General features: G+C 38.6%; 3 protein-coding genes, 7 long non-coding RNA genes and 1 pseudogene across 11 annotated transcripts; 8 read left to right on the forward strand and 3 right to left on the reverse strand.

Annotated features, from left to right (window-relative positions):
- Window positions 1-763: 763 nt before the first annotated feature.
- Window positions 764-3,795, forward strand: LOC131006998 (uncharacterized). The gene is made up of 3 exons (XR_009095855.1): window positions 764-1,047; window positions 2,900-2,966; window positions 3,570-3,795. It is a non-coding gene; the product is annotated as an uncharacterized LOC131006998 (long non-coding RNA).
- Window positions 3,796-5,388: 1,593 nt separating this feature from the next.
- LOC131006999 (uncharacterized) lies at window positions 5,389-8,603 on the reverse strand. Its single transcript, XR_009095856.1, has 3 exons — window positions 8,373-8,603; window positions 6,235-6,299; window positions 5,389-5,648 (listed from the first exon to the last, which is right to left on the reverse strand). It is a non-coding gene; the product is annotated as an uncharacterized LOC131006999 (long non-coding RNA).
- Window positions 8,604-14,528: 5,925 nt separating this feature from the next.
- Window positions 14,529-17,750, reverse strand: LOC131007000 (uncharacterized). The gene is made up of 3 exons (XR_009095857.1): window positions 17,512-17,750; window positions 15,374-15,438; window positions 14,529-14,787 (listed from the first exon to the last, which is right to left on the reverse strand). It is a non-coding gene; the product is annotated as an uncharacterized LOC131007000 (long non-coding RNA).
- A 5,794-nt stretch (window positions 17,751-23,544) lies between these two features.
- LOC131007001 (uncharacterized) lies at window positions 23,545-26,551 on the forward strand. The gene is made up of 3 exons (XR_009095858.1): window positions 23,545-23,803; window positions 25,656-25,722; window positions 26,326-26,551. It is a non-coding gene; the product is annotated as an uncharacterized LOC131007001 (long non-coding RNA).
- A 2,064-nt stretch (window positions 26,552-28,615) lies between these two features.
- On the forward strand, window positions 28,616-31,518 carry LOC131007002 (uncharacterized). 2 transcript variants are annotated; one of them, XR_009095860.1, is made up of 4 exons: window positions 28,616-29,112; window positions 30,609-30,655; window positions 30,766-30,991; window positions 31,073-31,518. It is a non-coding gene; the product is annotated as an uncharacterized LOC131007002 (long non-coding RNA). The 2 variants fall into 2 exon arrangements; XR_009095859.1 differs by having other exon boundaries at window positions 28,631-29,112; window positions 30,766-31,518.
- A 729-nt stretch (window positions 31,519-32,247) lies between these two features.
- On the forward strand, window positions 32,248-33,681 carry LOC131007003 (endo-1,4-beta-xylanase 5-like). The gene is made up of 3 exons (XM_057934145.1): window positions 32,248-32,466; window positions 32,591-33,165; window positions 33,239-33,681. The coding sequence occupies exons 2-3, from the start codon at window positions 32,827-32,829 to the stop codon at window positions 33,593-33,595; spliced, it is 696 nt and encodes a 231-aa protein (XP_057790128.1). The 5' UTR covers window positions 32,248-32,466; window positions 32,591-32,826; the 3' UTR covers window positions 33,596-33,681.
- A 4,578-nt stretch (window positions 33,682-38,259) lies between these two features.
- Window positions 38,260-39,236, reverse strand: LOC131007004 (uncharacterized). Its single transcript, XR_009095861.1, has 2 exons — window positions 38,883-39,236; window positions 38,260-38,531 (listed from the first exon to the last, which is right to left on the reverse strand). It is a non-coding gene; the product is annotated as an uncharacterized LOC131007004 (long non-coding RNA).
- A 4,746-nt stretch (window positions 39,237-43,982) lies between these two features.
- On the forward strand, window positions 43,983-45,624 carry LOC131007005 (uncharacterized). Its single transcript, XR_009095862.1, has 2 exons — window positions 43,983-44,071; window positions 45,339-45,624. It is a non-coding gene; the product is annotated as an uncharacterized LOC131007005 (long non-coding RNA).
- Window positions 45,625-51,347: 5,723 nt separating this feature from the next.
- On the forward strand, window positions 51,348-52,813 carry LOC130998359 (uncharacterized). Its single transcript, XM_057923802.1, has 4 exons — window positions 51,348-52,078; window positions 52,189-52,264; window positions 52,379-52,704; window positions 52,750-52,813. The coding sequence occupies exons 1-4, from the start codon at window positions 51,348-51,350 to the stop codon at window positions 52,811-52,813; spliced, it is 1,197 nt and encodes a 398-aa protein (XP_057779785.1).
- Window positions 52,814-56,576: 3,763 nt separating this feature from the next.
- On the forward strand, window positions 56,577-58,046 carry LOC131007006 (noroxomaritidine synthase-like). Its single transcript, XM_057934146.1, has one exon. The coding sequence runs from the start codon at window positions 56,577-56,579 to the stop codon at window positions 58,044-58,046; it is 1,470 nt and encodes a 489-aa protein (XP_057790129.1).
- A 1,475-nt stretch (window positions 58,047-59,521) lies between these two features.
- Window positions 59,522-62,210, forward strand: LOC130998481 (alkane hydroxylase MAH1-like; annotated as a pseudogene).
- The last annotated feature ends 9,879 nt before the right edge of the window (window positions 62,211-72,089 follow it).

Below are 72,089 nucleotides of genomic sequence, written 5' to 3' on the forward strand. Positions count from 1 at the left end.
GTATTCTTCAAAAATAATCCCACACGATAGTTTAATTCTTTATATATAATGAAAAACACATCGGGATGGGTAGACTGAAATAGGAAAACATTTCACATGCTTGCATTGAAAATTGGAAGGCAACATAAATACAATACATGGTGTTTGACATCGAAAATTTCTATATTTAAGGTTTGGTGTAATACTCGGGCTTTTGATGACGTGTTTAATTGCTTAAGTTTGAGTAAGTAGGGTATAAGATCCCTTGTTTGATTACTTTGTATAGAGATGAGGAGTTATATGAAGTTTTGTTGTTATATTTTAAAGATGTTGAGATGTTCTTTTGATGATGTGAGGATGATGTGTGATTTTATATCCGTAATTGAGTTTGAGTATTTGAATAATTCGAGATAATTATTTGAATGAGAACGGTGAGCTCGGAAGTGAGATCTGAGTCCGTTAAGACGTTTTGAAATTTTTGACTTTTTGACGATGAATAGTAAAATACTGCTATTTCGTCTTTTTGTCGACTTTCAAAATCTTACGTGCATGTCGTCGAGAAATATTCTTAATTTTTCGATACGAGTCCAATAATGAAAGTTTTTATTTTTGGACGACGAGTGAATAGTAAATCGGGATTTCTCGATAAACGAACCGAGCTCGTTTATCAGAATTTCGAGAACGAGCTTGCGTTTTCTATATTTATATAGAATTACGAGTGTAATGAAAGTGAGTAGGAGTTAAGAGGGTGAGTAACGAAGAATGTGGGTAATTAGTCGTTAAAACGAGACGAAACGGGATATTTAACGACTAACGGGTTAATATCTTAAATATCTAAGGCTACCCCACCAAAACCACCCCCCAAACCACCCAACACCCCTTTATCTACCTCACTCACGGCTGAATTCAGCCAACACACTCCAATCATCTTTGCTCTCTCACACACACAACACCCAAAACACCTACTTATCACGCCAAACACCATTTTTAGCTTGGACGGAGGTTTCAAGCTCCGATTTGAGCACCGAGACGAGCACCGATCATCTTTTCGATCACGTATCTAAGTAGGTAAGATCTCTACCTACGTTTTGATGGTTTTCTTTTCGATTTTCGTCGACGTCGAAAAACGTCGATTCTCGACTTTATTTTGAAACGACGTCGGATCGTCGTGAAATTTTAGTATGTTGTTCTTGGGTAGATGTTGAGCATGTTTAATGAAGGGAGTAAGAACGGAACGAACCGTAGCTATGAAACCCATGAGGGCAGCCCCGTTTTTCACATATTAGCTTGTCTTTCGATTTTGTTTGATCGTTTTGACTTGATATTTGTGCTTAGGGGTATGCTAGAATCGATATATATTAAATTCGTATTTTTCCAAGCACGAAAATTGTATAAATTTTTAGAGTATGATTATTTAAATTCGTGAAGTTTGAGACGTTGCATAATGAATATTATTGCGTATATGTGTTCTACGATATCACATGAGCATGCTAATTGATTTACAATTTATGGATGATAATTGTTGAACGAAATTAAAACTGGAATTCTGTCAAAATTTTACAGCAGTTTCAAGCTTATGTTTCGATGAGTTTTCATTGCTTGATGGCTCTGAAATTTTAGTATGTTTATCTATGATATGTGTATTTCGTCGCTGCAAAATTTCATGTCTTTTGGATGATGTTTGCTATTTTAAAGATATTTTGAAAAACCCTTGACAGAATCTGTCAACTGTTGGTAGACTTCACAAAAACGTTTATATCTATTAATCCATGAAGGATTTTGCATCACCGTTTTTTTTAAACGAAACTAGACTTCAATACTTTTCTGAAAACATAAGATTTCGATTTTTATGACCTCTGAAATAGAGCAGTTTATTATTTCAAAAATGCCCTGTTCTGCTGTCATATTTTTCCAACAGTAAAAGTGTATGAGTTTCATTGTTTATTTGGCAGATCATATGAACGTTTTCTCTTGTGAAATTTTAACCAAATCTTCAAGGATACCTTTAGTTTTGGCTGATTAAATTTGATGGAATTTTATTAAGGTTTGCCTTGGTTTCTAATGGCCTAAACAAAATTTGCAGAAACTGTCAATCTTTGACAGCCTGCACTAAAAGAGCAATATCTCCAAAAACCTTTAACCTTTTTGGTTAACTACCATTTTTAGAGTGAACTACACTTCATGAAGTTTTTGAGATCAATTGGTATGAGAGTTTATGATGATTGAGTTGGTTGTTATGAATTTTTAAAGATGACACAAAAACAGCAAAACTTTCTAGAAAACAACTTGATTATATTTGTTTTGATGGATGATACGATATGACTAAATGGTGTGAGTTGTGAGAGTTATGATTAACGCACATAAATGTTGGTATCTGACACTCGAACAATTGGTGTCGAGTATAAATGATAGTTTACTGATAAAGAGTTTTGATGATTTTGAATTGTTTGGTTTGCGTTGAAAAGATGTCAAGATGTTAAGTTTTGAGTCGAGAGACGAGTTCACGTAGTGAGATTCACGCGTTGAAATCTCGTGGCTGACATTATATATGAATAGGTCATGTCGAAATTTTTAGTGAAATTAGAATTTGAGCATAGTCGATTCTTGTTGACCCGTGACTCAAATACATGCCTAATGGAAAGTTTAACTTTCTAATTGGTTAATTAGACGAGATGAGAGCGAATAGATCTGCTAAGAAAGTGGACTTTTCGATGTGTTAAATATTTCTTTTAATTGAAGCGCTGCTAATTATAACATAAGGATGTTATAATTAATGAGTAATGACGAGAGATAATAATTGTTATATTGATTAACAATCAAGAGAGATGAACATTAGAGATACTAATGTTTCATAAAAGAAATTAGATTATTAATCGAGGTTTCTTTTATAACTTCTCACCAATTCTTCATAACGATGAAGGTCCTTTTGGGAAGTAACGACTTGAGGGAGAGAGTGACGTTACTCATTGATACAGAGACACAACGAGGTGGGCATTACTTTTACTATACGTATATAGAGATCCCCTGCGTGTCGTAGGCCTCTTATACGAATGAATGCATGAGATGATCTAACTGTTAATTTCAGTTTCATATATATCAAATGAGTTTAAATGTTACGTTCAAGCAAGTTATTTCATGACAAAATCTTTGAGTTAAAGTTATTTCAACTATTGTCTTGCCATAAAATGTTTCAATTTTAGTATGATATCTATCTGCTTTGGCTTTGCCAATGATGCAATCGAATTCGGGTCCTGAGCAGTTGATAGCTATCCTGCCAGGGCTAGTGTACACCAGTGACCGTGAGTCATCTAGCGGGTTGGCCGGTCAAGTGACCGTGAGAGGTGGCCACCTCTCCGGCACACAGTTTCAGATATGATAGATTACAAAAGAACTTAGTCTGATCAGACGAACTTTAAGAATCACAAATGAACTTAGTAAGCTTGGGCATTTTTAGCGAAAAAACTCCCTTGCTGTACTGATTATGATGGCATGACAATTTACAGTTTTGAAGCATGTATTTTTATACCTAGCCATACGTGCCCACTGAGTGCTTATGTACTCAGCCCTGCATATGTTTTCTAAATGTGCAGGTTGAGCTGATGTGATGATGGTGCTGCAATGAGCGGAGTCTCCAGGGTTGTTAATAAATAGTTAACCTGTCTAGAATATGTCTTCATACATATGTCTAGCTACTTTCCGCTGCAAGATGTTGTTGATGTTATAGTATGTTATGTCATACTTTGAGTCTTAAGAGAATGGTTTCATATGATGTATAACTTGATTAATGATATTAATTAAGTTTTATGTTGTCTTTCATAGACTGTTCAAAAGAGTATTAATGAGTAAATACGATGATTTTTCTTAAGTTAAGTAAGATTTACGGTTTCAAATGATGCCCCTTTCTTTCCCTTATTCTTTAACCCCATCCCTAGTCGTAGATCACTCGGCTTAACTATCCTTAGTTAAGGCGGGCTGTGACAGAGTGGTATCAGAGCGAAGGTTAAGCTCTGAATTAGAAGTCTTGAGTTTAGTCTAGAATGAGTCACTAGACTAATAGTTATTAACAACCGTGAGCTCAGCGCACCATCACACCAGGCTCAACGAGGTATGTAAAATTTCAAAGTTTATTTGACGTTAAATTTTGAAGAGCACGATGTTGAGGTTATATGATGAGTTATGATGTTATGCTTTGAAGATGCATAGTTTGAGTTTGAGGATGACAACATGATTAATAATGAGTTATTATGTTGTAAGAGCATATGTTGATGTTACATGATGAATCATGAGAGCGTTTGTATCGTATGATGTTATATGATTGAGGATGCATAATTATGAGTTATGATGTGATGTATTTGAGATGTTTTGTGATGAGAATTGTTTGAGCAGTTGTGATAAGTCACGATGATTTAGATGAAGGAATCTAATGTCATTGTTAAGAGAGATTTTTTTACTAAGTAGAAGGATGAAATGAGAACTTAGAGCTAAAGCTTGAGAGAATTAGCAATTGCTTTAAGTACTTGTTGGTTTGAGTTATGAGTTTGAGTTATGAGCTTGAGTATAATAGCATGATTAATGATGAGTTATTAGCATGCTGCAATGAGATATTGTACGATATGTTGAGTTGTTTGGTGACGCGAGTTTTGCTCACGCAACCTTAATGGTACTTGAGGAGGTATCATGAGCCATAGTCTTTGGAGATGGCTTTGAGAGAGAATTGTTTGAGTTGTCTTACTGAGTCGCGATGATTTAGATTAAGGGATCTAATATCATTGTTTAGAGAGGTTACCTACTATGTAAAGATGGGACGAGATGAGAATTTAGATGTTTTGAGCTTAAGTTTTAAGAAAACAGTACTACTTAGTAGGAGTTTTGCTAAGTTATGTTTTGTTTATTTCTGTTGCTGGAGCTAAGTAGAGTTAGTTCCTAGAGTCACCTTTAAGTTCTCCTTATAGGTTGGCCAGGACTGTTGGCATTGCACGAAAGTGGACTGCTGTGAGATCGAACTTAGGGAAGATCGGATACGAGGACGAGGCATACAGTATGTGGTACAGAGATACCCTAGCAGATTTTCAAACACATGTTCATAGACTATGAAAGGATGAAAGCCTTATGGTTGTTACTAGACTGGATGGCATCGTGCACCTAGTCCCCGTGCTACCAATCGAGTGGTAGGATTGAGCAAGGAAGAAAGCCACTCAATATGATGGGACATGTTGTCTTGAGCATTGGACCCACAGGAGATGAGATTTGTTACAGATACCCAGATTTTCTATGCGGATCTACTGACCGGATGCTTGTTTTCTACCAGGGTGTCACAGCCCACTATCCCAATGACGGGTTAACCGGGGTTATGACTTGGGGTGAACAATAAGAAACGGAAATTAAAGGGGATTTACTAAGTAACCAACATTAATAACAAACTAGTGGTATATATATATATAACCACTTGGGTAATTCACAAATGAGTCTGCCATAACGATTAGACCCCAACTGAAAGTTAATTAAAATGAAGTAGTAATAAGTTCAAGTAGAAATGATAAATAAGTCAGAGTGTTTGCAGCGAAAAAACGTGTGAGTTATGCATATGGAGATGCATACTCAAGGTTTCATTACATAAACATCAAAAGGGAAATCCGCTCAACACCGATCCATTCCATCGCCTGCTCAACCTGCACATTTAGAAATACATGCAGGGCTGAGTATAAAAATACTCAGTGACATAAGCCGAAAATACAACATGCATACATATATAAATTGAACTGCCAACAGTAACACACAGGGGTTTTCTTGAATGACCTGCGCTTACTAAAACATTTCATTCATTTTCATAAAGGTGGATGCGCATCCCATTTTCAGTCTATATGATCCATATCTGTCCTTTCTGTCACGCGCCGGGAAGGAGGCCTCCTTACCACGGACGCCAAGACCGGTCGCAAGCGACTCGCGATCTCCATGAGTGTACACGTTAACCCTAGCTAGCGACCTTTGTCTAGCATAGGATCCCAATTGGATTTTCTTTAAAGTTGGCGAACCAACACAGATAGGATACATATAAAAACATAAACATTTTGGCAGTCAATCATTTCATAAATATTTCATTTTCATAACATTTTCATTTTCATAAAGGGCATTAAACATATAAGCATTTCATAAGAACTGAATAAATAGTCAAAACATATCATGCATATATATTCGCATATGAGGCCTACGTCACGCAGGGGATCTCTATATACGTAATAATAAAATAATGCCCACCTCAATTGTTCTTAAAGCTGGCGTGGAGTCGTTTCTTCTTCGGCTTCACTTTCTGTCGCCCGGACCTTCATTGATGAAGAGTCGATAAGTTCGTGAAGAAATTGTCATAAGACAAAGTCTAATTCTACGTGCCTAGGGTATCTTTTAATGTTTTAGGGTTCTAGCATCCATAATTCGTTACATTAAAGACAGTCAAAAATCAATCATACCTCGTCTAATCTCATTCAAACACATAGGCAACACAAACACATAAGGCACATAAGAATCACAATCAAACATCATCAAAACATGCTCTGTTTTTACACTGACTCAACTTCAAAATTTAATCTGTTTTGACTCCGACATCTCCTGGACTCGAGACTCATACCGAAAGAAAGATCTTCGAGTCTAGTTTCATATAAAAAAAAGTAGAGTCGAAAACTCCAAGTGGTTTGAGAGATATGACGTTTTTACCACGATCTACCATGTTCGGCAGTTTTGAACAATCGAAAACTTGGATTTTTGAAAAATAGTAAACGTTGTCAAACGGGGCTCAACTTTGGTGGATATCTAGCTAACACAATAAGGTTAATACCATAAAAATTTGGAAATCTAGATCACACAGGAAGCTACTGAAATGAATGACTCTTTCCTCTGTTCTCTGAAATTCTCGGTAGTAATGTGCAGTTTAGGTTTTGCATTTTAAAGAAGTATCAAACGAAGTTGGAATGGCTTAAAATTTTACCAGGGTACTCAAGACTCATGTAGGGACTTGCTATAAAATTTTCAAAGCTATTAGACATCGAAAAACCGTCGATCACAGTAGGTCAGTAGGCCTACGAAATTCATATTTATAAGTCCTTAAAAAAATAATTTATATAAATCAAGAAATAAGAGTTTAATCCCAAAAATATTCATTAAAAGTCCATCATAATTTAAATAAAAGAACGGACCTCATTTAAAATAAATAGTCCCAAACTCGTTACGCACATATACTAAATCTTTCATGAAACATCCTTTAAAATAAACTTTGATACATAGAAAATAATTCAACAACTTGAGCTCTTAAGAGGTTGTTTTGCAACAGACATCAAATCTGCCTCGGATCTCCAAATGAGGCTCCAAAAGACATTCTGGAAACTAGACATTTCAAGGATCATTCTCCAATTTGAATCGAATGAAAAAAAATTCAAACGAGCAAGATATGCCCTCTCAAAGATGGGTATTTAACAAGCAAAAATCTGAAAATTTCAGATTTCCAGATTACAACCAAGTCAGTGGGCTTTCTTTAAAAATTCATATCTCCCTTTACAAAACTCCACTGGGAACCCCAAGGGTCAATCTGGAAACTAGGGAGAGATCATAACACTCTAAAGTTGGATTTACTCCAAGAACATTCATGGTTTAGCAGATATGACTGTCTAAAGTTCAGTGCACAAAAAGAGTTCAAGTTTGGCAGATTTAGAACATAAATCGGAAACATCACTTTAGGCTTCACCAAAAATTCTAAAACTGAACAAGTAAGTTCCCAACATGTCAGTGAATATTCAGTAGAAAGATAGGCTTGAGAATCAAAGATTTAAGTCGGCCTTTGCCACCTCAAAGTCGTAGGTTTGTAAAATCTACTGGATGGTACAAGGAATAAGAACTAGATTTCAAGAATTTATACCGGTTGTTTCCCTTACTCAAAAATGGTGAGACCAATGTCAAAAGAAATATACGGGAGTCTAGAGTGACATATTCAAGTTTCAAAGGTGTTCACCGATTGAAACTTTACTTATGGCCTCCCAAAGATTGTTTACCAAAAATGTATTCCAGATGGGCAGTGATGTTTACAAATTCATAAATAAATCATAAGAGCTCCAAACCTTCTGAAATTTTACCAAAGTATAGAAAGCATATGAAAGATGATACACAATTAATTTGGGAAGTTTTGGGAACCGTTTGGATGGTTGGAATCGCCTTGCAAAACACTGCCGAGCAGTGTGCTTATGGCAGATTCGCTGCCTTACCTCATGCACGGTTTTTCACCCAATAAACTCTACCAAAATAATCATCCAAAATCATAAAACATATCCTCACATAATATAGCACACAAATGTGTAAAAATCCATGGCCATAAAGCATTTTCAGTTGAGAAAAAGCAAAGAAAAACTCACCCTCGAAGCACAACCTTCACTCTATAGTTTTCCCACACTCTCCCTTGCTTTGCTACTTCTCTTGGGGCTTCAAAGGCTTCTATGGAGTGTGATAATGGTGGGAGAAAAGTTGTGAGAGTGGGAGAAAGAATGTAGTGGTGGGGGAAAAGGAGTAGTGTGGTGGAGAGGTAGGAGTAGTGGTAGGGAAAAAGATTAGTGGTAGGGAAAAGAAAATATTAGTGATGGTAGGGAAAAAGATTAGTGGTAGGGAAAAGAAAATACTAGTGGAGGATAATGGGGTGTTACATTAAGTAAATATAAAAATGTGGTGTAGTAATAACCCATGTGTAAGAAAAAAAATATATGTAAGACTAATCATCAATTAATAAAATGCTAGAGCATAAAACTCTTGTGATCAAAATTAGAATAAATAGCACTAACATTAGTGCACTCTCTCAATTTATAAATACATCATAGGAAAATAATTTGAGAAAAATATTGATGGAAAATTTTTATAACTCATCATTCCTAAATTTCTCGGTAAAAATAAATAAATACATATTTTTTTTTTTTCGATTTGAAAACTCAAAATAAATCTTTGAGCTCCATCATTCTCTTAATGGACTCAAAATATATTTTGAGTGCATCATCCGTTGAAATAAAAATAAAAATAAATTATCACGTATGTAATCATCAAATTCACATAAGTCCGTATTTTATTAATGGATGTTGAACCCTAATTACCATAAGACGGGGTTTAGGTTTACCCTTTACACCGAATCTAACGATTCCTCTTGATGGAGAAACCTTCAGAAAAAATTTTCTTTACATCCTCAAACTATAGGTCCTTTCGGCGCTTGTCAGCATATGACTTCTGTCTATCCTGGGCCTCCTTGATTCCTTTTTCTGATTTGACGGACGATCTCAATCATCTCGCCATTTCATCCCAACAAAGTGGTGATCTATATTTCCTCAGGTATAACGCCTCATTTGCCAATCTATCGATAGTCGATTGATAACTGGTATTATATGTCTCACAATGAGTGGCAAAAACATGTTCTCAGCTTTCACCCCGGTTTAGCTCGGTCGTCCTCAACATACCTTATTAATAATTTCTATGTCGTTTAAGCGGAACTATAATGACTAATATCTCTAGAGCATTCTTAAGGCAACTTAAACAGTTTGTAAGGAGACCAACCATTTCGAGCATGTAGGCAGTCATCCTAAAACGCCGTTATAAACTTTTATTCATTCATCGAAGGAATCTCGAGTCATGTGGGCATTGACTGCCCCCTTTCGTGACAACCTTTGCTTAAGTATGATGGATTCGAAAAAAATCCATCTCGACAACGAAATTCATTGGTTCGTTAAGGGCTCAGTTTGTCCCAAACACGACATTAAGCTTGACTTTATGAGCTCGAAGACTCAAAGTAACAATGTGATATGTTGTAAAACCTTCACTTGCTAGCACGCAAGACATATTTCAACAAATGAGGTTACATCTCGTTTCATTCCTCCTAACTAGAATTTTTCTAGATCTTAATACATCTTAGTACTTCCTGGTGACAGTATATGGGTGCCATGGCTTTATCTTATTCTTAAGTTCATTGTCATGGACATGCATATCTTCCCTTCAAAGAAGATAGTATTATCTGATTCGTCGTTGTAATTCTTGAAACTTCTTATCCTTATTATTCCTCGTAGCTTCTCCATCTTTTCGTCCTTCCTTTTTGCTTCTACCACCATTTTTCTCAAACTGGGTATTGTCGCAATAACACTCGCTATTGTATTAGGTGGTTTAATCACTTCTATCCTCATCTTGTCAAAGTTTTTAATGAGTTCATCTTCCCTCGTGAGAAAGTATCCTAACTTAGACGAGACTTTAGGACTCAATGCATCGGCTACTACATTGGCCTTGCCTGGGTGGTAGTTAATACCACAATCATAATCCTTTACTAGTTCGAGCCATATTCTTTGTCTCATGTTCAGATCCCTTTGCTTGAAGAAAATATTTCAAGCTTTTATGATCGGTGAATATCTCACACCTAACTCCGTATATGTGATGTCTCCATATTTTCAGTGCATGCACCACTGCAGCTAATTCTAAATCATGGGTTGGATAATTCAGTTCATGTGGTCTAAGTTGTCGCGATGCATATGCTATCACCTTTCCCTCTTGCATTAACACACAACCTAGTCCATTTTTCGACGCATCCGTGTAGATCACATATTCCCTGTCTGGTTCTGGAACTGCTAGCACTGGTGCAGTAGTTAACATGTCCTTGAGCTGCTGAAAACTTCTCTCGCACTCATCAGTCCAAGTATACTTGATTCCTTTCCCAAGTAACTGCGTCATTGGTCTTGCTATTTTTGAAAATCCTTCAATGAATCTTCGATAATAGCCAGCTAATCCCAAGAAACTTCTTATCTCATTTGGAGTTGTTGGTGACCTCCATCCTTGTACTGCTTCAACCTTGATACCTTCTGACCTTAAGCCAAATCTCACATTTAGTGAATTTGATATAAAGACATTCACCCCTTAGTGTTTGCAACGCGATTCTCAATGTTTCTTATATTCTTCTTAATCTTGGAGTAGATAAGGATATCGTCTTTGAATACCAAGATGGACTTATCCAAGTAAGGATAGAATGCTTTGTTCATGAGGTCCATGAACACCACTGGCGCGTTTATTAATCCGAACGGCACAACTACGAATTCGTAGTGATCATATCTTATTCGGAAAGCCGTTTTGGGTATATCTTCATGTCTAACTTTTAACTGATGATACCCAAACTTCAAATCGATCTTAAAGATTACACTCACGCCTTTGAGTTGGTCGAATAAATAATCCTCAAGGTGCCTTCCTTCTTCTTGACAAATAACACAGGCGCTTTCCATGGGATACACTAGGTTTGATAAAACCTAGGTCCAATAATTCCTGTAATTGGATCTTTAGCTCCTCCAATTCCCTTGGAGCCATCCTATAAGGTGCCTTGGATACCGGTGCTGATCCTGGTTCAAAATCGATGGTAAATTCTACTTGTCTATCGAGTGGCAGCCCTGGTAAATTTTCTGAAAAATATCTCAGAATTCCCGTACAATCTCTACGTCTTCAATTATCCCTTTGGTCTCAACTCCTCCGATCAGGTATACCAGGAAAGCTTGGCAGTCTATCTTGTTCATCATCTTCCTCGCTTGTAAGGCTGAAATAATTGGTATCCTGTTCCCCAGGTTTATCTCAAAGCATCCATCCCCGAAAAGTTAAAAGCAATCTTCCGCTCCTTTCATAAAACTGTGGCGTAGTTCTTAGCTAACCAGTCAATCCCTAGGATTACATCAATGTCCTATATTGTATAAACTGCAAGTTGTTTACTATGACCTTAAATGATCCTATGTTTACCTCTTGGTTTGAGTAAGCATGTGTTTCTATCGTCGCCCCTCCTATGGGTAAAGAATTTCTCATGTCCAGATTAGCCCTTTTCAGGTATGAGTTTTAGGGTATTTGCACATGCACTTGTAGAGAAAGAATGCGAGGCACCCGTATCGAACAGAAGTATAACAGGTTTGTTGAGTAGCGTGCCCATACTTATTAGGTTTCCTTGTTTGCTTCCTTATTTATTCTTGTGCGGGGCATAGGTTCTAACTTAAGGGGGTTGTGGTGGATAGAGTAGTTGTTGGCCTAGAATGACCCTAAATGGTTGTGCTTGACCCGGTTGATTCGATCTTCACATCCCTCCTTGTGGCCTCGCTTGGAAATCTTTAGCAAAATGGCCCTTCTGACCATATTTAAAACATGTATTACTATCATCCAAACATATATCATAATATGACTTGGAAAACTTCGGCCATGGAGGTACCCCAGGCTGGCCCTACTTATCCTTAGCAGGTCCTATGTTTGTTTGATGTCCTTGTCCTTGCCTTTGGGCACTATGTTTCCTACCAAGGCCTCTTGCCATTTCGACTATCATAGTAGTATTGCCTTCGTCCTTGATCATTTGCTTCCTGAGTTGAGTTTGGGTCGAGCAAATCTCGGGCCTACTACCTCGGCGTCCAGAGCTTGGCTGAACAATTCAGAGTTCATAAACTCAGTATAATTGTCGAGTACCTTAGGCCGGAGTGAAACTTGTCTATCATCTTTTCTTCTATGTCCACCTACTGTGGGGCCTAACGGACATGCTGCAGAAAATATGGTCATACTTGGTCATATCCCATCTTGTTTTGCTTTGGATTAAACACTTCTTTTCCTTTCCTCTTATAACGGCTATTAGAAATATAATTGTCATATACCCCCGTCTGAAAATCTTCTAAGACAAGTCTGACAGCTCTTCTTGAGTCATCGCTTTTCTTTTGGCCTTCAACCAAAATCTGCAAATTCAGTCAATTGGAATGCAACACAGAAAGTCGTTCATGTACGCAAACTCTATATTACGGTCTCAATTTGGATTCTGAATTTCTATCATAATGAGTGGTCGATAATATTCATAGGACAAAGACTAATCTCAACTAATTTAAACACAATGAGAGACAACTATACAAAGCTATAGTTTGGGTGGTATACTAGGTCAGTAGACTAATACTTCTTAGTCTTATCGATAAAGGGAATCTACTATGACAACTCACGAGTTGCAAGGCTCAAAATCAACACAACATCAAAGCAAGGTGTTGTAGAAATTGTTCAAGAGATTCAAAAGAATGACCAGAGGGTATGAAATGATTAACTACAAGGTCGAACAAAATGACCTCGAGTAAGAACCCGTCTGGCTTTTCAACCGAAAGTTGAAACATATAGGTTTTCAACCCAAAAGACGTCTACTGAGATTTGGATCATGTGGACTGGCCAGGTCCAACATCATCACTTCCCAGTCACACGGGAAACATTGTCCCGAACTTGAGAAGTCGTGGACATACTATACATAACGAAACTTGAGTTCGTAGTGGCAGCTTAAAGCTCAAACTTAAGGTTCTAGTCCTATTGAACTAGACTCTTATTCCCCAAGGTCTACATACAGACAGTCGAACCATATTTTCTTATATAACTTGTAGTCCCAAAGACATGGGCAACAGTCTAAAGGCGTGTATACTGAGCTATAACAATTCTTATGTCGTCGTCAAAAGCTATACTAAAATCCCGATATGCCCGGGTAGTCTCTGCTGGGTCAAACGCGGAGCTTTCCTAACTATCGGAATATGCCTGGACGTAACCCTCTTTAATAGATAAGGGAAAGTGTGAGTCTTCTTATACGTAAGTAGACGTAAAACTCTTAAATGTACAAGGTTATGAACATACTATGCATAACAAAACATAAGTTTCATTAAGACAACTAAACTTATTTTAAGGTCTTCTATTCTAGTGGACTCGGATCCCATTTCCCATGTATGTCACAAATATATATATAACCCGCAGACAATCAAATCACGCCCTTTTTATAATCTATCGTGTAACATAAGTCGATTCGATGTTCCATCGTGTGTAAACATTCAAACGTAGAGACTTATGCTTAAACCCTTGATGCAATGTTTGCCTTGAATTCATCTTGTATCATCATTCCGTGCTTTTCCTTCAACGCGTACATGTCTTTTCATTCCTCTTTGTAATTCAAAAGAACCATTGTTTTCTTGTGGAAGCTGAAATGCTCTAAGTTCTCTATCATTCTTCTAAATCATCACTTCAAGAATCTAGATTGTAGAGATATCCTACTAATCCAGCAGTCTATGTTCTTTTAGAATCGTGATCATGCAACTTATAGCAATCTATGTTTTCTGGGGAAAGCATGTGTCAATTCTCTATCATTCTTCTTATTATATCATCATAACTGCAATGATATGCCATGTAAGGCAAAACATTCAACATTTCATCATAGCATGCTCTTTACATAAACATCTTCATGAAACAGTTTAGAACAATAACATCTTTAAAACGTTGTAACTGCAGTTACCTTTTTCCTTGATTGAGCACGATGCAATGGAGTGTTGAGCGGTGTCGTATTAACCCACGTATGTCTAGTGAATCAAACTAGACTTGGCTTTTTAGAATAAGGTTTCTAGTGCCAGAGCAAACGAACTGCTCTGATACCACTCTGTCACAGCCCACTATCCCAATGACGGGTTAACCGGGGTTATGACTTGGGGTGAACAATAAGAAACGGAAATTAAAGGGGATTTACTAAGTAACCAACATTAATAACAAACTAGTGGTATATATATATAACCACTTGGGTAATTCACAAATGAGTCTGCCATAACGACTAGACCCCAACTGAAAGTTAATTAAAATGAAGTAGTAATAAGTTCAAGTAGAAATGATAAATAAGTCAGAGTGTTTGCAGCGAAAAAAACGTGTGAGTTATGCATATGGAGATGCATACTCAAGGTTTCATTACATAAACATCAAAAGGGAAATCCGCTCAACACCGATCCATTCCATCGCCTGCTCAACCTGCACATTTAGAAATACATGCAGGGCTGAGTATAAAAATACTCAGTGACATAAGCCGAAAATACAACATGCATACATATATAAATTGAACTGCCAACAGTAACACACAGGGGTTTTCTTGAATGACCTGCGCTTACTAAAACATTTCATTCATTTTCATAAAGGTGGATGCGCATCCCATTTTCAGTCTATATGATCCATATCTGTCCTTTCTGTCACGCGCCGGGAAGGAGGCCTCCTTACCACGGACGCCAAGACCGGTCGCAAGCGACTCGCGATCTCCATGAGTGTACACGTTAACCCTAGCTAGCGACCTTTGTCTAGCATAGGATCCCAATTGGATTTCCTTTAAAGTTGGCGAACCAACACAGATAGGATACATATAAAAACATAAACATTTTGGCAGTCAATCATTTCATAAATATTTCATTTTCATAACATTTTCATTTTCATAAAGGGCATTAAACATATAAGCATTTCATAAGAACTGAATAAATAGTCAAAACATATCATGCATATATATTCGCATATGAGGCCTACGTCACGCAGGGGATCTCTATATACGTAATAATAAAATAATGCCCACCTCAATTGTTCTTAAAGCTGGCGTGGAGTCGTTTCTTCTTCGGCTTCACTTTCTGTCGCCCGGACCTTCATTGATGAAGAGTCGATAAGTTCGTGAAGAAATTGTCATAAGACAAAGTCTAATTCTACGTGCCTAGGGTATCTTTTAATGTTTTAGGGTTCTAGCATCCATAATTCGTTACATTAAAGACAGTCAAAAATCAATCATACCTCGTCTAATCTCATTCAAACACATAGGCAACACAAACACATAAGGCACATAAGAATCACAATCAAACATCATCAAAACATGCTCTGTTTTTACACTGACTCAACTTCAAAATTTAATCTGTTCTGACTCCGACATCTCCTGGACTCGAGACTCATACCGAAAGAAAGATCTTCGAGTCTAGTTTCATATAAAAAAAAGTAGAGTCGAAAACTCCAAGTGGTTTGAGAGATATGACGTTTTTACCACGATCTACCATGTTCGGCAGTTTTGAACAATCGAAAACTTGGATTTTTGAAAAATAGTAAACGTTGTCAAACGGGGCTCAACTTTGGTGGATATCTAGCTAACACAATAAGGTTAATACCATAAAAATTTGGAAATCTAGATCACACAGGAAGCTACTGAAATGAATGACTCTTTCCTCTGTTCTCTGAAATTCTCGGTAGTAATGTGCAGTTTAGGTTTTGCATTTTAAAGAAGTATCAAACGAAGTTGGAATGGCTTAAAATTTTACCAGGGTACTCAAGACTCATGTAGGGACTTGCTATAAAATTTTCAAAGCTATTAGACATCGAAAAACCGTCGATCACAGTAGGTCAGTAGGCCTACGAAATTCATATTTATAAGTCCTTAAAAAAATAATTTATATAAATCAAGAAATAAGAGTTTAATCCCAAAAATATTCATTAAAAGTCCATCATAATTTAAATAAAAGAACGGACCTCATTTAAAATAAATAGTCCCAAACTCGTTACGCACATATACTAAATCTTTCATGAAACATCCTTTAAAATAAACTTTGATACATAGAAAATAATTCAACAACTTGAGCTCTTAAGAGGTTGTTTTGCAACAGACATCAAATCTGCCTCGGATCTCCAAATGAGGCTCCAAAAGACATTCTGGAAACTAGACATTTCAAGGATCATTCTCCAATTTGAATCGAATGAAAAAAAATTCAAACGAGCAAGATATGCCCTCTCAAAGATGGGTATTTAACAAGCAAAAATCTGAAAATTTCAGATTTCCAGATTACAACCAAGTCAGTGGGCTTTCTTTAAAAATTCATATCTCCCTTTACAAAACTCCACTGGGAACCCCAAGGGTCAATCTGGAAACTAGGGAGAGATCATAACACTCTAAAGTTGGATTTACTCCAAGAACATTCATGGTTTAGAAGATATGACTGTCTAAAGTTCAGTGCACAAAAAGAGTTCAAGTTTGGCAGATTTAGAACATAAATCGGAAAAATCACTTTAGGCTTCACCAAAAATTCTAAAACTGAACAAGTAAGTTCCCAACATGTCAGTGAATATTCAGTAGAAAGATAGGCTTGAGAATCAAAGATTTAAGTCGGCCTTTGCCACCTCAAAGTCGTAGGTTTGTAAAATCTACTGGATGGTACAAGGAATAAGAACTAGATTTCAAGAATTTATACCGGTTGTTTCCCTTACTCAAAAATGGTGAGACCAATGTCAAAAGAAAGATACGGGAGTCTAGAGTGACATATTCAAGTTTCAAAGGTTTTCACCGATTGAAACTTTACTTATGGCCTCCCAAAGATTGTTTACCAAAAATGTATTCCAGATGGGCAGTGATGTTTACAAATTCATAAATAAATCATAAGAGCTCCAAACCTTCTGAAATTTTACCAAAGTATAGAAAGCATATGAAATATGATACACAATTAATTTGGGAAGTTTTGGGAACCGTTTGGATGGTTGGAATCGCCTTGCAAAACACTGCTGAGCAGTGTGCTTATGGCAGATTCGCTGCCTTACCTCATGCACGGTTTTTCACCCAATAAACTCTACCAAAATAATCATCCAAAATCATAAAACATATCCTCACATAATATAGCACACAAATGTGTAAAAATCCATGGCCATAAAGCATTTTCAGTTGAGAAAAAGCAAAGAAAAACTCACCCTCGAAGCACAACCTTCACTCTATAGTTTTCCCACACTCTCCCTTGCTTTGCTACTTCTCTTGGGGCTTCAAAGGCTTCTATGGAGTGTGATAATGGTGGGAGAAAAGTTGTGAGAGTGGGAGAAAGAATGTAGTGGTGGGGGAAAAGGAGTAGTGTGGTGGAGAGGTAGGAGTAGTGGTAGGGAAAAAGATTAGTGGTAGGGAAAAGAAAATATTAGTGATGGTAGGGAAAAAGATTAGTGGTAGGGAAAAGAAAATACTAGTGGAGGATAATGGGGTGTTACATTAAGTAAATATAAAAATGTGGTGTAGTAATAACCCATGTGTAAGAAAAAAAATATATGTAAGACTAATCATCAATTAATAAAATGCTAGAGCATAAAACTCTTGTGATCAAAATTAGAATAAATAGCACTAACATTAGTGCACTCTCTCAATTTATAAATACATCATAGGAAAATAATTTGAGAAAAATATTGATGGAAAATTTTTATAACTCATCATTCCTAAATTTCTCGGTAAAAATAAATAAATACATATTTTTTTTTTTCGATTTGAAAACTCAAAATAAATCTTTGAGCTCCATCATTCTCTTAATGGACTCAAAATATATTTTGAGTGCATCATCCGTTGAAATAAAAATAAAAATAAATTATCACGTATGTAATCATCAAATTCACATAAGTCCGTATTTTATTAATGGATGTTGAACCCTAATTACCATAAGAAATCCTTAAATCAATAATTAAAAGTCTATAATCCTTAATAAAAAGTCGGGGCATTACACAGGGACTCTAGAAGAGTGTAGTAGATATCGAGTCGATCATTGAGTATCAGTTACCAAAGATGATAAAATGATAAACGATAATGAGGATGAGAAGTAGCCGAGGAGGGCTAGAGTTGATGAGGATGAGAAGAGAAGTCGATGTAGGCTAGAGCTAAGGATGATCTTGAGAGTATGCGCGGTACACCCTCGTTTTTGATTAGTTGCAATTACATTGCGATGTATATAACTTACTTAGGAGATACTGGTACTTGAGATTTTGACATGATGATAGATAAGCATGCGAATTTAGTACCCTACTGATGTTAAATAGATGGATGTTCCTAGTGTGCTAAAGTAGCAACTAGATGAGTTAACTGGTAGCAATTACCGTAGGAGGTCCAGACCGAGACATAGTACTATTAATGGTGTCGATTTAGAAGGGACATTACGATAGATACTATGGTTTTTGTAGGGTTTAAATAACCCCTTTATGTAAGCCCTCTAAAAAGAGGCATTCTACTGATGGATATATTTTGTGGACTCGAGTGGTCTTTTTGTTAGCATTTCGTGAGTGCTTATTGCCTTACAGATGAATGTTAAGGTGACCGTGAGGGTTTCCTTAAAGTTGAGTTAGTAAATTGAACTTGAGTTTTGAGGATGCTTAGAGCGTTGGTCGAGTTGAGTTTTCCTTTTGTGATTTCAAAAATGCCTCAAAGATGTCATCAAGAGTGTGATGTGAAGGATAGGCGGGATAATACTCCGCCACCACCACCGCAACATGAGAGGAGAGTAAAAAAAATATTGAACTTTCGAAACAAGAGTCTAGAACATAGGACCCTGAGTTTAAGCTTTTAGCTTGCTGGTGTGAACTTAAGTTTTGTTATGTATAGTATGTTGAGGGTTTAGAAGACACAGAATTTCCAAGTTCGGGATAGTATATCCCGTGTGACTGGGGAGTGATTATGTTGGACCTGGCCAGTCCGCATGATCCAAATCTCAGTAGACGTGTTTTGGGTTTATAAACCCACGTGTTTCAACTTTCTGTTGAAAAGCCAGATGGGTTCTTACTCTAGGTCATTTTTGTTCGACCTGGTAGTTACTTCATTCCACCCTCTGGTCATTCATTTGAGTCTCTTGAATAATTTGTTTTGATGTCATTCTAGGGTTGAACCCTTACAACTTTTGAGTTATCCTAGTAGATTCTTTTGATGTATAAGACCAGTGAGAGGCACGTCAGAGGACTTTAACACCCGAGCAACTGGTAAACTACACCTGAGAACAATTGAAGACTACTCTTGAGAAGTATGTACCGAGGAGTACAGTAAGCAGCGAGAGGCTGATTATCGAAGTTTGATGCAAGGAAAGAAATCGGTTGTAGAGTATAATCGAGAATTCTGTGAGCTAACACGTTCGCTCATCAGAAGATGGATAATGATGAAGAGATGTCTGAGTTTTAAGTGCTGGTTTAAGGCAGGACTTTAAGGTAGTATGGGCAAGTTATTGGATGCACCAGTTAGAATCCTGTTTAATACAGGAGCTTCGCATTCTTTAATTGGTTGAAGCATGTTACCTTCAAACTCGAACCAAAACAAGCTAGTCCCGAGTTGAGAGTAATCACTCCTGTAGGAAGAGCTACTATAGTTTCTCACATGATTTCTAACTTAGAGCTGGAGTTAGGATCACTAAAGATGAAAGCAAGAACCTTGCACTTAATGCATATGTGGAACGTAGACATTATTCTAAGGATGGAATGGTTAGCAGAGAACTTTGGCCCGATTGATTGTAAGAAGAGACAGATAGCTTTCCAACCACCTGGGAAGGAACAGACATGTTTTCACGGCATTGATAGAAAGAAGAGAGTTCCAATCATTTCGGCACTTCAGGCGTCGAAATTGGTAAAGAAGAAAGGAGCACAAGCTTACCTAGTTTACTTGAATGATGAAGGAGAATCAAGTAAAAACTTTGAGGATGTAGTAGTGGTAAGGGAATATAGAGATGTATTTCCCGAGGTCTTACCAGGATTGCCACCAACAAGATAGTTGGAGTTCACTATCGACCTAGAACCTGGATCAGCACTAGTGTCGAAGGCACCCTATAGAATGACGCCTAAGGAGCTACGAGAGCTGAAGATTCAGCTACAAGAATTGCTCGAGTTAGGTTTTATTAGACCTAGTGTATCTCCGTGGGGAGCACCAGTCCTTTTTGTCAAAAAGAAGGATGACACGTTGAGAAGGTACAAAGATTATCGAGAGCTGAATAAATTGACACTCAAGAACAAATATCCTTTGCCGAGGATAGATGACTTGTTTGATCAATTACGAGGAGCGAGTTTTTCTTGAAAGTTGACTTGAGATCATAATACCACTAGTTCAAATTTTGACAGGAGGATACACCTAAGACAGCTTTTCAAATGAGGTATGAGCACTATGAGTTCATAGTTATGCCATTCGGTTTGACGAAGGCACCAGTAGTTTTCATGGATCACATGAATCGAGTGTTCCATCAATAACTGGATAAATTTATCCTAGTTTTCATAGATGATATTCTCATCTATTCGAAGAATGAGCAGGAGCGCCAAAACATTTGAGAACGATGTTGGAAACGCTAAGAGTTGAGAAGCTTTTTGCCAAATTCACCAAGTGCGAGTTTTGGTTGAACGAAGTAACTTTTCTAGGACATATTGTATCATCCGAAAGAATTAAAGTTGACCCCGTCAAGGTACAAGTTGTACATGAGTGGAGATCACCAACTACGCCTAACAAGATTCTCAACTTTTTAGGCTTAGCAGGATACTATCAGAGGTTTATTGAAGGATTTTCCACGATAGCAAAACCGATGACACAATTACTTAGAAAATAAGCTAAATACAATTGGAAAGAGGAGTGTGAAAAGAGTTTTTAAGAGCTTAAAGGAAATTGACTACAGCACCAGTGCTGATAGTCCTAGAAATGGATAAAGAGTATACCATCTACGCAGATGCGTTAGAGAGTGGGCTAGGATGTGTTTTGATGCAAGAAGAAAGAGTTATAGTCTATGCATCACGACAACTTAGACCCCACGAGATAAATTATCCAACGCATGATTTAGAGCTTGCAGCCGTTGTGCATGCCCTGAAAATTTGGAGACATCATCTCTACGGAGTTAGATGTGAGATTTTCACGAACCACAAAACTTTGAAATACTTTTTCGAGCATAAGGATATTAACACGAGGCAAAGGTGATGGCTCGAATTAGTAAAGGATGTTAACTGCGACATTAATTATCACCCTGGCAAGGCCAATGTAGTAGCCGATGCATTGAGCCGAAAGGTCTCGTCAAAGTTAGGATGTCTTCTCACGAGAGAAGATGAGCTTATAAAGGACTTTGACAAGATAAAGATAGAGATGATAAAACCACCAGGGACGATAGCGAGTATTGTTGCGACGATGCCTAGTTTGAGGAAAATGGTGATTGAAGCACAATGAAAGATGAGACAATGAACAAGTTACGAGAAAGGATAAGAGCAGGAGATCTCAAGAGTTACCAAAAAAGCATCATACAATGCTATCTTATTTGAGGGGAGAATATGCATTCCCCGCGATGATGAACTTAAGAATACGATCATGAGTGAGACTCATGACACGCCTTACACCGCCCACCCAGGAGGCACAAAGATGTATCAGGTTGTAAAAAAAATAGATTTTTGTGGGACGGAATGAAATGAGGCATAGCTTCGTTTGTAGAGCGATGCTTAGCTTGTCAGCAAGTGAAAGCATTACACCAACGACCATATGGGAAGTTAAAACCGTTGGAGATTCCCGAGTGGAAATGGGATCACATAGCGATGGATTTTGTGACAGCTTTACCGAAAAGTCAAAGAGGAAATACAACAATTTGGGTGATTGTAGATCGACTAACAAAATCTGCACATTTCATACTGATCCTAATCGCGTATGGACCAGATAAGTTAGCACAATTGTATGTTCGTGACATTATAAGATTGCATTGAGTACCAGTGTAGATTACCTAAAAAAAAAAATTTACATCACGTATTTGGATGAGTTACAGAAAGAGTTGGGTACAAGGATGAATTTTAGCATAGCAGACGATAGAAGATATGATAAGAACTACTATCCTTGATAGAGGAGTAAATCGGGAGAATGTGTTGCCACTAATTGAGTTTGCATATAAGACGTGAGATAAAGTTTCGAGATAGGAGACAAAGTTTTCTTGAAGGTTTCACCCTCAAAGGGGATGAATAGATTTGGAGTTAAAGGACAGCTTAGACCCAGAGTTATAAGTCCTTACGAGATATTGCAAAAGATAGGTCCAATAGCGTATAGGTTGGCTTTGTCACCTAACTTTGGAAATGTGCATAACGTGTTTCACGTGTCACAATTGAGAGGATATATATTTTCGACCCAAACCATGTGGTTTACTAAGAAGAAATGATCTTAGAACCAGACTTGAGTTATGAAGAGAGACCTCAGATGATGTTAGATCATAAAATTCGGCAATTGAGTAATAAGTCGATTGCATTGGATAAGGTCCAATGGAGATATGATAGTTAAGAAAGAAGTGGAAAGAGAGCTTGAGGATAAGATGTGAGAAAAGTACCCGAAACATTTACAAGAGGTACAAATTTCGGGACGAAATTTATTTTAAGGGGGAGGGTATGTAATACCCGGGCTTTTGATGACGTGTTTAATTGCTTAAGTTTGAGTAAGTAGGGTATAAGATCCCTTGTTTGATTACTTTGTATAGAGATGAGGAGTTATATGAAGTTTTGTTGTTATATTTTAAAGATGTTGAGATGTTCTTTTGATGATGTGAGGATGATGTGTGATTTTATATCCGTAATTGAGTTTGAGTATTTGAATAATTCGAGATAATTATTTGAATGAGAACGGTGAGCTCGGAAGTGAGATCTGAGTCCGTTAAGACGTTTTGAAATTTTTGACTTTTTGACGATGAATAGTAAAATACTGCTATTTCGTCTTTTTGTCGACTTTCAAAATCTTACGTGCACGTCGTCGAGAAATATTCTTAATTTTTCGATACGAGTCCAATAATGAAAGTTTTTATTTTTGGACGACAAGTGAATAGTAAATCGGGATTTCTCGATAAACGAACCAAGCTCGTTTATCAGAATTTCGAGAACGAGCTTGCGTTTTCTATATTTATATAGAATTACGAGTGTAATGAAAGTGAGTAGGAGTTAAGAGGGTGAGTAACGAAGAATGTGGGTAATTAGTCGTTAAAACGAGACGAAACGGGATATTTAACGACTAACGGGTTAATATCTTAAATATCTAAGGCTACCCCACCAAAACCACCCCCCAAACCACCCAACACCCCTTTATCTACCTCACTCACGGCTGAATTCAGCCAACACACTCCAATCATCTTTGCTCTCTCACACACACAACACCCAAAACACCTACTTATCACGCCAAACACCATTTTTAGCTTGGACGGAGGTTTCAAGCTCCGATTTGAGCACCGAGACGAGCACCGATCATCTTTTCGATCACGTATCTAAGTAGGTAAGATCTCTACCTACGTTTTGATGGTTTTCTTTTCGATTTTCGTCGACGTCGAAAAACGTCGATTCTCGACTTTATTTTGAAACGACGTCGGATCGTCGTGAAATTTTAGTATGTTGTTCTTGGGTAGATGTTGAGCATGTTTAATGAAGGGAGTAAGAACGGAACGAACCGTAGCTATGAAACCCATGAGGGCAGCCCCGTTTTTCACATATTAGATTGTCTTTCGATTTTGTTTGATCGTTTTGACTTGATATTTGTGCTTAGGGGTATGCTAGAATCGATATATATTAAATTCGTATTTTTCCAAGCACGAAAATTGTATAAATTTTTAGAGTATGATTATTTAAATTCGTGAAGTTTGAGACGTTGCATAATGAATATTATTGCGTATATGTGTTCTACGATATCACATGAGCATGCTAATTGATTTACAATTTATGGATGATAATTGTTGAACGAAATTAAAACTGGAATTCTGTCAAAATTTTACAGCAGTTTCAAGCTTATGTTTCGATGAGTTTTCATTGCTTGATGGCTCTGAAATTTTAGTATGTTTATCTATGATATGTGTATTTCGTCGCTGCAAAATTTCATGTCTTTTGGATGATGTTTGCTATTTTAAAGATATTTTGAAAAACCCTTGACAGAATCTGTCAACTGTTGGTAGACTTCACAAAAACGTTTATATCTATTAATCCATGAAGGATTTTGCATCACCGTTTTTTTTAAACGAAACTAGACTTCAATACTTTTCTGAAAACATAAGATTTCGATTTTTATGACCTCTGAAATAGAGCAGTTTATTATTTCAAAAATGCCCTGTTCTGCTGTCATATTTTTCCAACAGTAAAAGTGTATGAGTTTCATTGTTTATTTGGCAGATCATATGAATGTTTTCTCTTGTGAAATTTTAACCAAATCTTCAAGGATACCTTTAGTTTTGGCTGATTAAATTTGATGGAATTTTATTAAGGTTTGCCTTGGTTTCTAATGGCCTAAACAAAATTTGCAGAAACTGTCAATCTTTGACAGCCTGCACTAAAAGAGCAATATCTCCAAAAACCTTTAACCTTTTTGGTTAACTACCATTTTTAGAGTGAACTACACTTCATGAAGTTTTTGAGATCAATTGGTATGAGAGTTTATGATGATTGAGTTGGTTGTTATGAATTTTTAAAGATGACACAAAAACAGCAAAACTTTCTAGAAAACAACTTGATTATATTTGTTTTGATGGATGATACGATATGACTAAATGGTGTGAGTTGTGAGAGTTATGATTAACGCACATAAATGTTGGTATCTGACACTCGAACAATTGGTGTCGAGTATAAATGATAGTTTACTGATAAAGAGTTTTGATGATTTTGAATTGTTTGGTTTGCGTTGAAAAGATGTCAAGATGTTAAGTTTTGAGTCGAGAGACGAGTTCACGTAGTGAGATTCACGCGTTGAAATCTCGTGGCTGACATTATATATGAATAGGTCATGTCGAAATTTTTAGTGAAATTAGAATTTGAGCATAGTCGATTCTTGTTGACCCGTGACTCAAATACATGCCTAATGGAAAGTTTAACTTTCTAATTGGTTAATTAGACGAGATGAGAGCGAATAGATCTGCTAAGAAAGTGGACTTTTCGATGTGTTAAATATTTCTTTTAATTGAAGCGCTGCTAATTATAACATAAGGATGTTATAATTAATGAGTAATGACGAGAGATAATAATTGTTATATTGATTAACAATCAAGAGAGATGAACATTAGAGATACTAATGTTTCATAAAAGAAATTAGATTATTAATCGAGGTTTCTTTTATAACTTCTCACCAATTCTTCATAACGATGAAGGTCCTTTTGGGAAGTAACGACTTGAGGGAGAGAGTGACGTTACTCATTGATACAGAGACACAACGAGGTGGGCATTACTTTTACTATACGTATATAGAGATCCCCTGCGTGTCGTAGGCCTCTTATACGAATGAATGCATGAGATGATCTAACTGTTAATTTCAGTTTCATATATATCAAATGAGTTTAAATGTTACGTTCAAGCAAGTTATTTCATGACAAAATCTTTGAGTTAAAGTTATTTCAACTATTGTCTTGCCATAAAATGTTTCAATTTTAGTATGATATCTATCTGCTTTGGCTTTGCCAATGATGCAATCGAATTCGGGTCCTGAGCAGTTGATAGCTATCCTGCCAGGGCTAGTGTACACCAGTGACCGTGAGTCATCTAGCGGGTTGGCCGGTCAAGTGACCGTGAGAGGTGGCCACCTCTCCGGCACACAGTTTCAGATATGATAGATTACAAAAGAACTTAGTCTGATCAGACGAACTTTAAGAATCACAAATGAACTTAGTAAGCTTGGGCATTTTTAGCGAAAAAACTCCCTTGCTGTACTGATTATGATGGCATGACAATTTACAGTTTTGAAGCATGTATTTTTATACCTAGCCATACGTGCCCACTGAGTGCTTATGTACTCAGCCCTGCATATGTTTTCTAAATGTGCAGGTTGAGCTGATGTGATGATGGTGCTGCAATGAGCGGAGTCTCCAGGGTTGTTAATAAATAGTTAACCTGTCTAGAATATGTCTTCATACATATGTCTAGCTACTTTCCGCTGCAAGATGTTGTTGATGTTATAGTATGTTATGTCATACTTTGAGTCTTAAGAGAATGGTTTCATATGATGTATAACTTGATTAATGATATTAATTAAGTTTTATGTTGTCTTTCATAGACTGTTCAAAAGAGTATTAATGAGTAAATACGATGATTTTTCTTAAGTTAAGTAAGATTTACGGTTTCAAATGATGCCCCTTTCTTTCCCTTATTCTTTAACCCCATCCCTAGTCGTAGATCACTCGGCTTAACTAGGGGTGTCGATCGGTTCGGGTTCGGTTACCCGTACCCGAATTTTCGGTTACCCGAACCCGAAATTGCCAAATTTCAATAACCGTTCCCGAACCGTTTTAGGTGTTCGGTTACCCAATAACCGTTTCGGTTAACCGATTGGGTTATTTGGGTATCCGAAATACCCATTTAAAAAATAAAATTCAAATAATTTGCTAGTTAGAGGATTTGAACTCTGGTCTCCAAAAAACACACAGAGCAACTTATCCACTAAATTAAAGCTCATTCTTGTACTTTGAATATATCATAATTTTATTTTAGCTAAGAATCGATTTAAAAAAAATAAAAATAAAAAAATAACGACAACAATGCATAATAACTCATAATGACTGAGATTGGGGTTCTTCTTCTTGTCCATTTGGATTTGCATTTGAAGGGACATTTGAAACTTGTTGAGTATGAGCTTGTGAAGCTTCCATTTGATCTACAAAAGTTAAGATACAATTCCAGCTCATAACAAATCCAAAGCAATTCCAAGCAGTTAAGTGATTGGTATAAACTGGTGCAACATAATGCAATTATTTGATGTTCAAAATTTCAGATAATTAAAGGTTGCAAGAAAGTTGAAGTATGATAACTAAAAGAGCTACATCTACAATTCTACATTAATTCTGGGAAGACTAATTAACTATTTTAATATGCCGCAAGTATTACATATATGAAGTGAATTTTGGGTGGATCTTGTAGAACCCAGCAAAGTAATCTAGTAGGATCGAAAGAGCTTTGCTCAAGTGAAAGAATATATCTCAGCAGATTTGCACCAGAAAAAGTAAAATCCGACTGAAACTAGATATCAAACAAGTGGAAGATACTTGACATCACCTTACATTTGAAAATGCTTACTCCTAGCAATTCAAAGCAAAGCTATATATCAGCACACAACACACAATGCATACGAAAGCTACAAATTGGTGCAACATAACTACATTCTTTGATGTATTCAGATAATTATGAAGCAGCATTCGACCACAATTCATAGTTCACAACATAACTACATATCTACATACAAAGGGAAGCATTAAACTGGGCGTTAATTGAGCGTTAATTAGCTGATACAGGAAGAGGACTTACCAGGCGACGAACGGACATCGAAGTGGCGCGGCGGCGTGGCGGAGCTGCGTCGCGGAGCGGCGTGGATTGATTTAGAATTCGAAGAGCAGGGCGGCTCAGAATTCGAAGGGCGGAGCGGCATGGACTGATTCGGACGGAGGGTGGCTCACAGAGGCGACGGACGGCGTTGGACGGTCGGAGAGGGGAGGGAGACGGGATTGGGGAAGAGGAAGAGGGATCTGTGAACTGACGGGAGTTGGACTTGAGGACTAGGGTTCCTCCAAATTTTTTAATTTCTAATTTTCTACCAATTAATAATTAAAATATATACTATATATATATATATATATATATATATATTAAATAATTAATTAAAAAAAATTCGGTTATTCGGTTAACCCGAATCGGTTATCGGGTTAACCGATAACCGAAAATTTTGTAAAATCAATAACCGAAACCGATCCATTACCCGAAAATTTCGGTTATTGGATACCCGAACCCGTGAATTTCGGTTCGGTTAATTGGATACCCAAAACCCGATAACCATTTAGACAGCCCTAGGCTTAACTATCCTTAGTTAAGGCGGGCTGTGACATTTGGAGACTGAGTTTTTTTTTAATTAAATGCTAAAGTTGTATCTATTCTTAGCATTTTTCTATTTTTGGAAAGCTATAATGTAAATGTAAACAAACACAGACTTCACACCTGTAGAGGCCAGCACAGCAATGAGAGCTCACAGCAAAATTAAATTGGGAAGGGGAAGGACGAGTGTAATACCCGTTTCCTCGACCTAAGTTTAGAATAATTTTGAACTTAGATTTAAGATGATTCATGCCGGATAAAGAAAATGAATTTATTTTAATTGCAACAAAAATGATTTACAAAAGCTTTTGTAAATTTAGTTATTAAATTTATATGCATTTCATATTTATTTAATTTAACATTCAAGCATTTTCACGAGCTTTTAATTAGCCAACCCTGAAGAATTTCTACAGTTTCGATAATTTTATCCTGAGAGATTTTATATGTCAAATCCTCACTCAACTCACTTACACTCATCTCTCCCATCAGCCATGCTTTAAGCCATGCTTTATCTGCCAACTTTAAGCCATGCTATTAGCTCCAACTTTAAGCCATGCTTTATCTGCCAACTCAAGACTATAGTGCAGCCCAATTTTCATGCTTCCACCTTCACACAAATACTTCTCAATTCACGAAGTTCTCTCTTCCAAAAGAAAGGGGAACGAACTAAAGTTACAGAGCCTTAACAGCTGCACATATCCAGACCACACACCCCAAATTCAGTGAGCTCCTCCTCAACACAATCAGCACAAGGTTTCATTTTCTTCCAACTATAATACTTTGCTTTTACAGTATTGAATGAGGCACCTCCATTTACTTTCACAAACACACAAACCTCAGCTGCCCAACCAAGATTCACGAGCATATATACATTCACAAACAAGCTTTTAATACGAATGTAGAGATGTATAAATGATCTGTATATATATATATGTACATACATCAGAGCATGATTTATAAAAGAAGAAAAATGGAGTCTTGAACTTTGTCGTGCTTGTTGAGTCGGGTCGCTGCCCCTGTCTGGGTACAAGGGTCGAGACCTTTGCAGTTTTGTGTTTCTGCCGGGTTGAGTCAGTGGAGGGAAGGAGAGAGTCGACGGCGGCAGCCATGGCTGCTGTCACCGGAAGTTTCAGAGAGGGAGTGGAGGCTGACTGAGGAGGATGAGGGAGAATCGAGGGAGGCGGCGGTGGCTCATCGCTGCTGTCCGTCCGTCCGTCCGGTGGTGGTGGTGGTGGTTCGCCACTGTCACAGAGAGAGAGAGAGAGAGATGGGTTGGGGCAGTGGTTGAGTTTTCACGGAGGGAGGCCAGGGCGCGGCGGCCCTGCCGCTGTCGTCCAGCCACGGACGGAGGGTGAGCAGAGTAGAGAGGGAGGGAGCGGCGATCTCGCCGTTTCCAAGGGGGAAGACGACTCGGAAGGAGTGAGGTGTGGGTTTCGATTTTGAGAGAGAGAGCCGAGGGAGAATCGGCGGCAGCCTATCTGCTGCTGTCGGCCGGAGATCTGAGGGAGAGACGGCGATGGCTGTCGTTGCAGTCGCCGAAAAAGGGAGAAGGGAGAGGGGAGCTGGAACCTGTCGCCGCTTGCTCCGGCGAGCTCCGGCGGCGGTGAAATTTCGAGAGGAGGGAGAGAGAGGATCAGTCGAGGATTGAGAGAGAGGGCCGAGCAGTCGAGTGTGTGTGTGAGTCGTGACTGATGTGTGTGCGTGAGTCGTGACTGATGAGGGAAGGGGGGAAGAAGGGTTTGGGTGTTGGGCTTGGGTGTAGGGCTTGAGGGTTGGGCTGTTGGGCTTTTGTGCTGGGCCGAGTTTTGTTTGTGTTTCAGTTGGGCCAATGTTATTATTTAATTCCTTGGGCCCTTAATTTATTCATTTGGGCTGTGCAGCTTCTTCTTCTAAATGGACTGCACTATTTTAATTAATTAGACTTATTAAGTTTGATTAATTATTTTAATTTGTATAATAATATTAAATTATTATTATGTGCATATTTTAAGTAATTACTTATTATATGCTAAGCATGACATGAAATTGCATTACATTTTTGCAATAAAAGTATTTATGATTTAATTCGTTTTAATTATAATTCCAATTATTAAAGAAAGACGAGTAAGAATATTGTTGGTGTTCTTAACTCAAGAGAATTGTTTTCAATTATTTATTCTTTTCTTTGGTACATATTATTCTCTCTCTCTCTTTGTGTTTTTCATGATCATATATATAAACTGACATCTATTTTAATTTTTGTTGGTCAGTTTTTGAAGTTTATGCGGTGCCCTATGATTACTCATACACACTTGGGGTAATTAGCTAACTTGATGCATTTTGTTACTACCAATCTGTTCCTTTACATGCATGATCTTCTTCCATTACTCGCAATCGCAATTAAAATAATGAATGAAATATTGTCAGTGTGTGGTGAAGCCCAAGCCGCCGCAATACTATGGAGGAATCGCCGTGAATTCGGAATTCAACGACGAACTGACAGGATGGGCGGCAGTTGGAAATGCTACAATAGCTACTGCCAAGTCGGCGTGCGGCAATAGCTACGCCGTCGTTTCCAACATTCACACGCCACGCTCCGACGGCCTTTCTCAGGCTTTCAACGTTGACAGAGACATACTGTACACCGTTTCAGGTAGTTCATTAATTAATTACTTTTTGTTGCTACCACTAAGTTATTAATTGAAAAAGAATACTAATTAACATTAATTTGCAGCATGGTTCCAAGTTAGCGTGGGAGAAGTTGCGGTGCAAGTTAAGATAGTAACGAGCACCGGCAACCAAACCGCTAACTGGATTGTGGTAAAAGCCGGTTGCTGGACCATGCTGAAAGGTGGCTTCCATGTCAACGTTACTGAAGCAGCCGAGCTCCATTTTGAGGTCTCTCTCTCTCAATCTCTCTCTATATATATATCTCTCTCTCTCTTTCAATTATCTCTAATTAACATTAATTTATTTTGGTTGTGTGTCAAGACCAACTCCAGAGGATCTGATATGTGGGTTGGTAGCGTCTCGGTGCAGCCGTTCACTCAAGAAGAGTGAACTTGCCACCAGGCTCAAAGCCTTGAAAATGTACAATTCATAATTAATTAATGTGGAATCTGTGTTTAATTATATGTGAGATGATATGGTATATATGATGATATGCAGGTGCGCAAGGGGAAAGTGAGATTTGAAATTGTTGATCCATTGGAAAATCCAGTGGCTGACGCGGCTGTGCTGATCAAACAACACGAGCCGCATTGGATCAAACACAGCCGTGTTTGATCAAAGGGGAAATGCGGCTCGTGTTGTTTGATCAGCACAGCCGCGTCAGCCACTGGATTTTCCAATGGATCAACAATTTCAAATCTCACTTTCCCCTTGCGCACCTGCATATCATCATATATACCATATCATCTCACATATAATTAAACACAGATTCCACATTAATTAATTATGAATTGTACATTTTCAAGGCTTTGAGCCTGGTGGCAAGTTCACTCTTCTTGAGTGAACGGCTGCACCGAGACGCTACCAACCCACATATCAGATCCTCTGGAGTTGGTCTTGACACACAACCAAAATAAATTAATGTTAATTAGAGATAATTGAAAGAGAGAGAGAGATATATATATAGAGAGAGATTGAGAGAGAGAGACCTCAAAATGGAGCTCGGCTGCTTCAGTAACGTTGACATGGAAGCCACCTTTCAGCATGGTCCAGCAACCGGCTTTTACCACAATCCAGTTAGCGGTTTGGTTGCCGGTGCTCGTTACTATCTTAACTTGCACCAGAACTTCTCCCACGCTAACTTGGAACCATGCTGCAAAGTAATGTTAATCAATATTCTTTTTCAATTAATAACTTAGTGGTAGCAACAAAAAGTAATTAATTAATGAACTATCTGAAACGGTGTACAGTATGTCTCTGTCAACGTTGAAAGCCTGAGAAAGGCCGTCGGAGCGTGGCGTGTGAATGTTGGAAACGACGGCGTAGCTATTGCCGCACGCTGACTTGGCAGTAGCTATTGTAGCATTTCCAACTGCCGATCCTGGACAACCAAGAATACCAGAGATGGTTCTTGGAGAAAGGGTTCAAATATTCCGCTTTTGAAAACGAGCTCAAATGGTAATTTGTTACTCACTGTTGTTTTCTTATTAGTTCCATCTCACACTAACACATTGATTTAATTTACTCTCATTTTAAGTGATCAACACAATGTTGTTTTCTTTTTGTTACCTCAAACTTTCAGGCAGTTCACCGAAATCACCCCGGGGGTGGTGAACTACACGGTCCCGGATGCGATGCTGAAGTTTGCGAAAAAGCACCATATCACGCTCCGGGGCCACAACATCCTATGGGAAGACTCCAAGTACCAGGCACAGTGGCAGAAAATGCTGTCTGCGCGAGGTAGCCCTCAAGCGAGTCAAGTCGGTAGTGACTAAGTACAAGGGGCAGTTCATCCACTGGGATGTTATCAACGAGAACATGCACTACTCCTTGTACAGCAATGTCACCAACAACGGCACCGACGTCTTCAGACTCCTCCGGCAGCTGGACCCTCATCCCATCCCCTTCCTCAATGAATTCAATGTCATTGAGGATTGCAGCATCCAGTCCAAAGCCAACCCGTGGCAATATCTGCAGAAGATCGACCAGCTCAAAGAAGGAGGCTACGGCGGTCCTCTAGGGATTGGCCTCCAAAGCCATTTCATACTTGAGCCAAACTACCCCTTCATCAGGGCGTCGATTGATATGCTTCATGCCACCGGATTGCGCATCTGGATCACGGAGTTTGATGTCAACACTCAGAAAAATGCGTGGATGGTAACTGTTTTTCTCAACTTATGAATCAAACTATTATAATTATAAACACTAAATCGTGTATTACTTTGGGCAGGTTAAATATGTGGAGCCGATGCTGCGCGAGCTTCACTCGCATCCATATGTGAAGGGCATTATAATGTGGGCGGCAGTGTGGCCCAATATCTCATGCTTCAGGATGTGCTTGACCGACAACGACTACAACAACTTGCCGGCCGGCGATGCCGTCGACAAGTTCATGAGCGAGTTCATCACGGTGCCGGATGCTAACGGGAAAACCGACCGCAGTGGCGCCTTTGAAGCTTCGCTCTTCCACGGCGAATATGAGGCCAGCATCACTCTCCCCGACGGCTCTCAACCTCCCGCTCCACAGACGTTTAATCTTAAGCCTCGCAGAGACGTGTCCGTTGTTAGGTTCAAGACTCCTTCATGAGAATCTATGTTACTTTGTTGTAAATGGACGCTGTAGCATCTTAATCAAATTCCACTATCTTAATTTCATGGCCTTATTTACATATATATGTGCGATTAAATCAATCTTTTCCATAGTACCACAAATAATTAAGTTATGAGGCATTGAAGGCGATATTGATGCAATGCAATTAATTAATACCTACCACCATTAATTTGTTATCATGTGGGTAAAGATATCTTAATTAGAGATTTTCATATCAAAGAAAGAAAAGTTCAAAGTTGCATGACAGCACCCCCAAAGAATCAAACAAGTGTATATATGCCTTACACTAAAGTACCTACAAAAAAGCAAATAGTAAAAGTTTAAATTGTAACATAAACAATACACCTACAAAAATTGGCAACGATACATTAAAGTTTCTTACATTGAATAAGTCATGGCAAAAGAGGGTAAAAGAAAATGATTAGGCAAAAAAAAAAATCTCTCCAATAGAAAGAAAAAGAATCGTGCGCGCAGTCATATGATGGAATGATGGCCAAAGTCTAAGAACAAAATTTGCAGTTGAATAGAACCTAGCTAGAACATCATGGATACTACTCATGAGTAAATGAGAAGAGCATAAAAATCTGAATATATCAATTAATCTTGCTTAAGAAGTTGCTTTACACAGTAAATTATTTAAATTACCTACAGAGCTACGTAGGCTGAAATGAAACAAAGAAATTTACTGAAATAAATAATAACCCAAAAATAAACCTACTATATATGGGTAATCGACTTCTAACCTCTATCAAGAAGAAAATTGTTACACAAAAAATAAAAAAAAATAAAGGAATGATTAATCGACTCTAATCACTCAAACGGGTTTCACCCGTCAACACGTAGCTATCTTTTTGGCATTTCCTCGCACTAGCAATCGTGCGCTCTCTGAATAATCACTTAGGAGGTGATTGGTATGATGAAATGGAATGGGGGTGGAATGGAATGAAGGTAGGAATGGAATGAAGGGAGAAAAGGAATGACAAACCTTGGTGATTCCTTTGCTTGGTATGCATAAGGAATACAAAAGGAATGGAATTGTAATTCCTTGTTTGATTCCATTCCTATGATTGGTATCTAAAAATAAATTCTAGGAATGGAATGAAATTATTTTATTTTACTAAATTAACATTTACATCATAACTAGCATTTGCACTCGTGCAACGCACGAAAAATATTTTTATATTTTATTATATATAAAATTTATATTAATTTGAATTTTATATAAAAAATTCTAAATATAATAAAAAATACTGTAATTTAAGATAAATATTTTAGTTTAATATAAAAAAATAAAAAATAATTCACATTAATAATTTTATTATAATCACAAATTTGCCACTCAATTTTGAAATTGATTTGAAATCAATTTGAAATTGAGAACTCTCTTTTTAATATAGTACAGATTTATCAAATTGGCATTATTTTGCATCTCTCATCTCTATTTTGTGTTATATTTGTAGGGACAAACCAAAATTTGCACTGGGGTAAAATCGAAAAGAAAAAAAAATTGAATATTAATCAAATTATATATTTTTTTAAAAAAAACTGACTTATTTTCCATGCTTATTACTACACAAGCTCAAATTGAAATGGAAAATTAGGATTAATTAGACTCAATAATGATAAATTTACAGAACTGCATATGTACTGCTCCAATATTAATGCATGATGTGTCAGATTTCGGTATCGCCTAATAGATTTCTTCTACACCTTTGTAATAATATCATGTCTTAATAGGGAAATAATCTATCCCTTCTATCAACGAATAGTCTCCCCTAACGAGGAATTTTTAATTCAAATTACCAGGCACAAATTATGAATCAACATTAAACCTAAAACAACTTATGAGTATCCTCTTCATTGTGAGATAATTTCGTCTTTGTGATGTGTCTTTTAACCGTAGCATTTAATTAAAAAAAATCACAACATAAATTTTTTGAGTTACAATCCACTCGCACCATATGTAGCACACTTAGATCATTTAAGATTCAGTCCTCATCGTCATCCTTTCTCTCAATAAAAAAAAACCCCACAACATTTTTACAACCACAAGAAATTAGTTATTCATTTGTTATTTTTCTTTTTTCTTTTCTTTTTTTAGTAAAGGGGCCGATCATTAATTCATTTTATTGTTCATTTTCTTTTGGCAGTCACATCACATTACATGCATTAATAATTGTCAATCGACTAATTTTGGCAAATTCATTTTGACAAGGCAAACTAAACCACCCTACCCATTCTTTATTGTCTCCAAACACTATTGGATATTGATTCTGACGCCCATCACAATTAATTTTATTTGCTTATTTGATCGTTATTATTTTTTTGTCATGTTGATTCCCCATTTGATCTCGTGTGGTGCTTGAACCCCGATTTAATAATCAAATTAAAGGGAAAACATATTATTAATTGAGTAATATTTCGTTGTCTTGCCACAAAACTTCAAAAACTGCATTTGACATCCTACTTTTATAGCATTTGTGTATAAAGTAGAACATCTTTGTTTTTTGTCCGAGATTGATAATTATTCCGAAAACAAGCTCAAATTGAAATGGAAAATTAGGATTAATTAGACTCAATAATGATAAATTTACAGAACTGCATATGTACTGCTCCAATATTAATGCATGATGTGTCAGATTTCGGTATCGCCTAATAGATTTCTTCTACACCTTTGTAATAATATCATGTCTTAATAGAGAAATAATCTATCCCTTTGTAATGCATGATTTGACATATATAAATACTCCAAATATCAATTTCCTTTGAAAAATTAACTTTATGATATATTTTATTTGTTTTAATTAATCAATCTCCACCTATCCATTAATTTTATGCTAAGCAAATTGGGCCGTTATTTTTATTATTTATTTTTCTATAGATTATAATTTTATTGAAGTTGATTCATATGTATATTGATTAATTTATGTAACATGGTATTTCTTGGAGAACCTGACAATGAATTATGCCTTCAAGAAATCCTATAAAGTGGTGCCCATACCTTCCTTTCTTCCTTTTTTGTGATGACACATCTGTCCAATGTGAAGTAGTGTATATGTTTTATTGGTGAAAATTTCTTTAACTTCAAAGATTAATTTCATTAAATTATTACTTTAATTTGTCATTTTAGTGTTGATGTACGCAAACTTCAATATCTATAATTTATTCCAGCGTATGTAAAATAAGAACATAATAAAATTTTATAATTATGGATATTGGCATGTAAATACTCGAATTTTTCCCATTTTTTGGTTTTGCACTCCAACTTTAAAATCTGCCGATAAATACTTGAACTGTGTATTCTTTTTCTATTTTTGCACCCAACGAACTTTTGCCCCCAAATCGTTAATAACATGACAACTGAATTGAGAGAGAAGTTTGAAATGCATAATGAAGTAGATTAGTTTGTTGTTAATTTGGGATCTAGAACATGTAATTGCAAGATTTGGAATATCATTTCGGCTGCCATGTCATCAACGATTTGGGGATAAAAATTCGTCGGGTGCAAAATTATAAAAAATACAAAATTTAAGTATTTATAGGCAGATTTTAAAATTGAGATGCAAAACCAGAAAATGAGAAAAGTATTTACAGGCTAATACGCCTTATAATTACGCCTTATAATTACAATTTAGCTAGGAGTATTATTTAATACTATGTGGCCATATTCTTTTCTATCTAAGGAAATCTTGAAACCCTAAGCAAAAAGTAGGTTAATGTAAACTAAAGTCTATTGACGACGACGAGACAATAATAATAATAATAATAATAATAATAATAATAATAATAATAATAATAATAATAATAATAATAATAATAAAATTATTTTCTAATTAATTACTTTTATCAATGATAAAGATGTAACTCCGTGAATTCATGTTGTTTTCTAGGACATTTGTAATAGCCTCACCCTAATCATGTCATTATCTATTAGTATATAGCTAATTAGTTGAGACATTAGATTTTAATATACTAATTGAGTTGAGTTATATTGAGACTTATAATTATAGACTCCATTATTTTAGACCAAAATTTTATTTCAAAAGCCCAAATTAAATTGTCTCAAGTTTTTATTCACAGCCGAGTAGTTATTTATTTGGGCCAAGGCTGTTAAGAAAATAGTGAGGAAGCCCAATAAGTATTTATTTGGGCCAGGAGTATTGTCATATAAAAAGGGCCCAAGCCCAATTTTATTAGTAAATCAATTACTCCCTCCGTCCACGAAATGAGTACTCATTTGTGGACGGCACGGGTTTTAAGAAATGTATGGAGTGTAGTGTGAATAGTTTAAGGGTCCCACTTTTTGAGTGTATTAATTAAAGAGATATGTGGGGTACATTTGCCAAAAAGGAAAATGGGTACTCATTTCGTGGACGGACGAAAAAGGAAATATGGATACTCATTTCGTGGACGGAGGGAGTATATCTTTTAATTAGAGTTTTAAATTGCTAATTAGATCTATTAAGCCTGATTAGCTCATAGAGGAACATGCTTGTTGTAGCTTTTAGGCGGCTACTCCACAACCGACTTCAGCTTGTATAAATCCCCTCACCTCTCACGTTAAACCCTTTCCTTCCTCATTCTGCAATCTTAAACACGCAGCAATCATCCATTCAAACACACATCCTCCACAGCAGACATCAAAGAAGGTAGTCTTTCTTTCAATACAGTAGATTCTTTATGTACAGAAAAGCAGTGAAAACAGACATAGCTACACCAGTTAAGCACAAACAGATATCTCTAACTCTAATTTCTATAAGCAAAGTACGATTTCCCCAACCATTACAGCTTCAGTTTTTCAATAATCAATCAATGAAAGAACATAAATTTACAATAAGAAAGGTAGAAAAAAATAGAATCTTGAGCATTGATCAGGAGGCGGGCTGCCTCGCCGGAGTTGAATCATCGATTCCTGAGATAAGGAAATAGTTAGGGATTTGCTAAACAAGCTATTAAACTAGAAAAGAAAGAAGGTAAGAGAAACAGAAACAGAGGAGGAAGAAGAGGCAAGCGGCAACAGCAGACGTGAGCCACCGCGGCAAAGGCGCGACTGTCGGCGTTGCCTGCGCCACGGCGGTCCGCGGTGGCTACCAACAGAGAGAGATGAAGATTGAGAGAGAGAGATAGAGAGAGAGAGAGAGAGAGAGAGAGAGAAAGACGAAGCAAGAGCGGCGATGCGTGGCCATCACCGCGAGCGAGAGATCGAGAAACAGAGAGAAGTTGAGAGAGAGATCGAGAGGGAGAGCGGAGAGAGGGAGCATACCTGAGGCAGGGGTGGCGGTGCGACGAAGACGGCGACGGGCCTTGCCGGAGGGACGGATTTCAAAAGGGAAAATGGAGGCAGAAATCCCTAGAATTTGGGGATTTTAGATTGAAGGGAAGAAATAAAAAAAAAGAGGGGAAGGAGAGGAGGGGAGGAAGGGGTGCCGACCTCGCCACGCCGGAGGCGGCGAGGATCGGCCACGCTCGCCGGACGAGAGAGAAAGAGACAGACGGCGAGAGAACGGAGAGAGAGAGACGCAGGTGACAAAAGAAAAGAAGAGAAAAGAGGGAGAAGAACTATTTCGTTTCCAATTAGAAGATTCCAGATTATTATTTCATTTTGGTGTTAGTTTATTTAATACTCCCCCGTCCGCCAAAAGTATACCACTTTTACTATATTGGGCGTCCGCAAAGAGTAGACCACTTTCTTTTTATGAAAATGGTCCCACCACTGGCTTTAATCTTTTATCCTTACAAATACTCTTTATTTACGAAAAAACCCACCCCAAATTCAATCTCAACCACACATCTCATAAAGTGGTGGGACCATTTCTCCACTACATCAAAATCATCACCAATTGCATTAAATCCCGTGCCCAACTAAAGTGGTGGGACCATTTCTCCACTACATCAAAATCATCACCAATTGCATTAAATCTCGTGCCCAACTAAAGTGGTCTACTTTTGGCGGACGGAAGGAGTAAGAAAAATACTCCCTCCGTCCGCCAAAAGTATGGCACTTTGGCTGGGCACGGAGATTAATAAAATTGGTGATGATGTTGATGTAGTGGAGAAAGGGTCCCACCACTTTTTGAGATGTGTGGTTGAGATTGAATTTGGGGTGGGTTTTTTGTAAATAAAGAGTGTTTGTAAGGATAAAATATAAAGGTGGATGGTGGGACCATGGCTTAAAAAGGAAAGTGAAATACTTTTTGCGGACGCCAAATATAGTAATTGTGCCATACTTTTGACGGACGGAGGGAGTAGTAATTATAATTGGACTTGGATGAATGCATGGGCTCACTATTTTATGATTAATTGGGCTCAGAATAATTGCTTGGGCAAGTAGACTTGTTGGGCCAATTAATTTATTAATTGAACCCTTGATTTATCATTATTTAAGCCCAATAATTTATGTATTAGCTATTCATTCATAATTAGTTTGAATTATATTGTCTAAACATATAGAATTATTTTAGCTTAAATTTATAAAGGGTTAAGTATCAAATAAGCCCTTAACGTGGAAGCCCTTATTACATTGACGACCCTATGGCAAAGGGGGTATCAAATAAACCCCTATCGTAATTAATTTTGAACAAATACACCCTTAGACTTAACGTCCACTTAACTGCCGTTAACTTATTATTATTTTTTTATTTTTCTTTTTTTGGTGGGTCCCACTTAACAGCCACATCATCATCTTCAGCCGAACGCTCCAACTTCCCCGGCCATCTCTCTCTCCCTCCGAACGCTCCAGCTTCCAAGCTCGCCGGTGGCGCGCAAATCGCTTGAATTTTCACCCACCGATCCCCAAATTTTCACCCATATCTCCGGCGATAGGTTCGAACATTAGCCAACAATTTTCACCCAAATTCAGAAACAAATTATCAAAACCAGAGTTCGAACATTTTTAATTCCAAATTTTCGATTTCAAAAAAAAAAATTCAGAATCTGAAGCTCATCTCGCCACCCCCTTCAAATCTTTGTGCCGCCTCCCTTCGAATTCTGCGTCTTCTTAGATTTCAGATCTGTGCGATTGTGTGAGGGTTAACCGGAAAAGATGTCAGCTGGGGTTGGTGTTGCGTGGCCGAATTTGCAGAGGTAGGCGGGGTTGTGGTTGCGCTGGGATTTTACGGTAGAGGGTGGAAGAGAGGCGGTGGAGGAGAGGTCTGACGGGCTCTCTGCGACGGTCTAGAGAGAGGGAGGGGGTGGCGGGCGCCGGCGAGATCTGGGGTTGGGGAGGGGGGCGCCAGGATCTGGGGATGGGGGAGGGGCTGACGGGATTTTGGGGGAGGGGAGGGGCAGACGGGGTCTGGCGAGGGGGAGGCCGACGAGTCTAGGGAGGGGGAAGGTGCGGCCGGCGCCGGCGTGTGGTGGCGGCAGGCGGCGCCGGCGGGTGGGGAAGGGGAAGTTAGGGTTTGGGAGGGGGGAATGGAGAAGACGATGATGTGGCTGTTAAGTGGGACCCACCAAAAAAAGAAAAATAAAAAAATAATAATAAGTTAACGGCAGTTAAGTGGACGTTAAGTCTAAGGGTGTATTTGTTCAAAATTAATTACGATAGGGGTTTATTTGATACCCCCTTTGCCATAGGGTCGTCAATGTAATAAGGGCTTCCACGTTAAGGGCTTATTTGATACTTAACCCATTTATAAATATGTATAAAGGATTATTAGCTATTAGCTAATAATGGGCTTGATTTATTAAATGGCCTAGACATATTGAATTATTTTGGTTATTTATTATTAATTTATGCTATTATCAAGTGTAAGTATGCATAAATTAGACATTACATTATTTCGAAATTAGATTCTTTAAAGAAGAGGAAAAGAAGGGATTTATATTGTCCCTAAGTAAATAATTATTTATTCCATTAGTGTAAGTAAAGTTATGATTAATGCCAGAGTTATGATCATCGCAGTTTAAGTCTATATTGGGATTTGTTGATAAGTTTGCAAAATAACAACTTGTCTTCATGCCAAGATTTTCAGTAGAACCATCACCTTAAGACCAACATAAGTATTTCTTATAAATCAAGTCCATATCATTTCCTCATTATTTATTAGTCAGTTATTTCATACTGAAGGTCAAAATACAAGGGAAAAAGGTGAAGCATTAGTTCAGAATTACTTGTGTCGTCAGACCACGATCAGGTGGGCTTTCTAAACTCAAAATCTGAAGTGCACACTATTTCATGATGTTTACATGAATGAAGTTATATTAAAATTATTGACTTGCCAAATTATTTTATGAGCTTGTATGATACCTATCTGGCACCAGAAGTTAATCGAATTCGGATCATGTTCTATCCAAATGTTAGACAGGATTAGTGTACACAAGGGACCGTGAGCCGATCTTGCATATCGGCCGGCCTAGGACCATGAGCCGGTTTAGCGTATCGGCCGGTCTAGGTCCGTGAGCTGCTTTAGCGTATCGGTCGGTCTAGGACCGTGAGCCGGTTTAACGTATCGGCCGGTCAGTGACCGTAGAAGGTGGCCACCTTCTCGGCACACAGTTATCATTGCAGATATGGTAGAGTACAAAGAAGTATGTTTGTAGATGTATATGGTGTTATGATGATATATATATAGAAGTTTTACAGTTTTGGCGTGCACAGGTGATTTAAATAAAACTCATGTGTGATGCTTGAGATGGCAAGTTCAATATATAGCTCTAAGAGCAAGCTTTAAAGTTATTTCGGCATGTGACCATTGAGTACCGTTTTAGTACTCAGCCCTGCATATGTTTTCTAAATGTGCAGGTTAAGCTGTGATGCAGATGGATGTCAGCAGAGCAAAGCTTTTGATATATAAGTACTAAATTAGGCTCAGGATTCCATGTCTTCATACATGTAATCCACTTAAGCTATTCCGCTGCAACGCTTAGTGCGTTTTACTTTATTGATGTGTTTCAAAGATTTCAAACTAATAGCTTACATAATTATGTCACTTGATACTTAGACAACTTGTCGTTATGTATTGCGAGTTGTCTGCTTTTGAGTTTCAGAAAAGATTGTTTATGATTACCAAATATTTTGGTAAATTATTGTTTAAGCAGGTTAGTGATTTTTTTTAGATCTATTTTCTTTTTCATTTTCTTATTTTGTTTTCAGTCACACTTTTTCACGACTTAACTATTCACTAGCTTAGGTCGGGCTGTGACAACATTGTATCGTAGAAATGCACTGTTGCATTTGTTGATAAACACATGATATCTTGAAAATCAATGCATCAAAAAAAAATTAATAATAATAATAATAATGAAATACACTTGTATCTTTCTTTTGTTATTTTTATTTAGGATCCCTTTTTTTTGCTAAATTTGTTATCTAGACATAGTATTAGTGATACCAAAGTAGAGTATTCAAACAAAACATATGGTAAAGAAAATAAAGTTTGCTTTACATTTTCATTAATATATTGACTCTATAGCTAGAACGTACAAGTACACCAATTTTTTTGATGTGCTGAGAAAAAAATAACGTCACACAGGTTTCCTCGTCAGAGAAAATTGTACAAAAAACTATTATGTTAAGGAAATCATTGTAGAACCGTTTTATAAATTTGCCCAACACCAATATTCACGAGTCAATATTTGTTAATTAATTATTCATAATGAAAAACACATAATTTTGGGCAGATATGAAATAGGAAAACATTTCACATGCTTGGAAGGTAAGATAAATGCAATACATGATGAGTTTAAAAGTGAAAAATTCTACATTTAAGGTTTAGAGACAGTGAAAATCTATATATTATATAAAGAAGCAGTTTAACGAAAAAATTAACGGAAACATGTTTAGTGTTAAATTTTTAACGGAATCTCAATAACTATTTAACGGCAGTTTCACATTATTTATCACATTTTACTCATATTATCTATCAATATTTTTTGCAGTTTTTTTCCGTAAAATCTGCGGTTATTTTACTATTCCTACTTTTCTGCCACATACCCCATGTTCTCAATTTTATCATCCACTAAAGTTTATTATATTTTCTCCCTCTTCCATTAAAACTAAGTCACGTTCTCTCTGCATTCTGGAGCAACCTAAATGCCAAAAAATAGAGATCTCCAGACTTTGAACCATTTTTCTTGCCCTTCTCCTTTTTTGTCAATTCAACCACCGTATTAGCGAGTCGTCCTTTGACGGAGACTCAGCCGCCATTTGTTCACCAAACTCTGATGGAGACGCAACCATCGCCTTTGCCGCGCCGCCTCTCGAACAAACGTCGCCCAAAACTCGGGCTGGCCTGTGGCCTCACACCGCCTCCAAACGCAAGAGCTAACCCTGCAAGTTTCCTTCTCCCTCTATTCCTATTTTTTTTTCTTATTAAGCGGACTTGAATTTTTTTTCTATTTTTTTTTTCCTATTTTATTGATTACCAGGCTGGAGCAATTCTCTGATCTTTTTTTTCCGAAAAAGGTCTTGAGTCATCAGACATAATCATCGGTCATATAATTGAAATGGAGGTAATTTGCATCTCGATGTTTACCTTTTTCTTTTACACACCTTGTGATATTTTTATGCATTATTTCTCGAATTCAATCGACGAAGCATAAGCTAAAAACCTTGTGATATTTTTATTTTGATGAATAAAAACACTACTACTTAAATTTTCTCTCGCTTAGGATTTAGTACATAATATGCTTTATTCTTCCTCAAATGATTGTGTGACGGTGAAACTATTTGTATTGCTACTTTTGATTACATGTGTGGTTTTGATTTATATCAAGTGTCAACTGTCTTTCTATTGATGATATAATCTTTCTATTGACGATATAAATATTTTGTTTAATACTATTTTGGCTGGAAAGTGTTAGCTGTAGAACTCAAACAATTGTTGAAGTATGTGCTTCGTGTTTTGGAGATGTGAATATTGTGGATGTGAAATGGGCTATTTATACAGTCAGTGTTGCACAAGTTAGAACCAAGTAATGTTGACAGTTTTACCATAAACGATCTGACCTAGCAGTTGATCTTGTGATAGAAATGATTTCAAGTTTAAGATGGTTGCTCATATTAATAGTGGCATCTCAATACTTCTTATGTTTTCTATTTTGATACTGAATTTTGCTTTCATGTCTTTTTGTTTCTATTTATAGTTGGATAATAAGCATGAAACTGCTAAATACTAATGTGTATTCTTATGCTCCCATTGTTATGAAAAGTTAAATATAAAAGGTATGTATGTTTCAAATATTTCTAAGTTCTTGACTATATATAAAATCTATAGAGGCACTGGAAGTTTGTGTATGAGCTCATTGTTAAAATATTTCCCCTTAACGTTATTCTCTTTATATTGGCTTCATTTTCCCTCTAATATTATTCTTTTTTCTTATATATATAGGGAGAGGTTCAAATAAGAACCACTAAATAAAATTAGAACAGAGAACCATTTTAAGCCATTCGATCATCAAGATCTACGGTGGATGCATCATCTTGGTGGATGAATGCAGATCCTGGGTTCGAATCCTGAAGGGAGCAAAAAATTTATTATTTTCGGATGCATTAAATTTAATAGCGAATGCATTAATTTATATAGTAGATGCATTGATTTTAATGGTTCTTATGTTCTCACGATAAGTGTGATTCTCACTATAACCGCACCCTATATATATATATATATATATATATTGACTCATAGTTGAATCAGTTTGTGACCTTATGACTTTGTTTATGCTCTTTCTTTTCTTCTTTCCTTTTCTACTAATGTTGTCTGACAAAACTTTTATGTAGGTATGATCTATACAAAAAGATGGATATAAATTATTACAGTTATAGGGATGATGAGGAGGAAAAGAAATGAAGCAGGTAAAGAAGAGACAAAGTCATGATTTACTACAAATTGAGTAACTTGAGATGATGAGCTACATAAGGATATTAATTTTTGTTCAGCTTGATCTTCTATTGTAATAGCCTCACTTTATATAGAGGATTTGGGCTCAGCTTAACTTTTAACTAATATATTGCCTTTATGTATATTTTTAAATAATTCAATTGAATATGTAACATTATAAAGGAATTTGTATTCTATTATATTTGCAAGCACTAAATAGATAAAATTCATCTAACTTTTAATCCATTTCTTTATATATAGTTAATATTATTTTGTATATTTTTTAAAGAATAAACATTTTTATATGATCTAACTATATAAATAAGATATAAGTATTATTGAGATATTGCATTTTTTTTTGCAATTACATATTTATATAAGATAGATGATAGACTTCACATGATCAGATTGTTTCACAGGTAAATATATATATATATATATATATATTATGATTCATAAACAAATTTTCCTTTTAATAGTGTTGTATTAAATTAGACGGATATAGTTTTTTCATAGTGATTGAATGAGCTATTGATAAATAACTACATGTCTAACAATATATATTATTATTATTCATAAACAAATTTCCCTTTTAAATAATGATGTAGAATAATAGTATTAAATTAGACGGACAATAATTTTTTCATAGTGGAATGAGCTATTGATAAATAATTACATATATAAAAATAACTAGAAGTTTCCCTTTCAATTCATGCTTAAATAAAAATACAAGGAAGATTATAATTAATGTTAGTTTTTTAATTATTATATGCATTAGTTTTAAAATATTATTACTCTCAAATTTACATATACTAATAATAGATTTGGAACGAATAAGTTATAATTATTTAAAATGTCGTTCAATTTTGATGTTCGTCGTGCATCGCACGGGCGAGCGTACTAGTTCTAATTAAATGCTACTATTAAAAGTCACACCATGCATAAAGATCAGAATACAAGTTATATATAGAGTGGATTTTGAAAATAGCCACTTTCATATTGTAAAATTAAAAATTGTCCACTAAAATAAAAACATAAAAAAATGGCCACTGTTACCAAAATACCCTTCCACATTAAAAATTAAAAAAATGGCCACTTTACATCACCCCTTTAAAAAATCCCGCAATTCACAACCAGTGTGAATTCACAACCAAAATTTTTTGGTTGTGAATTCACACTGGTTGTGAATTGAGAATTCACAATCAGTCGAATTCACAACCAGAATTTTTTGTTTGTGAATTCACAACTAGTCGAATTCACAGCCAAAATTTAATTCACAACCAGTCGAATTCACAACCAAAATTTAATTCACAACTATAATTTTTTGGTTGTGAATTCACAACCAAACGAATTCACAACCAAAATTTAATTCACAACCAGATTTATGTTGGTTGTGAATTCACAATCAGTCGAATTCACAATCTGAATTTAATTCACAACTAGAATTTATTTTGGTTGTGAATTCAAGTAGTTGTGAATTTGAGTTTTTAAAGTTTGAATTCACAATTAAAACTGTAATTTATTTTGATTGTGAATTTATAGATTTGTTTGTAAATTTAAGAATATTAAGTTGTGAATTCATCGAGCTAGTTGTGAATTCAAGAACATTAAGTTGTGAATTCATCGACTTGGTTGTGAAATCTTAAATCTAGTTGTGAATTCATAAATGTATTCTTAAATCTAGTTGTGAATTCATAAATGTGATCGTGAATTCAAGAACATTAAATTGTGAATTCATACGTATATCCTCTAATATATCAAATCTATCCAATAAAAATCACAAATAATCACAAATTCACAATCCTCATAAACACAATATATATTTTCAAAAAAAAAAATTCATCACATCAAATTTCCATCCCTCTTTCTTCTCTCTGACTTTGCAGGCTCTCTCTCTCTCTCTCTCTCTCTCACACACACACACACACACACACACACATACACACAAACACACACCCCTTCGCCGGTAGACCTCGCCGGATTCCTCCGCGGAGATCGACAAGCCATCGACTCCACCGCCGCCGCGCAGATCAGGACGGCCGACGGCCTGCCCGAGCCACGGTTTCTTCCAAATCGTAAATCACTGTTTCAATCTGGACGCCTTCTTCAACCTCCACCTCAGCCAGAATAGCGTCTTCTTCCCGGCGAGTCAGCAGTGGCGGAGCACCGCTGCCGCGTGCGCGGCTCCCTCCGTCTTAGAACCGCCGTCCACAAATCCCAGGCACGTCGTTTTCCGATCGATCTCCACCATAACATTCGACCACCTCATCCTCCACGTCGCAGCACCCTTCCCCGCCAAAACCAGCTCAATCTCCGGCACCGCTGGCCCCGCCGCCGTCCTCGCGATCGATTCCGAGCCAAAGCACGCCCTGAACGGCGCCACCGCCGCCACGCTCTGGATCCCCAAATGGCATACGTAGAGAGAGAAAGAGAGAGACTGAGAGAGTACGGACACAGAGAGAGAATTTTTTCTTTTTATAGAGGGGTATTTTTGTCTTTGTGCTAAAAAACTGGCTAATTTTTTATGTTTTTATTTCATAGGCTAGATTTTAATTTTACAATATGAAATAGGCTAGATTCATATATTGACACTTATATATATAGGACTTTGTTGTGCGTAGATGAAAATTAAATGATGTTGTAGCTTCTTAATCAAATGCCAATGTCTTTCATGGCCTTGTTTATTTATTTATATCTATGCGATTAAATCAATCTTTTTCATAGTAATCACTTTCGGTGCCTCAAGTAGCACAAATTAAAATTCACTATTGAATAAAATAAATTTTCTAGCGTTACAATCTTTGATATTAGTAGATGAATGCATATCATGTTATATGCAGTACTGTACCACTCTCAATTTTATATAAACTAGCAGAAAGAACGTACGTTGTACGTGTAATTAATGTTATTTTATTTAATAATCTATTATTTTAGAAAATCTATTAATTAATTACTTTCATTAGATAATTTATTGGATGAATATATTTATTTATAAGCCTTATCAATAGCTCATTACAAAAAAAAAACGTACGATTATCGACGGCATTCTATCGTCGATAATAAGGCACGACCGCCGGTGAAAAATGCTACCGACGGCGGCGCCATTGGCAACTTGCCGTCGCTAATCGGCTCGTCGGTAACGCCATTACCGACGGCGATCGGCCGCCGCCGGCAATTAACGGCGACGAAGCTGCCGGCATTTTCGCCGTTGAACAGCGGAGAGTTGCCGAAACATTACAGACAGCAAATGCCGTCGCTAATTAGCGGCAGCGCCACCGCCGTCGGTAATTTCCACCGGATGGCGGTGGCGCACACGTCGGAGTTGGCCAAGGTATTACTGAGGGTAATATGCCGTCGCTAATTACCGACGGCATTTTGCCCTCACTAATATTTTTTAATTTATTTTATTTATTTTATTGTATATGCACAATTTATTTTCGTATTTATACATGATTTGCATGATCCCGCTGCCCTACCTGTTGGGCCGCAGCCTTCGCTGAACAACCCTAATAAGGGATCAAAGGATGGGGATGCGCAGCAACGACGTGATGGGGAGGTGCAGCAACGACAGATTACGGATGAGGGGAGAAGAACCTATGCCGATATGGCGGTGAACCGTTTGCCGAGGAGGCCGGATGTCGCTGCCCACAAATACCATGCTCTACGTCCCACGAAGGAAGGGGATTTGTTTTACTTCAAGATGCCGAAGGATCTTCTTGAGAAACAAGTTTCGGGTTTCAAACATGCGCTAACTGGTAGACTGCTTCTTAACAAAGGAGCTAAACCGAAACCTGCGATGATGCTTAAGAAAGAGTTACAGGATCTGTGGGGGATTTCGTCTACTTGGAAGCTAATACCTTTAGGCAAAGGTTACTACACGTTTGTTTTCCAGAACGATACGGACAAAGCGTTGGCTAAATCTAAATATGTTTGGGAAGTGATCAACGGCCATCTTCGTGTACGGGAATGGTCGAGAAATTTTGATCCTTTTAAGGAACATTCTTCTTTGGCGAATGTTTGAGTTCGGATTCATTATTTGCCTATTGAATATTGGCATGAGGAGGTTATTGCTGGAGTGGCGAGATATGTCGGTCATCCCATACGCATCGACGGAGCTTCAACGACAAGGGATTTTGGGCAGTTTGCTCGTGTCCTAGTTGAACTAGATATGGCTAAACCCTTACCTAATACTCTTCTTTTTGATGCTGATGATCATGCTTTCATATTGAGTTTTCTTATGAACAGTTGCCTCATTATTGCACCAGGTGTAAAATCACGGGACACTCTCCTAACAAATGTCAGAAAACCAAACCTACGCAGGTCAAGGAAAGGAGGATGGAGGTTGCTGCCACTTCTAAACAAAAACAATGGCAGGAGATTCCGGAAAAAGCGCAGGATAAGGGTGATTTGGATCAGGTGACTTCGACCCTGGGAATGCAAGCTAGGGGGCTTTCTCGATCTCCGACTACAAAGGAAAACTCCAATATGGGAAATAAATTCATTGCTCTGGATGGACTCGATGATGAGGGGCCTCATTTGGAGGGCTCGCAGCCTAGGAGCACTACAGATCCACAACCTTTGGAGCAGCAAAATGCCTCGAGGCAGGAGAATATTCAGAACATGAGCTGCAATGTGAATGAAAGATGTTTGTCGGGGTCGGAACTTCTGGAGATTATAACAAAACCTGTGCACACGTCTGTTTTCGATAACCCTCTTAGAGAATATGTTTCTGAGAGCTCAGAGGAAGATGAAACTATTATAGCAGATGAAAGACCTCTTATTTCATGTGAAAAACCCGAAGTTATTGCTATGGAGAACGCAATGAAAGCTCAACGTCTGGAGCAGATTTTGGCTATTGCGCTGGCTCCTATAACTACGGAGGTTAAGGCAACTAAACGGGGGCGCGGCAGACCACCTAAACAGGATACTCAAGGAGCAAGCTCTAGACCAGGGGGACCTATTTCAAAACATGCTGAAGAGAGTATTAAAAGCCGGCTGAGAAATTCTGGCGAAATGGGAAGAAAAGCGGGGGAGTTTGTTATCGACTCTAGTGATAGAGCATGTATTCGTGCGATGGACAATGTGGTTAATGAAAGTTGGGCTGATCAGGTGGAAAGAAGCGGGGCCTTCCCCGCTGAATCGGAACATTTTTAATGAATATTATCGCCTGGAACATCCGCGGGATGACGGATGAATCCAAGCGTCTTCTTAAGGAACATTGCAGTTCATTTTCTCCCATTGTTTTAGGTTTAATTGAACCTAAAAAATCTTTTCATAAGGTTCGACAAAGCTACTGGAATTCGTTGAATCTTATCCCGATACACCAGAATTGACGTACTCCTAGTTGTTCGAACATCTGGGTGTTGGTGCATCCTTCGGTTGCTGCAAATATTATCTTCTCGTCGGCGCAGGCTGTGATCGTGGAGTGCTTTTGGCAGACCTATTCTTTTAGGGTGGCGATTATTCATGGTGATAATGATCATATTATTCGTCGTGATCTTTGGAGAGATCTCCTCCGTTTTACGTCAGGTAACACGGTTTTTATTGGTGATTACAATGCTGTAAAAGGTGCTCATGAAAGAATCAGTTCTCGTTCTCCATCTCGAAGTTCGTGTGATGATTTTTGTACTTTCATTGATGATACTCAGTTTCTTGAATCCCCGATCAATGGGATTCGCTACACGTAGTCTGGTCGCCGGTTTCTACCACGACATGTGGAATCGATTCTTGATAGGGCCATTTTCTCTCAAGGTTTTGCGGATTTATGGGATACCATCGTTACTACAGCCCTTCCCCGCCTCACTTCTGATCACTCTCCTTTAGTGATGCAGTGTCGTCTTGCTCAGCCCCCTGGCAAGAGGAATTTTCATTTCTTGAGTATGTGGACTCTCCACCCCATATTTTTAGACATGGTGAAGGAGTCGTGGTCGCTTTCGGTTGATGCCCGGTGTCCGATGCTTCGTGTTATGCTGAAACTTAAAAGGTTGAAGGGGGATATTAAAGTTTGGAACAAAGAGATTTTTGGGAACGTGGACACCTCCATCTCTCAACTCCAACGACAGCTCATGGACACTCAGAATCGGATCTCAGAGTCGGGCTATACGGACGCCTGGTTTGAAGAGGAGGTGAGCCTTCAAGCCAAGTTGAACGTTGCTCTCAATCGGAAGAATAGCTTGCTTCAGCAAAAGAGTCGTATTTCTTGGCTTAAGGATGGCGATCGGAATACTGGATTTTTTCACAGAATGACTAAGTTCAAGAAGAAAAATGCTCCGATTTCACACCTGAAGATTGATGGGGTTGACTGTTATGATCCGAGGGTCATTGAGCAGCATGTTGTTAGTCTCTTTGCGGAGTTATTCAAGGATGATGGAAATTCGGGAGTGGACCACCTTGAGATTGATGCTCTGATTGATGCTGCTGTTACAGAAAGACAAAACTTTGAGCTTGTTCGTCTCCCTCAGGAGTGCGAGATCAAGGCGACGGTTTTTAGTATGGATGCCAACAGTGCACCTGGTCCTGATGGTTTTTCTGGGCATTTTTTTCACACTTGTTGGGATATTATTAAGGATGATATCGTGGGAGCTGTTCAGGCATTTTCCGGTATTCTTATCTTCCCACTGGTTGTAACTCTAGTACGATGGTGCTTATCCCGAAAAAGGATACGGTGTCCACTGTTTCCGATTTACGGCCCATTGTGCTATCCAACTTTTTCTTCAAAATTATGTCTAAACTTCTTGTTGCTCGTCTCAGCGTGATTGCGGTGACTCACGTCTCGAGCAACCAGTTCGGTTTCATCAGCGGTCGTAATATCCATGATTGTATTATGGTGAGTTCGGAGGGATTTAATACCATGCAGCGAACTAACAAGGGCTCTAATATGGCATGCAAGGTTTATATTAAGAAAGCTTTTGACACTATTCGTTGGGAGTTCATTATGCAGGTTTTGAGAGCGAATGGTTATCATGAGACTTTTATCAATTGGATTTCGATAATTTTCAAATCCGCCAGGCTCTCTATTCTTTATAATGGGCAGCTCACTGGATACTTTCCTTGCTCTCGTGGGGTGAGGCAAGGCGACCCGCTTTCTCCCATTCTTTTTGGGATTGCAGAAGATGTCCTTAGCCATCTTATTAGCAGTTGTGTGCATTCGAAACATCTGGTGCCTATGAGGTTCAGCCGTGCGACTAACTTCCCTACTCATATGTTTTATGCAGATGATATTATCATTTTCTGCAATGCCACCATTCGGAATGCCTGCAAACTGAGGTAAGTGTTGACCTATTATGAGGGGATGTCTGGTCAGAAATGCAGTCAGGAGAAATCGAATGTGTTCTTTGGGAAAGGAGTTCCTATTGCTCGTAGAAGGGGCATTTAGCGAGCTCTTGGTTTTATGATGGGCAGCCTTCCTATGACGTACTTAGGGGTTCCTATCTTTGTTGGCAGTCCGCGTGCTAGTTATCTCATGTCGATATACGACCGCATTGTTCAAAAGTTCGCCAGATGGAAAGGTTCACAGCTTTCGATAGCAGGGAGACTCTGTTTGCTGCAATCGGTCATTCAGAGTTCTTTGGTGCATTTGATGATGGTTTATGAATGGCCCAGAACGCTGGTGCATTCCTTGGACAGAAAGTGCCGTAATTTCGTTTGGACTGGGAACGTTGATCAACGTCCTAGCTGCTCTGTCAGTTGGGGACGTGTGTGCTCTCCCAAAGAGGAAGGCGGTCTTGGCATCCGCTCTTTTACTTTGATGAATCAATCTTACCTGATGAAGTTGGCCTGGAAAATGATTAAAGGAGAGGAATGGGCGTATCAGATCCTCAGCTCTAGATATCTCACGAGTTTTAGATACGCCAAGCAGAACATTGCTAACTCGTCGATTTGGATCGGGATAAAGCAGGAGGTTAACCCTTTGGTGGTCGATTCTTACTCTTGTATTGATGATGACGCCAATACGTTATTTTGGACGGATGATTGGCTTGGATACAAGTTAGTTGACAGACTCAGAATTCTGCATTTTATGCATGAGTTTCTTAACTTCGCTGTGAAAGACTACTTCTTTGATGGTAAGTGGCATTTCTCTGCTACGTTTGTGAACAAATTTCCGGATATTGTGGCGGATATTTTATTGGTGTCTTTGGGCGATCACAAAGACATAAGATTTTGGAAGCACTCGGTCAAAGAGGAGGTTACTGCGGCTCTTGCTTTCTCTAATAAGTGTCATCGCTTTCCAATGGTCAAATGGGGCAAGTGGATTTGGGAGCCTTTTATACATGTTCGTAGATCGATTTTATGTTGGAGGGTTTTGCATGGTAGATTGCCGACGATGGATGTTCTTAGAAGGCAAGGCATGATTGCTCCTAATGGTTGTCATTTTTGTTTAGCAGAAGAAGAATCCATAGACCATATTATGTGGAGTTGTACGAAAATTAGTCATATATGGAGCACGTTACTGGATTGGTTTGGGAAGACGGAGCTGCTTAACTGCATTGATATTAACACTTTTCTGGTTTTTGCATGGAACGCTAGTTTCAGTATGCAAATTCTTTCTCTTTGGAAGACGGGTATTATAACTGTTATGTGGAAGATTTGGGATGTTAGAAATTCGGTTATGTTTGAGGATACTCGATTTGACGCTAGAGATGTGCTTGCCTTTGTCAAAGCTTTTTTCAAAGAGTTGGATTCTAGTTTCGCGAGAATGGGAACGATCAGGAACACTTGGGGTGATTATATGATTATGAGGAAGACCGGGGTCAGTTCTCGCAGGAGTCCGTCCCCGCGCATGTTGGATGTTCATTGGTGGCCTCCGGTCGGTCATTGGATCAAAGTGAATACGGATGGCTCTGCTAAAGGGGCTCCTGGTCTTATAGCAGGAGGTGGAGTGTTTCGTGATAAATGGAATGTGGTTCGTGGTTGCTTCCACATTAAGGGTGGAAGAGGCTTTGCTTTTGAGGCAGAACTTCTTGCTATCATTACGACAATTAACATTGTTCACGAGCGAGGTTGGTTTCATCTCTGGGTGGAATCCGACTCCACTTATGTGGTGAGATTGCTTGAAACGAGATCCAGAGATGTCCCTTGGAGGTTTTTTGCGGCTTGGATAAAAGTGCTTTCGCGGCTCCGGGATTTTAGCATTATGGTTACTCATATTTTCAGGGAAGGCAACCAACCGGCTGATCTCATGGCCAACGGGGATAGACAGGAAGGTTGGTGGCCTTTCGCGATCGATGAGATCAAGCAAGCGGTTTCTCGGGATATGGCTACTCATAGCTTCATCCGTACTGTTCTCTAATGAGGGTCTTAGTTTGGCTTGAGGTAGGGGTTTTTACGGGGCGTGGGCTGGTCTTTTGGCGGTGCTGCTGTTCGGTTGAGGGCTGGGATGTGTGGCTGGCGGTGGGGGGGAGGTCAGTGGTTGGGGAGGCTGAGTTTGGGTGAGTTGGCTTCGTGGAGGGGTTTTCTGGTTGTTGGTTGCGATTGGATGACTGCTGGTTTGACACCAGCTTTTCGTCGAGCACCTGGCGGGCATCCAGTGTGGTCGGGTGACAAGGGGTCTTGCTGCTGCGCTGAGCGGGAGGAGGTCTTCAGCATGGCTGCGGTCTTCGTGGCAGCTCAGTTTGAAGGTGATCAAAAGAGTTGTGGTCTTCCTAGAGGTGGTTTTTCGACTGTTTGGGGTGTTGGTGTGCGGGGTAAAACCGGCGACGGCGTATAACCGGCCGAGTCTTTACCTTGCTTGTGTGCGCTTTGAGTTTGGTGGTTTTGGGAAGTTCACGGCAACGGCGTCTAACCGGCCGTGTAATATTCCTTTTTTCGCTTGGTGTTTTGTTTTAGTTTTGCTAACGGCGACGACGTCTAACCGGCCGTTTAGTTTCTTCGGGTTGGCTTTTGGCGACGGCGTCTCACCGGCCAATTGCCTCTGTTCGATTTTTCTTGTTGGGGAGAGAGCCGGGATTGTTTGGGGACGATGGTTAGGCCGGAGTTCCGGAAATTTTCCCTTCCGCTCTTCTCCCTTTTCTGTTGTTTCCGTTCTTAGACGGGTACTCTTTTTCCTTTTTACGATTTTTCCCTCTGGGTTTTCCGTAAAAAGGTTTTAATGAGGCTCGGCCCTTAGTTTGCTTCTTGTGCCTTCAAGGGTTTTAGGTTTTTTCTTTCTTTTTTAATAAAATCGCATTTTAATAATAATATATACTTGTTTAGTTAAAATAATAATTACGATGGTGCGGGTGAACGTGCATATGGGATCCTATGTCCCACTATTTTGTGTGTACCATTGTGTACCACTCTTAATTTATCTATTTTATAATTTATTTTTTATAAAAATAAAAATATTAATATATTATGAACTATAATTAATATTTATCACTAAAAATTAAAAATTTTAAAAATTATATACCCTAACTTTGAATTAATGAACCCAAATAATTAATTATTAATTCAAAAAATATATAAAAAAAATAATTATAAACCCTAATTGGATGAGTGAACCCTTATTAATTACTATCTTTTTTATAATATTAAAGCATAATAAATTAAAATTGAAGAAAATATAATTAAAAATTAGAATAAATTAAGAGTGGTACACGGTGGTACACACAAAATAGTGGGACAGAGGATCCCATCTGGTGAACGTGGGGATGAGATCCAATATCCCACAATTTTATGTGTGCCATTATGTCTCATTCTTATATTTATTATTTTAAAAATATTTTATAAAATTAAAATTTGCTATAATATTATGAATTATACTTAATTTTTATTTCAAAAAATTAAAATTTTTAAAAAGTATATACCATGACTTTCAATTTATCAACCTATTATTAACTAATAAAAGTGAAATTAAATGATAAAAAATAATTATATACCCTAATTTGATGGAATAAACTCTAGTTAATAATCACAAAATTGAACTAAAGCATGTAAAATTGAAAATGAAGAAAAAATATTTAAGAAAGTAAATAAAATTAAAAGTGGAACACGAAGTGAGACATCAAACGTGATGGTTCAAAAAATTAAATAATATATTCTACATCCCATTCCCAAGCCTCAAACCAAAAACCATTATATATATTCCCAGTAACGGTGACCAAACGCCAACATTACACAAACACAGAAAGATATTGAGAGAGCATTATTAATTGTGTGAGATGGCCATATACGAGTTTGTGTTGATGATAGCTCCAGTGGCTCTTGTGTGGTACTTGGCAATTAGAAGAGGCAAGAAACCCTCGGAGCCGACGACGTGGCCGGTGCTGGGTATGCTGCCGGCGGCTCTCCTTAATCTCCGCCGCGTACACGACTATGCGACGGAGGTCTTAACCGAATGCGGCGGCACCTATAGGCTGGTGGGGCCGTGGATGGACATCCTCTTCACGTGCGACCCCGCCAACATCCATCATGTTTTCAGCAGAAACTTCTCCACCTATCCCAAGGGCCCCGAATTCCGCAAGATCTTCAAAATCTTCGGCGACGGCATCTTCCGCGCCGATTTCGAGCTCTGGGAGATTCACCGGAAGACGACGCTCGCGCAGCTCACGCATGCGGATTTCAACGCCAACCTGCAGAGGACCGTTTGGCACAAGGTGGAGAGCGGCCTCTTCCCCGTCCTCAACCATTTCTGCAGCGCCGGAACCGATCTGGATTTGCAGGATGTTTTCCAGAGGTTATCTTTTGATAATATCTGCAAGTTCGTGCTGGACTACGACCCATGCAGTAGTTTGCGCCCCGATTTGCATTTTCTTCCTTGCGAGAAGGCTTTTAGCACAGCAGGCGAGGCGCTGCTGCACAGGCATATATTCCCCGAGTGGATGTGGAAGCTGCAGAAGTGGCTCAACGTTGGCAACGAGAAGTCCATCGCTGAAGCCGCGGTAGCCTTGGATGATTTCATCTACCCGAGAGTCACCTCCGGCAATGTTTTGAAAGCGTTCGAAAAGGTGTACAGAGAGAGCAACATGGCTTCCTCAAATGGAAGTCTCAGAGATTTCCTCAAGGACACCTCGCTCAACTTGATATTCGCCGGCAGAGACTCAACCAGCACGTGCCTCACGTGGCTCTTCTGGCTCGTCTCTCAGAACCCAGCATCGGAAACAAAGATTCTAGAAGAAATGGAAGCGGAGCTCCGTCTCAAGGAAGACAAAAAATTCAGATTCTTCAGTGCACAAGAGTCGCACAGGCTAGTGTACCTGCATGGAGCTCTGTGCGAGTCGCTGAGGCTATTCCCGACGCTGCCGCTGGAGCACAGGGCGCCGGTCCGCCCGGATATTCTTCCGAGCGGCCATCACCTCCGCGGTGACAGCAAGCTCATAATATCATTCTATTCGGTGGGGCGAATGGAGAGCGTGTGGGAGAAGGACTGCTTGGAGTTTAAGCCGGAGAGGTGGATTTCTCCGAGCGGGAAGATCAAACACGAGCCGTCGTATAAGTTTCCGGCATTCAGCGCGGGGCCGAGGACGTGCTTGGGGAAGGAGATGGCGTTCGTGCAGATGAAGATGGTGGCAGCGGCGATACTGTATGGATACAAGGTGAGACTGGTGGAGGGCCACCAGGTATCTCCTCGCGACTCGATCACACTGGAAGCTAGGGATGGATTAAAGGTGTTGTTATCTAAGAGAAATTGAAAATGAGCCAATTCACTAGAAGATGCCGACAAGCACACCAGGGAATACTACTCTAGCCTTTATCAATTTTTTGATGGGGTTAACGCCCTAAATACCTCAATTATTTTTATTTGGGCTGGTCTTGGGTGCGACCGTCGCACAGTGTGCGACGGGTCCGCCCCGGCCCGCGCCCGACCCGGCCCACAATCCAGACCCGAAATCCTAAATCCTAAATTATTACATTTGTTTATAATAATTATTACTTTTAATAAGCATGAAATATACATTTGTTCGCACAAATGTATACTTATATAAATATAGGTATTTTTCTTCATTTAATATACAGTATTATATTTTCTAAACCCTAAATTCTATAAACTAAACCCTAAACCCTGTAAACTAAACCCTAAGCGTGAACACTAAACCCTAATAGGTGAAGACTAAACCCTAAGTCTGAACATTAAACCCTAATAGGAGTATTTACTTTTAATAAGCATAAGATATACATTTGGTCGCACAAATGTATACTTATATTAATATAAATATTTACCTTCATTCAATATAAAATATTATACATATCAATATACATTTATATGAACAAATGTATATATTCTGTTTATTAAAAGTAACCATTATTATAAACAAATGTAATAATTATGAGTATGGGTCAAACCCACGCGGGTCAGGGTTCCGGGTCAGGAGGGCGGGTTTGGGCCGGGTCGACCCGTCACACACCTGTGCGACGGTCGCACAGGAGAATTAGCGTTTTTATTTTCGCTTCGCGTTTTACATCAATTTATAAATTTCAGCCACAATATACGTCAACTATGATATTAAATAGTTTTTGCATTTGGCAAAGAATTCTGGTGACACTACAAAAAAAACAAGATTACCGGTAAAATTAAGGCAGCCATCGGTGATCGGATCACCGACGGCATTACCGGCGGCACGATGCCGCCGACGATCAACGCGTCGGTGATTCGATCATCAGCGGAAAAACGCGGCCGCCGGTATATTTCGATGGCATATGCTGCCGCTAGACTATGTCGGCAACTTCGGGTCCTTTGCCGGAGTTTTACCGACAGCGAGTGCCTCCGGCAAGTATTGGTAGCGACGGGACCGCTGGTAATCACCGGCGGCATCTGGAGGGATACCAGCGGCTCCGGCCACTGGTGATTACCGGCGGCGACGTGCCGTCGGTAATTTATATAATTTTATTTTTAATTATTTAATTATTTTATTTATTTATTTATTTATTTTATACCCACAAGTATTTCCGTATTTATACAGTATTTAAAATCTTAGACGTATTTCTCAGTCGGTCACCCATCTTAGTTGTGCTCTAAGTCAAACATGCTTAACCTTGAAGTTCCTTTCGAGTGATTACCAGTAGAGAACACTCGTATTATTGATATATCTATTACCTATTAATTCATTTAAAGTCTATTTCAATATACAATATATATCATATATTCATAACATTAGAATAAGACGAGATGTTATCCAAGTGATGTTGTTAATTACGGATTGGTCTCGTTTCCATCCTTATTTTTATGTCGAAAAAACATTTAGTTTTTAATTTATTATTAATTATTATTATTTTTTTATCAATCTAGTTTATAAACAATAAATATTTTAATTTGATAATTGTAATGTATTTTGAATTCATTTGCATACGTCCATATTTTTATGTCAAAAAAACATTTATTTATTAAGTTATTATTAATTATTAGATTGATAAAAAAAATTCTAATAAGGACGTGGAGGCTGCAGAAGTGGCTCAATGTTGGCGATGAGAGGAACTTAACTAAGGCCGCGGTAGCCTTCGATGATTTCATCTACTCGAGAATCACTTTCGGTGTGAATGTTTTGAAAGAGTTCGAGAAGGTGTACAGAGAGAGAAACATGTCTTCCGCAAATGGAAGTCTCAGAGATTTCCTTGTTAGGTCCGGAGAGTCTCGAATAGGTGTATGGAGAGAGGGAGGAATACACATATGGGCTATTTTTCGATAAAAAGAAACTTTAAAACAAACTGACTCAACCTGTTTACTGAAAAGAGTTTTGACAAAACAGGGTTGACGACTGATACTAATACTCTTCAGTAAGGAGTTATCAGTTAAGTCAAAGACTTTAACTGATACACGTAAGGCTTCAGTCGAGTTTGATAAATAGAGAGATGTTATGAATCTTACTGACTATCAGAAGATAGATCAGTTAGACTATTAACACACGTAGCGGAAAACTTTAATTTCGAAATAGCCTGTGATATTAATTACGTTGTCAACAGTTAAGTTTCTCTTTGTAATTAATCAGTTTTCAGTTTAGGAAGGTAAGAGCACAAGTAAGAAAGTAAGTACTGAAAGCTGTAAATAACACAGAGATTTTTACGTGGTTCGGAAAATACTTCCTACATCCACGGTCGGTTGATCAGACCAACAACTTCACTGGGCATGTGCTTACGGGTGCACAGTAAACCGATGCGTGTGCTTACGGGTGCACAGCAAACCTGAACGTGTGCTTGCGGGTACACAACAAACCGAGACGACTGAAGATCCTATCTTCAGTACCAACACACTGGGTTGGATTTCTCACTCCTAGTGCGCACTGGGCACTAAGATCTCACGGAGACAGAACACTGGTCTGGACTCCTTTTCGACACAAACACTCAATTCGGTTGGTTGAAAAGAGGTTTGAAAACTTGCCAACTAAACCACAAAGAACAAGTTCTTTGCAGTCAGTTTTACTTAGGCTTTGGATATACAATATTTGTCTAAGTTCTAAGAGAATGTATGTAATCAGCAGTGACTGATTTTTAGCTTTGTGATTCTCTTCTTCGATTCAAACTTTGGGGAGGCTTGGTTTTGCTGAGTAACGAATTCAGCAGCGTTTCAGCTTATGTTGTTGAATTAGTGAAGATTGAAGTGATCCTCGAGCGTAATTTATAGGAGACGTCTTGAATAGATCCGTTGGCGGAGATGGTCTTCAAGATTTATTCCGTTAGAGAGTAATTTGAACTTGGACTGAGGCTTCAATCTTCGAGGTTCCTTGTTTGGTGAGAACGGCTACTTTGAAGAGCAAGAGATGCGACATCTTTGAAAAGGTGATCACCAAAAAGGAATGGCCTCTGTAGAGAAAGGACGATCCTGAGATCTCTGCATTTAATGCGGCTGTACTTCTTGAGTGCGTGGCTTCCTTTGAACGTTGGAGGTTCAGTCTGAGGAAGAATGTTTAACTGATACTTGACTTTAGTATCAGTCCGCTGAATCCACATAGCGCGCATTAAGTAATCAGTCGAAACTGATCCTTCGACTAATAAGTCAAATATCAGTATTTGACTTTGCCTTAATCGTTACATCAGTCGGCATCTTCAGTCTTCAGTCTTCAATCTTCAGTCCTTCGTTCTTCAGTCTTCAGTCTTCAGAACAGCAACTAAACTAGAAAAAGAACTCTAACACTTGAGTTCGAACAGTTCTAGTCTATTGCAAGAGAAACCTATGGATTTTGGTATCATCAAAACTAGGATTAGGATATTTCATTAAGTTCTCAACATTCCTCAAGGACACCTCGCTGAGCTTGATGTTCGCCGGCAGAGACTCGACCAGCACGTGCCTCATGTGGCTCTTCTGGCTCATCGCTCAGAACCCAACATCAGAAACAAAGATTCTAGAAGAAATGGAAGCAGAGCTCCGTCTCAAGGAAGACAAAAAACTCAAATTCTTCAGTGCACAAGAGTCGCACAGGCTAGTGTACCTGCATGGAGCTTTGTGCGAGTCGCTGAGGCTGTTCCCGCTGCTGCTGCTGGAGCACAAGGTGCCGGCCCGCCCGGATATTCTTCCAAGCAGCCATCACCTCCTCGGTGACAGCATGCTCATAATATCATTCTATTTTGTGGGGCGAATGGAGAGCGTGTGGGGGAAGGACTGCTTGGAGTTTAAGCCGGAGAGGTGAATTTCTCAGAGCGAGAAGATCAAAAACAAGCTGTCGTATAAGTTTTCGGCATTCAACGAGGGGCCGAGGACGTGCTTGGGGAAGGAGATGGCGTTCGTGCAGATGAAGATGGTAGAAATGACGATACTGTATGGGTACAAGGTGAGACTGGTGGAGGGCCACCCGGTATTTTCTCGTGACACGATCACACTGCAAGTTAGGGATGGATTGAAGGTGTTGTTATCTAAGAGAAATTGAATATGAGCCAATTCACTAGAAGATGCCGACAAGCACACACCGGGGATTACTACTCTAGCCTTTATTAATTATTTGATGGGCTTAACGCCGCTAAATACCCAATTATTTTCATTTTCGCGTTTTGTATCAATTTAAAAATTTCAGTCGAAGTATACTTCAACTATGATATTAAACAATTTTTGCATCTGGCAAAGAATTCTGGTGAAGTAATATATCCACGTGTAAATTTTTAAATGACTTGACTTAAAAGTGGTACGACGTGTCAATATGTGGATATTCTTATTAGTATTAAATGATGTGCTATGAAACGACGTCGCTTTGATCGTATGTAAATGACGTCATTTCATTTGGCAAGTAAAATTACACCTGGTATAGGGTTATTGATCACTAATTTCTTAGCAACAAGAATGACTGCAACTAACACAGGTATTTGTAGCAAGCAACAAGTAATCGAGTATCGTATCCACAGGGACTGACACAACGAAACAACTCTAGCTATCTCCAAAACAGACTATAACAGTAGACAGGCAACAGAAAGTAAGGAGGATTTAACTAGAATTAAACTCAAACAGTAGCAAATAAAAGCACGTAGAAGAATCAAATAAGGAAAAACGGCTGATCCTAGGGTAGTAAGTTCATTAATTAAATCTACGCAATTAATCTATTAATCCTATGTACCAGTTTAATCCAGTTATGATGAGAGATCACTTAATTAATCAACCACTATCGCTAGAGCAGCAACGATCGTAGATTAGTAAATTATCTATCTCCGTTAGGTCTCAAGAAAATCTACTAACTCTCAATAGCTCCTAAGAATAGTTCTCTATGATCCACCTATCTCCGCTGGGTCTCAAGGTTAAAATCATATCATACATTCCTGAATCCGCTAAACAGTTATCTCCGCTAGGTCTCAAATCGAATAGCTACACATGCAAATTATTCGCCAGATAATCCACAAGAAATCAAGCACCAGGAATTATGAATCATAAACTGAAAGGCACAAAGGTATTAACAAATAAATCACATAAATTCAATCAACTATTTACAAACCCTAGAATCAGCTAAACGAAACTAGCCAGACATAGCAAAAGAAAGCATAAACATAATTAAAAAGAAAGCAATAATAAAAGCTGAATTAAATAAAACCCGGAATGAACGTTGAATGACAGCTGAAATCTTGCAGGAAAAATAAAGCTAATGTATGGAAGCAATAAAATTCTAAGTCTAAAAATAAAAAGAAGAAGAAAAGAAATAAAGAGAGGTAAAGAGATGTGTCTATTAGGTCAGGAAAATGACCTATAAATAGGCACAGGAGATAAATACAGTACAGAGCTCGAAAATACTGATAAAATCCAAAAATCCCGCAAAATCCCGAAAATTCGGAAATTCCCGTCGGGCACTATTCACTGCTGCGCGCGACCTTCTTGTTTCGGCCATATCTTCCTCGTCTGAACTCGGATTTGCGAACTGTTTGCGCCTACAAACTCGTATCGAGACGATCTACAACTTTCATTAAGAGCATTGGTCCAAATTCGAACTCCATATTTCTGTAAAAATCATCAAGTAACATATTTCACAAGATAAAGCAATTTAAGCACAAAACAATCATCCAACACTCAATTTCCTATAAAATTTACATCATAAGAACACTAAAAACAATGGAAACATGAGTGTTATCAACTCCCCCAAACTTAAGCCATTGTTCGTCCTCGAATAATGAGAAGAACACAATCAATAACACGAATGGGTAAGAAATCTAGCTCATCGATGCCTCCGAAAGATAAAGAATGATAGAATTCTCAAATCCTCAATAATTAAGCACAAAATTCACCAATAAACACAACTTATAGCAAAATCAACCTTGACATTCCAAACAATTGAATCTCACAAGGTATGTGTATCACTCAACTCTCAATTTGATGGAATAGGACGTGTCTACTCTCATCGAATTCAATACAATATAGATCACTTACCATAGGCTTGCCAATCGTCTACCATCTCCATCGCTAAAAGTGTGTCAGGACTAAGATCAAAAAGGTCTTTTTCTTCGGGTTATAATGTAGGGACATTGGTTAAGGTAGGGAAATATAGGCTAAGTGACTCAAATAAATTAAGAACACCAACCTTATAACTTCACAAAGCAAGTATGGAATAAATTCCATCTTCCACCAAACTATGTCACCATAATCAACTCCAACCAAGGGATTTAATCATCACAAAACAGAACTAAACACTCTTTTATGCTCTCCATTTATTTCCAACACATAAAGTCGATTTTCTAAACAAATTTCTTAATAAACACTCGACTTCACACTTTTTTTTTCTTCTCTTTTTTCCTTTTTTTTCATTTCACAACTTTTTTTTTCTTCTCACAACTTTTCTAGAGCTTATAAGAGGAAATAGTAACACAAAATCATCCCTTCTTTTTCACAACCCACTATGATATTCACCACACAAAGATCCCCATAGACTTCATCACCCCCTATCATCCGGCTAAAGAATAAAAGCTAAATAGGCTCAAAGTGGATAACAAAGGATAATTTTTTTTTTTAAGGACAGTGTTTGGGAAAAATTGTGGCTAACAAAAGATGGCCTAAAATCATCTCATAATCCTGGGCACAACAGCAACCTCGACACAGAAACCATGGCAAATTCTAGAAGATCACCACATGCATGATAAAACTCACAACAAAGAATAAATTGTGTATGATAAACAGTTATAGCTCAAAATCTCACAGGTTTATTCAACGTCTAAAAGTCAAGGTCAAAACCACTCTAGAATTATGCAAATTAGTTCCAATTATGCTCAAATCATCAAAGAAAATCAAATTCAATTTTTTTTTTTCACATAAATCATCATTGGCATCTCACCAGAAATCTAATGGAGCAATAATCATCTCAAAAACAAAACAAACACACACCACCAACCAAGCAGGATAAATTAATAAAGCTAACAATAAGATAAAAGTGATACACATATCTACTTTCACCCCCTCCCCCAAACTTATTACAGAACATAAGTTCGAAATAAGTTTGGAGGGATGATGATATGTGTGTCACTACTCACAGAAACACATGCTCCACGGTGGTGATATGAACAAGGCGCGAGTTCCCGCATCTTCCAAGCTCAACACTGCACTAAAAACCCCAAACAAAACAACGAAACAAAAAGAAACAAAACGAAACTAAAAGAACGAAAAAAACAAAACAAAGAAAAACAGTTGGGTTACCTCCCAACAAGTGCTTAATTTAACGTCTAGAGCTCGACGATACCTCAAAAACTCATGGAGGTCGGAAACAGCACTCTAACCATTGGAAAGCTTTTCTACTCTTGGGTGCCCTCTCCACCAAAACACTTCTCTTGGCTCGAACATCTTCCACAAGCATTGCCCCCTTCTCATTCTTGTTCCGAAAAATCCAGAATTTCACTTTCTTCTTCTTGGGGGTATGGGTTTTCAAAGACTCCCCATCATGCTCCAAAAACAAACACATCTCAAAATTCAGAACTTCTTTTGGCTTTGGAGTTTTTTTCTTGGCTTCATACTTGGGCAGCTTATTCTTCTCAACCTCTTCATCCTCCGAATTCGCTAGAAAACTGTCAGCCAAATTAATCACTTCATTCTGGGGAACTTCCTTTGGTGGAGGTTTCTTGAAAATCACAGTTTCCCCATAGGCTCCCAATGTCATTGTCCCCCTTTGTATATCTAGCTTTGCTCCACATGTGGCAAGGAAAGGTCTCCCTAACAGCAAAGGCATCTTTGGATCCTCCGGAATATCCAATACTACAAAGTCGATTGGGAAGAAAAAATCACTCACCTTCACAAGCACATCTTCCGCAACTCCTAGAGGTTTAGAGCAAGACTTATCAATAAGCTGAATTGTCTTGTGGGTTGGCTTCAAATCCCCCAACTACAACTTCCTATAAACTTTGAGAGGCATGACATTTATGCTTGCTCCGGTGTCACACATCACTTTCTCAAACAATGACTTTCCAATCTTCACAGGAATATTGAAGCTGCCCGAATCTTCTCTCTTTGGAGGCAACTGATACTCCTTCACTGCGAGCACCTCCTCAAATTCATTGAATGCACTCTTCTTTTCCATCACAACCTTCACAATTTGCACCTCATTTGGCTTGTTTCTCAAGATCTCCACAGAAGGAATATTCACAGCCAACTTCTTAAATGTCTCCAAAAATTTGGAGCTTTGCTCATCTAATCTTGGCCTCGGGAATGGAAGAGGGGGAGAAACAGAAATACCTTCATCCTCAACTGAATTATCAACCACCCAGATGGAATGACATTGCTGGTTTTGTTGAGGCTGTTGATGTTGGCTCTTCGGATTGAACTGAGTGTTGCTAGGAAATTGGCCTGGCTTGTGCTGTGCAGCTGCTTGGTTAGCCATTTGACCAACTTGAGTCTCCAACATCTGCACCTGCTTAGACAACGCTGAAAAATTTTGCTCTATGTTGGAAATTTTGGTCCCCATGTTTGCCGAGTTTGCCTCCATCCTGGTCACCTTCACCAACACTTGCTTCATCATCTCCTCTAGTGAATCCTTCTTCGGCTCATTGATGACTCCTCCACTAGACACAGAAAATCCCGGTGGAGGTTGCAAAGCATTGTTGGGATTGTTATAGGCTAGATTTGGGTGTGGGCGCCCTCCTGGCTGATACTGCTGCTGAAACTGCTGCCCTCTGTTGTACATTCCTGGCTGTACCTTCTGAAAATTTCCATAGTTTTGGCCATCGACAAAATTTACGTCTTCTATGCATATGGGATCTCTCACAGCTTGCTCTTGATTTCCAATGGTCAACGCATTAATCTTAGTAGTCAGCTCTGCCAGCTGCGTAGCAATCGCTGTCTGCTGTGTAACCATCGCTGCCTGCTGAGTAACCATCGCTGCCATAGGATCAGAACTGGAAGCAGCTGCAACATTTTTTAATTGTATTCTCTCTGATGGCCATTGGTAGCTCGTAGAAGCCATACTATCAATAATGCTCCACGCCTAGGAACTGCCTTTCTGAAGCAGAGAACCTCCTGCAGCTGTGTCCAAATGTATTCTTGTACGCTCTCCACAAGCATTGTAGAACATGATAATGAGCGTGCCTTTATCAAATCCGTGGCTCAGACACTTTCTCAACTTCTCTTGATACCTCTCCCATGTATCTGCCAGCTTTTTCTCCCTCAAACTGCTGGAACTGCACAATGTCCATCTTTAATTTCAGGGTCAGGCCAGGAGGATGAAACTTGCGTAGAAAAGCTTGAGCTACATCTTTCCACATAGTAGTTGCACTCAAATTTAATGTATAATACCACGACTTTGCTTTATCCCGCAGTGAGAAAGGGAAAAGACGAAGACGGATAATATCATCAGATACTCCATTCATCTTTACAGTGCTGCAAAGCTCCAGAAATTGCGCCAGATGCGCATTAGGATCCTCTATAGCGTGTCCTCCATACTGGTTCTGCTGGACCATCGTGATCAAACCAGTCTTCAGCTCAAAATTATTGGCATTAAGGGATCCTCTACGTCGGGTGACTCAACCTAAACACTACTCTAGATTGACTCGCAAGAGTACGAGATCTATTGTAACGTGTAAGCTAACCCAAGTCGATGTCACAAGGAAAGTCTTAAAGGGCTTCTAATTGTATCGCAAGAAAAACAGTAAAGAAAGCAGTAAAGAGATTGATTATTAAACTAAAACTTAGAATTAAAAACTTAAGTAACAACCGAACTTAAAATTAACTAGGCGAATTGAACTATTAAACCCTAGGCAAGATTTTAAAGAACTTAAATTAAACCTACTTATGAAATTAAACACTTGTAAAATAAAAGACTTCTAATCTAGACGTGAAACTAAAGTGCATAATTTAAATTGTATGATTAAAAAGAAAGCATAAACATAAACAAAAAGCATAGACATGATTAAACAGAAATAAATTGAATTGAAATACGAAATACCGTAAACGTCTTGAACGTGTAATTGTGTCACTCAATCACAATCCAAGAATTAAAACTTAAACAAAACTAAATTGAAACCTAACAATTAAAATCGACAACTATGAAAGCAAGTAAATTCCTAAGCTTCGGATGCCAACAGATCTCAAAGATGGCGTCTAAAACTAGGGCAAGGTATTGATATTTTTACAATGAAAAGTATGGCCCTATTTATAGACTTCAAATCCCTAGGGATCACCATGGAAGTTGCCATGCAAAGCCGGACTCTAAAAGGAATAGAATCGTGCAAAGGAAGGTAAGTCCAGCTGTGACGCGCGCTGCAAGTCATCTCCAGTCTGGCGAAAATCGCGGCTCTCGCCAGCGGAACGGCTTCCGCTCTGGCTCTCGGTTTCTCTGACTGGCGATTTCGCTGGCGCTTTCGATTCCTCTGACGCTTTCGATTCCTCTGGCTTGGAGATTGACTTCGCTGCACTGGGGTGGTTCCGCTGCTCTGGCTCTGGGGCATTTCTCTGATCACTGATTCCTCTGGCGATTGGTTTCTCTGCTTTGGCAAGTTGATTTCTCTGGCGAGTGCATCTGCTTTGCAGCGCGGGGCTTCGCTTCTCTGACGCGACAGAGTATGCACAAAAACGTAATTCTTAGCCCAAACTTCTCCAACATTTGCACTCTTCATCTTGAAATCCTAAATCTCCTGCAAAGCATAAAATATACTCCCTCTGTCCGCCAAGATTATGGCAATTTGCTTGGGCACGGGATTTAATAAAATTGGTGATGATTTTGATGTAGTGGAGAAATGGTCCCACCACTTTATGAGATGAGTGGTTGAGATTGAATTTTGAGTGGTTTTTTTTGTAAATAAAGAGTGTTAGTAAGGATAAAATATTAAAGAGGATGGTGGGACGATTGCCATAAAAGAAAAGTGACATAATCTTGGCGGACGCCCGATATAGTAATTGTGACATAATCTTGGCGGACGGAGGGAGTACCATAAAACGCACCAATTTCCATAAGATTATTTTAAAATAAAGCTAATACAGGCCCCTAAAATTATAACAATTAGGCATAAATCAACCCCCCCACACTTAGCCTTTTGCTTGTCCTCAAGCAAAATCCGTATGAATCCTAGGAAGAGATTGATTTCAACAATGCTAATTTCCATCCAAACATTCTCAAAGTCAATTCAAAATTTTACCAACAACACACATCTCTCGATCATGCAAGTAACTCAAAGTTTAAGAGGCAACAAAAGAGTAATGCACGTAATTCGATCAGACCCAATTCTCCGCTAGAAGTGAATTCCCTAATGTGATCGCCTTTATAATCAATATCACCATTTTTCACACTTTTTGTGCTTAAGATTTTCGACAGTTGAGCCATAATTCGTGAAATAAAAACCATTTGGATGTAATCCAAAGTCTTTTCACGTGGTTTCCCATGCTCATAGTTAGACTAGAGGAGCAGAGACTCAGAGCTATCACATTTCAGAACAGGCCAGATGTTTCAGAGCTGGCAATTTTGAAGTTGGCAATTCGTCCAACATTTTTCACATTTCACGGATAAGATACGATCGTAGGCAATCACAATGACAACACTCCTTCTAGCATCTACCGGACAAATCACGTTTTACTAACTTACAATCATGTTGCAACAAAACTCAAATTCTTTGCATAATCAAGAAACATATATCAAGAGTAAAACAAGAATAACCACCATTCATTCACAAACCCGAAATTCACATCGAAAACCATCTTCTCTTCCACAAATTCATAAAAATTAGTAAGATTGGAGACCAAAAACTAAGCATAGAAAGACTAATCTCGCCCAATTGAAAGCATAAGCGCAATAAAATACCCCCCACACTTAAAGCATGCCATGTCCTCAGGACACAAAAGAAATAAGAAGAGTTAAGAAAACATCCCTGATTATCGGCATTGAGAAACTAAAGCATCGTGCGAGGTGGTGAAGATGGGAATTCGCGGTCTGTGGCAGAGTAGAAAGTGGCCGCGCTGAATCTGGTCAGCGCTGGCAGAGCAGCGCGGAGAAGTGCAGCGCGGAAAAGTGCAGCGTGAACTGGGCAGAGACGCACTGGCGAGGCTGCGCTGACGGCAAGGTTAGAACTGCAGCGCTGAAGTCAAAACATGAACACCACATCAAAGTATCCGCGCAAGCAACCAAAACTTAGGAAAGACACAAAACAACAACGGAAAACAAAGAAAAACAAAAACTAAAAATAAACCAACGGTGGGTTGCCTCCCACCAAGCGCTAGAGTTAGAGTCTCCAGCCCGACTTCAGATCTGACCCTTAGTGAGGATCGTGCAGAGTGTGAGACTCCACCACCATGGATGAGCTCTGGTGCTCGTAATATGGCTTCACTCGGTGTCCGTTCACTCTGAAGCTCTCATTCGTGTTTTCATTGAATAGCTCAACGGCACCATGCTCAAACACCTCCTTAAGTAAAAACGGACCGCTCCATCTAGATTTCAGCTTTCCCGGAAATAACTTAAATCGAGAATTGAACAAGAGCACCTTCATTCCAGGGCAAAGCTTCTTGTGGCAAATGCGGCGATCGTGGAGTCGCTTTACTTTGTCCTTGTAAATTCTCGCATTCTCATACGCCGCATTGCGTAGTCAGAGTCCAAGTCATAATTGGCAGCTTTGATCGCCCAATAAGCTTTGTGCTCAATCTCCACCGGCAGATGGCAGGCCTTGCCATAGACTAGACGGTATGGACTCATCCCAAGCACGCCTTTGAAGGCAGTTCTGTACGCCCAGAGAGCATCATTCAACTTTGCGGACCAATCCTTGCGCGAGGGCTGCACCGTTTTCTCCAAAATTCCCTTGATCTGCCGATTGCTCGTCTCGGCTTGTCCAGAGGTCTGTGGGTGGTATGGTGTTGCAACCTTGTGCGTGATCCCATTCTTCTTCATAAGTTTTGCAAACAACTTGTTGCAGAAGTGCTTGCCCCCATCGCTAATGATAGCTCTAGGAAATCCGAATCTAGAAAGAATGTTCTTTTGCACAAACTTGAGCACCACATTAGCATCACATGTCCGCGTGGGGATAGCCTCAACCCATTTGGACACGTAATCTACAGCAAGTAAAATGTATTGAAACCCATGCGAAGTAGGAAATGGCCCCATGAAATCAATGCCCCACACATCAAAAATTTCGACAATTAAAATGCTTTGGAGGGGCATCTCATTCATGCGGCCAATATTTCCTACTCTCTGACACCGATCGCATGCAAGAGTAAAGGTGTGTGCATCTTTGAAAATGGAAGGCCAAAACAAACCTGATTGAAGAATTTTATGTGCTGTTTTCTGCCCCCCAAAATGTCCACCACAATGATCTTCATGGCACATTTTCAACACTTGTTGTTGCTCCTCTGCCGGCACACACCGTCGAATGCATCATCCTTTCCAAGCTTGAAGAGGTGAGGGATCTCCCAATAGTAGTGCCTGCATTGAGCTAAAAATCTCTTCCTCTCCTGCGATGTCAGCTCAGGCCGTAGAATACCACAAACTAAGTAATTAACAATATCGGCATACCAGGGCTCGGCGCTCACGGAGCTGGGCCGAGCAGCGCTAAATTCGGCAAGGTCGGCAGAGGTGATCTCGGTGAAGCTGGCCAGAGCAGAGCCGACTTCGGCAACTCTGAAGTCGGCAGAGCTGACTTTGCCAGAACAGAGCTCGGCAGAGCTGGCGGGGCTGCTCTGGCTTGGCAGAGATGGCTGGGCAGAATGGACACGGAAAGGGCTGAGCTCGGTAGAACTAGACTCTGCAGTACTGCACTTGTCAAAGGTTAATGCATACGTATGCTCAAAAGGAAAAGATTCAGGGATGCAATTAAGATTCAACTCTATCAGATTATTATCCAAGCGGGAAAGGTGGTCAGCTACATGATTCTCGCTCCCTTTC

Source organism: Salvia miltiorrhiza, chromosome 1, assembly GCF_028751815.1.
Source record: "Salvia miltiorrhiza cultivar Shanhuang (shh) chromosome 1, IMPLAD_Smil_shh, whole genome shotgun sequence".
Lineage (NCBI taxonomy): Eukaryota > Viridiplantae > Streptophyta > Magnoliopsida > Lamiales > Lamiaceae > Salvia > Salvia miltiorrhiza.

Bases quoted from the DNA above. Each gene is read 5' to 3' on its own strand.
- LOC131007003 (XM_057934145.1), top strand. From the start codon at position 32,827: ATGCACTACTCCTTGTACAGCAATGTCACCAACAACGGCACCGACGTC. The intron at 33,166-33,238 runs GTAACTGTTTTT...TACTTTGGGCAG, and splicing joins CTCAGAAAAATGCGTGGATG to GTTAAATATGTGGAGCCGAT.
- LOC130998359 (XM_057923802.1), top strand. From the start codon at position 51,348: ATGGTGAAGGAGTCGTGGTCGCTTTCGGTTGATGCCCGGTGTCCGATG. The intron at 52,079-52,188 runs GTGCTTATCCCG...TGCTCGTCTCAG, and splicing joins GTTGTAACTCTAGTACGATG to CGTGATTGCGGTGACTCACG. The intron at 52,265-52,378 runs GTGAGTTCGGAG...TTCATTATGCAG, and splicing joins ATATCCATGATTGTATTATG to GTTTTGAGAGCGAATGGTTA.
- LOC131007006 (XM_057934146.1), top strand. From the start codon at position 56,577: ATGGCCATATACGAGTTTGTGTTGATGATAGCTCCAGTGGCTCTTGTG.